The 72,089-nt window shown below is 32.8% G+C and overlaps 1 protein-coding gene and 1 non-coding gene across 2 annotated transcripts; both read right to left on the bottom strand.

The window, feature by feature from the left end:
• Positions 1 to 20,222: 20,222 nt before the first annotated feature.
• LOC146141286 (calcium-dependent protein kinase 2-like) lies at positions 20,223 to 24,403 on the bottom strand. Its single transcript, XM_083392868.1, has 10 exons — positions 24,376 to 24,403; positions 24,233 to 24,298; positions 23,876 to 23,920; positions 23,492 to 23,555; positions 23,231 to 23,372; positions 22,989 to 23,051; positions 22,667 to 22,820; positions 21,632 to 21,831; positions 21,269 to 21,404; positions 20,223 to 20,356 (listed from the first exon to the last, which is right to left on the bottom strand). Exons 1-10 carry the CDS (start codon positions 24,401 to 24,403, stop codon positions 20,223 to 20,225), a joined length of 1,032 nt encoding a protein of 343 aa, XP_083248994.1.
• A 6,995-nt stretch (positions 24,404 to 31,398) lies between these two features.
• Trnaa-ggc (transfer RNA alanine (anticodon GGC)) lies at positions 31,399 to 31,473 on the bottom strand. Its single transcript has one exon. It is a non-coding gene; the product is annotated as a tRNA-Ala (tRNA).
• Between the last annotated feature and the right edge of the window lie 40,616 nt (positions 31,474 to 72,089).

Here is a 72,089-nt window from a genome sequence, read left to right as displayed (position 1 = left end):
TCCTTGCCCTTGTAAGTAAATAACGACAATAAATAAAATTAAAGCAAATATTTTTTGGACATTTCTGTCAAAAAAAATTGTGAACAGTAAATAATGTCATTATATTAACTTTAATAAACATAGTGACCATCAGTGTTATGTTAAAGAAGATATTAAACCAAGAATATTGAAACTTAAGCCCCTTGATTTAAATAGGAACCTCACAGCTAATTTAAATGATGTTTGATTGGTGTCTTAAATGCCCAGTTATAAGCAGAGCTGCGGAATCTGACTCGAGTAAGACCACATAAAACTGCCCGAGTCCAGAGTCCAATATGCGCATTACCAAATTTTACAACCGCTAAGGCTGCAAAATGTAAGAGTGCAATAACAACGAAGTTATTTCTAGATCTTGACTTTAAAAGACACAAAAAGTATTTTATATAACTAGTTACTTTGAAATCCAGGCTGCAGAACTCTACGAAATCGACACATTTAAGTTGAACTTGGGTTTTTGATTCCGGTTATTTTTAACTGTAACATTACAGGCCAGATTAGAGAAAGTAGACCTTGACTTTAAAAGACACAAAAAGTATTTCACATAACTACAATAGGTGAAGGCCCTTCAAATAATTCGCTAAAAGTTATTTCAATGGTTTATTAGAAGCTATAAACCACAGAAATTTTGTGTTAGTGACCAATGAGATGAAAAACATGTTGAGTACAAGGTATACGTCTCATGAATATAGTGGTGAAAAATAAGAGCATTATTTCAATTTTATATCACATTCAATAGAATAAATAATTGGCCTGTTGGAAATAGTTGAGTTAAATATAAAAAAACAGTAATATAAATGAATACAATACCTTCTACATAAATGCAACAAACCCCAGATAGTCCACGTTTTGCAGTTAGGAGTTAGTTAAGATTCTTGCAATCTCCACTGGGCCAGCATTAACACCTGTTCTGGGAATATAAACATGTTATTCTTTCATTATTTAATTGAAATATTTGTTACTTAAAATGTCCCAAATATATGAGGAAATATGCCAAATGGATGGTTATAATGTATATAATGCCAATTTTTTTTTTCCTACATACGTTGACAAGGAAAGCTGTATTGTGTTGAGATCAGAAAGTCTATGAACCAGGAAGTGTTAATTGTGTCAACTGAGTCATTAAGTAATCCCCATACACTTAAGGAAAACAAATATGAAGTGTATGACACACACTTTTGTCTATAACTTGCTTTCATTTTCAGTTTCCTTCCATTTATAAGTTATAATGAAGCACTGAGCTATCATTGTGATTATTTCTGCATAGTTCCACATTAGATGCTTGTAACAAAATGATTTTTGTTTTAATTCTGGCAGGCCATTTGTCTTATCAATGTTCAGGTAAGTATTTATTCATGTATTTAATAGAAAAAAGTTTTCAGTTTAATTTCCCCTGAAAGTAAATTTAACTTTTCAAAAGCAATTAATCATGTTTATTTCAGCAATTTGCAATCCAGTTATACATGGAGTTGGGTCAAAGGTGTTAAAGTTGTCAAATGATCTTTTGAATTTAAATGATGCTGAAAACAATTGTGCATTGCTGGGAGGACATCTAGTGGTGAATAATGATGTGAAAACAAATCAAATAACAACATCGATGGCTGACACTTTACAGACAGGTTAAATAAATGACATCATAATATATTGTTACGTTAAGGTTTTAATGCTGTACTATTGTTGTTAATCAACCGAAATAAATATTGAGATTACAATGCAAAAGAAGTAAAATGTTTTTAGGACAAATATAATATTTTTGCAATATTAATCTTGGCCAGCTAAGTAATTTCGATTAAATACGTATTCTGATATAATCAACATTTTTTAATTTATTTTGCAGATCTTACAAGAGTTTGGATTTTCTACAACCCCTATAATTATTATCGTAAAGCATTGTTTTACAAATACTCGAAATCACCTGATGAAGTGGGTGATTGGAAAAGCACTTCTAGGTTGGGACACTTGTCATACGTTGACCTTTACAACACGTAAGTCATCTGGATTACATCATATTCTCACATTATTCATCACATGTGTTTCATGCAATCGAACACTTACACAGAAATGCAGCCGGAAGAACTGCCATATACTTCTGTTTTGCTCAAGAAAGGTTATACAAGTGGGCTGTAACATTAGTAACATCATGTCATGGTGATGGTAAGATATAATTCGTCGCTTAGATTTGCCAAACACATAAATACATTAATTAAGTTATCATAAATTTATCCATTTGTTGATATTAAAAACAACAGTTTGATTACAATAATTTGTTCAGCGAGTCTAAACAGTCTTATGGAGACTGTGTCATTTACAAATGTTTATGAAACAAATATAAGTATTTTGTGTGTAAACTAATTCCACAAAATAAGTGTTAACTTTGTATTAGAAGTCCAAAACATATTTCATCCACATTTATTAAAGCACTGATTTACAGGTTGGTATTTCGATTTTATGTTGTACGCAAATACATCACCAACCCCTGCACATAAAGCAATATTTATTTACCAACAAAGAATATGGAGTATTTACTCATATCGTTTGACAGACGTCAGTGGTGAGGTTTATCACAATCACACCAATTTAGTTGGAACATTCTATGTACCAGGTGAAAATGTTGTTTCTACATTAAAATAAACTCTAGAATTAAATGTAACGCACATTAACTAAGAAGCCCAAACAAATAATGAATGCTACTGTTATTGAAGATCATGTATAAACCCCCAAGAATATAAAGGCAATTTAACGTTAAAGCTTTAATTATTATTATGTTGTTATTAAAGTTTATCAACAGATCTCGGTTTAATTTCCCAGTGTTATTTTGATAGTTATTAAAAGTATACTGGTCATTGTCATTATATATAACCTGCTGTAAATATTTTTGGTTTTTATATAATTATGTTGTTTTTTATTGATAATTGTGGTAATTTTATTTATTAACTGATCTTGGTTAGGTTGGCAAGTAGTTATCAAAAATATAATGGTCATTGCCGTGATATTTAATCAACTGTTACGAACGAAGCTCTGACTGAAGAATCTATTTGTTTTAATAGTAGACAATAAAGTCTTACTTGGAGCCAAATGGAAATCCAAGCAATGGTTGTGGAGCGATGGAACAACAGCAAACTTCACTTCACTGAATAAAACAACTTGTCAGCAAATAGCACTTTCTTATGGAACTAATGGATGGGAGACGGTTAATGTCAACTGTTCAACTGAAGCTTACTACATATGCCAAGTCAAATGTAAGGTTTTAAATTAATTAGGCTTAAAAATAATCAAATCAAAAGTAAAAATAAATGCAAAAACAATTGCTTTGTTTTTATTATTATTGTTGTTACAGTCACCCTAACTTTAAAAGGAACAACAACTAAATGCAATTCGTCAAATGCTACTATAATGTGGACCGATCAGTTTGGTAAAATAACAAACCAAACTGGACTCACAATCAACAAGGTAAGGCTTTAATTCCACACAAAAAAATATTTTTTTAATGCAAGTTTAACAAAAACAAATTTAACAGTTCCAGGTTGATATTATAAATCAAGGTAGTGGAACTTTGATTTCAATAAAAACATTCAACTACAATGACTTCAAATCAACTTTAAATGCACTGAAGCCAATGACTGAATATTCAATTAAGGTGAGATTACATTTGCATAACAAACACTTTTACAAAATTTGTCACAAAACTTTTTGAAAAATATTTATGTTTCAGATCATAGCTGAATTTATTGGCTGCAGCAACTTTTCAGTTGAAAGCAGGTTAAACTTGACAACAAGAGCAGTAATACTTCCAGATGCAGTTACAAGTGCATCGGTGATCTCAAGCAATCCTTGTCTGTTGCAAGTAAACACAAACCACACAAACATTATCTCCTATAATGTGAGTGTTTTATTAACACCTTACTAAATTATAGAAATTTTGAAATGTGTCTAAGCAGTGAAATTTTATTTGGTGAGACTAATTTTTTAGTTTAAACAAAATTTTAACAAAATGCACATTGCATTAATATTTTGCCACAGTATTCACAAAATATCTTTATTAATGCAAAACTTTAATTTGTTGCCTATATTTGTTCAGTTTAAGTAAAGTTACAAAACATATAATAAAATGTTTTACAATGGAACTTTTAAAACCTAGATTTTAGCAACTGATGGAATTCTAACAACTTATGAAAAGTTTGACATCAGCAACACTTCACAACTTCAAATAAACACATCCCAGTTTATGGAGGGAACCAATATTAGCTTTACTGTGAGTATAACTTGGTAAACATATTTCAATAAAACGTTAAAACCATTTGTAGAACATGATTTAAACTATCATTTACCAGTAATTAAAATGCTAATAAACCATAAATATATACTTATGGATGAATCTTACCAATTTTAGCTTTACAGTCAGTATATAGGTGAATGATTAGTTTGTTAGTTGCATTTTTTGTTGATTCAATAAAACAGTAAATTTGTGATTGTACAGAGCTTAAGCGAAAATATACGCAAAGTTTAATAATCCATTTATTCAAAATATTACAAATTTCTGACAACACCTTTTTTACAGATCCTTGCTGTATTCTGTGAAGGTCAAAGTGAACCACTTAAGCTCAAAGGTCATTGCTTACGACCAAAGGTCAACATAGAAACAACACAACATACAACTTTGGTAACCAACACAGCAGGTAATTTTGTACAAAAACATGCAACTTTTAATTTTTCTGCTGTATGCAATGAAACGCAATCTACTACATCAAATTATTTGTAAAGTCACTTTAAAAAATCATTGATTACAGTATATTGAGAATTTATGTGTAATAATAAAATCAATCAATAAACCTAAATAATTTTATGTTGTTGCAGATAGCAGTAATCTTGTTGGAATAATAGGGGGTGTTATTGGTGCAATTGTTTTAATTGCCATTATGTTTTTCATCATTTATGTGAAGTAAGTAATTGTGAAAACATAAAATGTTATTGTTGCTTATTAACGCTGTGACATCAAACATTCAAATATTTTTGCAAAATAGCGAAAAAAGTTCACAGATCGAGACAAAGCAGATGTTTTTATGTAACTAGTAGGTGATCTACAAATTTTTATATTCCTAATTATTATTTTCAGGAAAACCTTGGGTTGCATGAAAAGTTTGCCTAACAATACTTATGCAGGTAACATCCTGACCAACTAATTATTCTAGTTTAAAAATAATAATAATTTAATGTAAGTAAGGTTGAATAACATTTTCAAGCAGACTCAGATGTATATAAAACAATAATTAAGTTATACATTGTGGTAAATCGTGTTACATATTCCAATCCATTTAAATATTATACTGACAAACAAACAAAATAAAATAAACTGAAATGAATTAACACTTACCAAAGATATTATGTAAACATATCATAATTTGTTTATTTATTTTTTTCATAATTTTAAATTTTATCATTTACACTTGACAGATGTAGCAGTCAATCAGCCTGCAGAAATAAACATGGTAAATATTGTTTTTTAACTCTTAAGCAGTTTCATAGTTTTTACATAAAATTTAATGTTGTAGAATAGCAGACAATATGAGAATGTAAGAACTGGAAACCAAAATGCAATACAAATGAGTAAGTTGAAAAAAGCAATTGTTTTCTTATTTCAGAATGAAATTTGTTGAGATAAGTAACTAAAAAAAATATTTAATTTAAAAATAAAATTGAAGTAAAAATTAAATGAATGCCTTAATTTTGATTTCGTTTTTGGCTCTGTTATACTTTACATTTATAAGTTTGCAATATGTGATAATAAAATCACCTTGACCCTTGCAAGAAAAATGTCGACCTTAATTATTGATCAGTAACAACAGAATACTTTAACCAATCTAGGAACTCAGGTCAGACACATTAAACAGATCTTAAAAAATATATGTAAATATTTCGCCAGCAAAGGCATCATCAGTATATCTAAATAAACAAACCCAACAATACAAAAATAAGTGTCTGATGATGCATTTGTTGGCGAAATATTTGTTTATGTATTTCTACACCTTTTAATTGTGTCTGACCTAAATGTGTTCTGCTGTTCACATTTACAAAAACTATATTATATTTAACTTCCAGATTCCATGCAAGATCCTATCTACGAACAACCGGACAATACTTATGAAAACTAACAAGATCTACTTAGAATTTTATTACTTAATGGCTTTAAAATAGAAAAAGATTAAAAAATTATGGCAATTTGAAATATGAGGAACAGACAATAATTTACACAATGTTTCCCAAGCTATACTCTTGATTACAGTCTATAAAAACACACTTAAAATTGTAACAAGCAAATAATTTAAAAATACGTGTTAATAGCACAAAGAAATGAATGATAAATCTTCCTAGGGTTAGAATCATGTCTAATTTTAAAATATAAAACCAATCTGCCACAATTTTAAATTACTTGAAAATCTACTAGTAAAAACTCATAATACTATATAAACTATATTTAAAGTTGAAACTTAAGTGATATTGACACTTTTTAAGTTTTTTTTTTGTGATGTTGTGTTTTGTAAATGCATTTTGTGATACATTGCAATAATTCTTGTAAAAGTTCATTATCTTGTTAAATTTGTAAAACTTCATCGTCATGCTTAATTGTAAGTACGTCATTTGTTATACAAATTGAAAGTTGTCCAAATTAAAATTGACTTGTAAAAATAAATACAGCAGTATCCCAAAGAAGTATAACACGTCAAAACGTTGATCTATTATATAATACTTCTGGAAGAGCAGCACTCCGTTTTACGTTATGTCCTATTATAAAGTTTGTTTTGGAAGAGAGTTAAAGTTTTTCTCTTTATATTTTTTAAAGCTTAATGTGAAAAAATAAGCCTGGTATTGTTTCACTATTTAAATTGTTTTGGCAAACCAATCACCAGTACATTGGAAAAAAAGCTTAAACATCACATAAAATAAAATATTTAATGTAGAGACTGAAAGAAGTGTGATTATAATATGAACAAACTTGATAGGGGTGTAGAGTTTAATACACCATTATGACATCATAACACTTATTTTACAATTTTTACCCTCAACTAAAGGTCCAACGTTGGAAGACCTAGTACCACTTCAACGAAACTACACACAACCCTATGACTTTTGTAAAAAAAAACGGTAATTGATATGATTTCATTATTGCAAAGCTGTGGAAAGAATTTGGTCTGAAACATGCCAAACCCAAACAAAAAAAGAAAAACAATAAAATAAGATCTGTCACAAAAATATTTTTTCAGCCCATGTATTAAACAATTGTATGGCTTTTTACACACAAAATCAATTAATCATGAAAAAACAAATATATCTCAAGACTTAATGCCCACACAAATCTGAACGTAGTGCAAGTAAGTTGAAATAACAAACAGACCTACATGGTCTCTATCTATTCTTAGCATAAGGTTACATTTAGTTACAGCAGTTAGGCCAAGAGACTCCGCATCTCAATTATTGTAATAGGTTTATATTAAATAGAACAACTTTTAACAAATATGCTTATTATCATTACCTTTGCTTATTATCATTACCCCTTTAAGTAAATGGTTGTATGTGGATTTATTTATTTTTTTTAATTTTCTGAAGTAACATTTTTATAAATTGAAAGTTATAATTTATTTTTGTTGATTTTTAGCAATTTGCAATCCAGCTGTAAATGGAGTTGGGTCAAAGGTGTTGAAGTTGTCAAATGATCTTTTGAAATCAAATGATGGTGAAAACAATCGTGCATTGTTGGGAGGACATCTAGTGGTGAATAATGATGTGAAAACAAACCGAATAACAACGTCGATGGCTGACAATGTACGCACAGGTTAAATAAATGACATATTTTATTGATAGGTTAAGTTTAATTAACAGTGTTTTATCTTGGACTATTGTTGTTAAAAATATAATTTTTTTACAATAAAATTCGAAAGGCATATAATTTTTAGGATATTTTTTAATTTTTAACATTTTTTTACTACAATAATAATATTGACTAGTTAATTAATCAAAAAATATTTTCTGATGCGATCAACATTTTTGAATTTTTTTCAGATCTTACAAGAGTTTGGATTTTCTACAACACCTATGATTGGAAATATAAAGCATTGTTTTACAAATACTCGAAATCACCTGATGAAGTTGGTGATTGGAAAAGCACTTCTAGGTTGGGACACTTGTCATACGTCGATCTTTACAACACGTGAGTCATCTGGATTACATCATATTCTCACATTATTCATCACATGAGTTTTTATAAATACACTTAAACAGAAATGCAACCGGAAGAACTTCCATATACTTCTGTTATGCTGGAGAAAGATCACATAAATGGGCTGTTAAAAATGGTACATCACATCATTGTGGCTCTGGTAAGAAATTATTTACAATAATGTTGTTTTTAAACTTACCAAATACATAAATACAACAGTTTAGTTTCAGAAATGCATCTACATCCTGAAACAACAGTTTTCTTGCCATAATTTATTCAGTGTGTCTAAACAGTAAATTACAAACTGTTTCCATTATAATCAAATGCACTTAGTCTAACATACATAAGTATTTTGGGGGTAAACTAATTGCTCAACAATTCTGTTGATTGTGTAAGTCAACTGAAAAACATATTTCAACCACATTTAATAAAGGATTATTTTACAGGTTGGACTTACAATTTTACATTGTTTGCAAATGCATTACCAACCCCTCGACATAAAGCAATATATATTTACCAACGAACGACATCTGGAATTCACTCGTCTCGGTTGACAAACGTCATTGGTGAGGTTTATAAAAATCACACCAATTTAGTTGGAACATTCTATGCACCAGGTAAACATTTTTTTTAAGTAAATTTTAGAAGTAATGTAATCCAAAATAAGATAAGAGGTCAACTAACTATTAAAAGTTACAATTATTTGCTGCCTTAAATTTGACAGAATAACCTTTAAAAGCATTTATTCAATTTACTTCTTTTGCTGGCATTTTCATTAATATAATATTTTTATTACTAATAGTATTTTTTTTTAAGTTTATTATAGGATATTGGTTAGGTTGTTCTGTGAATGTTTTTTTTTTTACAGTTATTAAAAAAAAAATTAAATGTAGAAATTAAAGTGTTACTTGGAGCTAAATGGGAATCCAAGCAATGGTTGTGGAGCGATGGAACAACAGCAAACTTCACTTCACTAAATAAAACAACTTGTCAGCAAAAAGCACTTTCTTATGGAACTAATGGATGGGAGACGGTTAATGTCAACTGTACAACTAAAGCTTACTACATATGCCAAATCAAATGTAAGTTTTTGAATTAATTTAAATTCAAAGGCAATTTTAAATAAAGTTTTTAATAATATTGTTGTTATAGTTACCCTAACTTTGAAAGGAACAACAACTAAATGCAATTCGTCAAACGCTACTATAACGTGGAACGATCTGTTTGGTAAAATAACAAATCATAATGGACTCACAGTCAACAAGGTAAGCATCTAATTTCACAAAAAAAATATGTTTTTAACACAAATTTAACAGTTCCAGGTTGATCTGGCAACACAAAATATAATAAAATAATGGAAAATGTTATTTCAATGAAGACATTTCAGTACAATGACTTCCAAGCAACTTTAAATGCACTGAAACCAATTACTAAACATTCAATTAAGGTGAGATTACATTTACATAACAAATCACTTTTACAGTATTTGTCACAAACTATTTTTTATATTCTATTTTTGTTTCAGATCAGAGCTGAATTTATTGGCTGCAGCAACTTTTCAGTTGAAAGCAGGTTAAACTTGACAACAAGAGCAGTAATACTTCCAGATGCAGTTCCAAGTGCATCAGTGATCTCAAGCAATCCTTGTCTGTTGCAAGTAAACACAAACCACACAAACATTATCTACTATAATGTGAGTGATTTCAAATTTCCAAATTTTTCTATTTATTATAACAAGGAAACATGAGGCTTGAATAAGTAAACATCCTTGTAATATTCATGTTTCTTTCTCATGTCAGCACAAACAAATATTCACCTAAAGCTTATACTATGGTTCCTATTTTGTAAATCTCACTGTTCAGGTTTCGGCTTCAAGTGACATTTTAACAACACATCGCCAATTTGAAGCCCAAGGCAAAAATTCACAGCTGAAAATAAACACAACAATGCATCCAAATGGAAGAAATATTACTCTAAAAGTAAACTGCATGTTAATGTGTACAAATCAACCAAAGTAAAGTAATGTGATTTGTTATGCTTTATTAATTTTCCGTCTGATAAAAACACCAAATATGTAAACAGTTTTAGGCTTTATTTATTCAAAGGTAATGTCGTTGCAAAATCATTTAATTTCAAACTTTAAAATTAGCAAAAAGTATTAAATTATTCAAAATTGAACTTAATATCGTTTCCAGATCCAAACTCTCACATGTGAAGGGTCAAGTGAACAAAGTGAGGTCAAAGGTCATTGCGGAAAAGAAAATGAAGTTAAGAAACAAGAAACCAACACAGGTAAATAATATGTTGTTAAACAAAGTAGGATAACATTTATTTAAAACCAATTGCACAGAAATTTAGCTTTCAGTTATTATGTATTGTGCTATATTCCATTGATATAGTACTTTCTCTTCTACATAATCATTGTTTAGTGAATAAAGTTAGCTAGGTATTATATGAAAATTTGATTGGTAACCCAAACGGGTTGATAAAAAAACAAATTAAAATTTATCACTTAAATTTACAGAAATTTTAGGTAAAGCAAGTGTTATTTTGTTGAAACGTTGTAAACAACAAAACGACAATTTATTAAAATATAAAGGCTTTCAAATATTTATTGAAGCTACCAAAAAGTGTGTATTGTGTTCCAAAAATAGATAAATATTTTTTTTACTTCTCAGTAGGCCTGATTGTTGGAACAGTTGGAGCAATAATACTGGCTTTGGTTGCAATGGCAGTTATGTTCTTTATTATGAGGAAATTATCACAGCTTCACCATATTGCAGGTTATTTATTACGTTTGCAACAAATCTGTTTATAATAATACTTAATGTTCAGATAAATGTGTTACATAGATAATGGCTGTTAATAATCTATTATTTGACCATGTATAATTGCAAATAGTGTGTAGAGCACCTTTATTATGCATAACTGTTATGGACAAAGTTTATGCATTAAAAGGTTTTATAACAATAAAAGCCTTGGGTACACTATGCACGAATCTGTAATGTATAATTAATCAACTTCAATAAAGCAATAAATGACAATAATACAAGTTAGTATTGAAAGCTCTTAATAAAGATGATGTTGATTTACTTAACCTTTTTGGCTTGCAATTCATTATTAAGCTTAATAATGCCTTGGTGTAGCAAATCCTTGCATCATATTACAGGAAACGCCGTACTGCCAAGAAAAGTTTGCCGCCTAGTCTTGATGTTACAGGTTTGTTTTTGGAGTTGTTATGATAATAAGTGGCAGCCTACTAACCAACCAATTAAACTTTGTTAGTAGTTTTTACTACTACTCAGTTTAAGGCTTTAATTTTTTTTTAAAACTACAACATTTTCACTAGTCCCAGATGGAACAATTGGAAATGAACTGGATCAGTTCAGTCTTCAAGGTGAGTTAATATAGGAAGAAAGTTAATTCATCACATTTGTGTTTAGGCACAGATTAAAAAGACAGAAATAATGCAGCATTCAAGGAATTTATCAAACTAATAATTAATGTGGATAAAAAGATACAGTTATTATGGTTTAAATATTAGGGTCATTAAATTGTATGTAGCTGGTATCATTTATGGTAAACCCTGGAAAAAGTGGTTTTGGATCAATTAAAAACTTATTTTCTACAGCTGTCAGCAATACTGAAGCTCCTGAAATCTTGCCACGACTAAACATTGAAGAGCCAAAGGTATGTAGACACATATGCATAATACAGCATCTACATAATAAAAGAGAAATTGCAAATTTACGAAGAATTGAATTTTTATTTTTAAGCCGTTTGTTAGCGATAGTGATTGCGGCCAAAGCCTAATGGTCTGAGTTTACTCGGAAGTATTGAGAAAGAACATGGAATAAGAGCAGTTTACCAAGAACCCTGGGGTAAGTTGTTGTGGCTTGTGGAAATCACAACACTTTGATGAAATCCACATTTAGTAAGATCTTTGGTTTGTTGAATAATTTAAACAAAAAAAGGTTCTTAAACAGGGCGGATCCAGAATTTTTTTTTTAATTATGAAATCACATTACAACACTATTTCATACATGACTACAATTTGTGACCAAACGTTACTTATTTTTCATGAAAAACACTTACAGCTGAAAAAAATGTCCCAGATAAATAAATAAATTTATATCAAAATTTTAAACTAAAACTATTAAGGGCCGTTTACACTACAGCTGCACTGAGCCAAGCTGGGAATAAAAATCGCTCCAAAGCGTATTTTTTTCCAGCTACACGGAGCTTGAGTTTAGCAAAGCATGAAAAGCTCAAAACAATAAAATGTAAATGCAAATTACGCTTTACTCAGCTCAGTGCGGCTGTAGTGTAAACGGGCCTTTGATCCCAAGGCAAGTCAGTTTATCAAAACAGTGACTTTTAAAAGTCATCACAACACTGCTGTTTGCACATTGTGATTTTATGAAAACCCTTAATGCAAATAAGAAAAAGTTTACAAGTTAATGCTAAAGTTTAAATGCAACAATTACTTTTGTTACTTTAGGACCTTTACTATGGGAAGAAGGTTATTTGAAAAAAGCGACAAAATCTCTACAGAACACTGCAAGTCCAGTTTCACAAGAATGTGTAAGAAAATATCTTCATTTAATTATATCATCTTTTGTTTTGTAATTATGACTTGAGATAATATTAATTAAAGCCAGAGTCACCAAAGTACAGCCCACAACATATTTCCTTAATGAAGATGAAATACAGTTGACATTTTGTTGAATGCAACACAAACTAATTTTCGACGAAGTTTCAAACTAAAAGACAATTTCTTTAGGCGCGCCACAGTTTTTTGTTTCATAGTGATTTATATTTCCTTGGTATAACGATAATTAGGTTAATAAAGTCCAACTCCGGCCTAAATCTATCTTTTATAAGCATAACCACTTTTGTCTGATGTTATTGCTAATTGTAGATTTTATGTTCCAATGCAAGTAATGTAATTTATATTTCCCAGGTTGATATCCTGAAGCAGTGCATTGGTGACGAAGACCCATTGTTGGATGAAGTCAATGCGATTTGCGAAACGCTACGAAACACAAACATGATTTCGGTGAGAATTAAGCGAGTATAATATTGTGTAACACAGTCCTTCCCAAAGTTTTCATTCTGCGACCCCCTAGATTTAACATTTTTTGTGAGTTTCTGCTTTGACCCGATGAAGCACGGTTGTGGAGAATTCAATACAATTTGTTTTATATTGTGTCATCTAACTAACCTATTTAGAATTAGACAAATAGAGCAATTTACAAAGGTTTTTTTTAAGTCCCTGATTTTATTGAAACTTTTTGTTTTCAGGAAAATGATGAACTTACAATTCAAGGAGTCAGTGACAAACTGATCGGCGAACTTGACGAGTTTGAAAATGAAGATCACAATTTGCTGCAAAGTGAGATGAGCGGGTGGATCGAAGAACGAAGCGATTTGTACGAAATCGAACAAGAATTAATCGAATCGAAGAAGAAACACAGGGAAACTTACCTGGCGAATCAAAAGCTGGAAAAAAGTGCACACCAAGGCGCTATCGAGGAACTAGGATACTATTTCCTGGATAAGGTAGGTTTTGTGGTTTAAATCTTTGGTGTATAATATATTAGAGCAGTGTTTCTCAATCTTTTCTAGTTGGTATCACTTTAGTGGCTTTTTACTGTTGTTAAATACCACTTAGCTTAAAATGAAATATTTAAACTAAATTACTTTAACCTACGACAGCCGCTTTTATATTTGTTTTACATTATTTTCCAAAACTACCGCTTAAGAATTGAAAAAGAAGATGCTGTGGTGCACCTACCATAGGTTGAAGAGAACCATAATGAATGTTCCATGACCACTGTTTTGCATTTTTTAAGTGCAACTGCACAATGTCTTTAAGAACAACAGAAAATGACTATGTATTAGTTTGTAGACCCTGGTTAAAAATATTTATTAAAAATGAAGTAGCTTTTTGTGATCAATTTATATTATGCTTAAACAAATATTTTTTTGCAATTATGTAACAATTGCAGGGGAAAAAGAAAAAGGTGAAAAGTGTTGAAGATCACTTGAAAGAAGATTACATCGAAGGTTGCTTTCTTGACCTTGAAATGGTTGAACTTTTACGCAAAAAAAAAGGAATTGTGAAAGACCCGATTATTCATATTCCGAGAATAAAAGAGCGGAAGACCAAACAACCGAGACAGCGGAAAACTGAAAAAACAAAAATAAAGCAAAGGAATAAAATGCATCATCCCTAGTAGAATGTTATACAAAAAAGGCATTTAAAGTTAGCATTTGGTGATTATTAATATATGTCACTTAAACAGTGTAATTTTGACAATGATGTCGTTAAACTTTAAACAGCACAACATAGTATCACTCTTAAATCTTTTTAATTAAAATGCAAAAAGGTACTTTACATACAAATTATATTATATTTTGTTTTTCCAATAACTGATTGTGGTTCTAACAATATTATCAAGGGCCAAATGGAACTGAATAGGCTAAAAAAAACTTCTGCTTCAGGCAAATAGTCCCAAATGTTTTTTGTTGGAGATGAAGATTATTTTACTACAAATACCAGAAAAATTCAATTTTGCAGTTAGACAAACTGAAATCATTGAGACTGGTCATGCATGGCAGCCAGATAAACACAACCTGCTTAAGCAAAGTCTGTGACACCTTTTCTTATATTACCCTAATCCTACCCAACTCTGTAGCACATCAAATAAAATAGTTATGGCCGATTTGGCTATTTTGACCACTGCGTGACCTTTGGGGGAGGTAGCCAAGTCGGTTAAGGAGGTAATTTCCCAAATCCCATTTTTGACGGTTTTAGATGTTTTGTCAGCATTTTAGACCCCCTCAATTTTGATTTGGAAGAAAAATGATTTTTCACTCCACCCTACTGCTGGCAACAAATCAGGCTAGAAAAACAACTAGCCTGTGGTGAAGTTTCCTATGAGGAATAGTCATTTTTCTTTGGAAAACAGGATCTATGCTCTCGAAAAGGGAAATATATAGTAAAAGACATGTGTTAGTTAATATATTGTGTACTTCACTATAGGACATTTAGTTCTGGAATGTTTATCGATATGTGAGTCAATAATGTAAAAGATTCCTTGCAAGTCCCGTTAAAAGACTATTATTTTAGGCATGTGGTCGAACAGAATGAATTTACACCACGGCCTAATGCCGAAACATGGGTAATTTTCTGTGAGATGGCCAATGTCATAAACATTCAGTGGACCACGATTCTGTAGAGATAATAAATTTGACCATAATATTTCCCCTCAACAAGGTGAAATCAATTTGATTAATTATAAGAGAAAAAAAACAATTAAAATAAAAATATTTTAATCACAGGAATGTTATTTATTTATATCCAGGAACTGTAAAAAATTGTTTCACAAAATTAGAACCAAGTTTAATATTTTTTCAGACAAGAAACAATTATGATTGGGTCACTTTCTGCAAATCTTGTTCCTCTATTACAGGGATCCCAACGTTATTTACGATTTCTTGCCACTTGGACGCTCTGTAGTGACAACGCATAGAACTTTTTGTAGAACAACTAACCTGATCGAATCACATTTTTTTGACATATTATAACACCCACTGTCCCACAGCGTTATACGCTTTACAAAGCAACTGTGCTCCTTGTCCACAATTGACATGACCTGTATTTTGAAGTTCGCATTGTTTCGAAACAAGAGAAATTGTTACGTAACAAAAAGAATAGGTTTCAGGGGAAATTTTTTTATGTTAAGAAAACCAGACAAATAAAATATAAAGTAGTGAATATAATATAAATCAGGTTTTTGTGAAATAAACGAAAGCTACTCGCGTACCACAGACTGGGAACCCCTGCTCTATAAAGTGTAATTTGCAAAATACCCTAGTTTTATCTTTTATTGACAGTCGTTGCGCTTGTTGTACAATAAGATGCGTAAACTCTCCACAGTTAAAATTTAATGGCCCACAGAGGCATTTCCGAGGTTGGTTTTGACCCGCAACTAGAAACGGTGGCCTGGCCTTTAGCACCTAAAGGGAAGAACGCAGCTCAAAATTCTTTGCGTAATATCTCCGGAAGTAAACAAGATATCGATTAGAAATCTTTAAACATTACTAAAATCAACCTAAGCTAGCCAGCAATCAGACTTTAAAAAAAAACATTAAAATATTAATAGTTATGAAAAAAAATTATGAATATTAATTTTCAGTCATATTCGGCCTTTTTAAAATGTGCCCAGTGATTTACATAGCTACGAGTCTACGAGTCTACTCTTAAAAATGAGATATGACACGACCTCCAATTATTCAGGGATAAGTTATTAATATTGATTTAAATAATTCATAAACGTCAAAATTTTCAAATCGGGCCAAAAAGCAAAAGTCCCATAACCCGACAAATAAACAATATCTTCAGTCAAAATTTTTACACATCACTCAAAGCAACCTAACTTAGCCAGCAATCAGACTTTTTTAAAAACGGGTGCAAGAGTTAAATAGCCATCCGGTCAAATAGGCTGTATGTACTTCCTGAGGCTATTTACACGGCTAACAAAGTAATTTAAATCGCTATCTAAAAATCGTTGAAATTATGCAAACGTAAAAGAGTTCCTGAATTTTTTTGTTTAAAAAATAAAATTGGGAATTTCCCTTTTTAAGTGTTTATGAAAATATAATTAGACGTCTTAACTACAAGAATAGTTTGCAACAATATTAGTTATCATGCTGTAACAATTTAAATATTATCATACAAACATGTTCATAAGTAAAATAAACTGCTCAATCCAAACAACGTTGTTATTTGTTTTTGTAAAACTAACTTTTAGATGAAGAAATGCTTATAATCTTGACGTAATCGTTGTCGCGATCGATTTCATAGAAATCAAATTCGTAGAAATCACTTTTATAAACCAGTTTACCCTTTTACCTCAGGGCGCACCAGTAGGCCTCCGAAAATCGAAAAAAAAATCGTGGTGATGTTTCTTTTACTTGATTTTTTTAACTCCAAAAGCAAACACTTAAGCTGTAAAAAAAACATTCAAATAAATAAATAAGTTATGGGTTCACTGATTTATGTTCGTCTGTACTTGAATAATATCTACCGGGACGGTACCTACAAAAAAAACAACCAAGTTAAGTCACCATTACATACGTTTTGGCCGCCAAATATCCATGCTTAGATTGTCTAGGGAAAGTCTTACGATATGGTTTGGGGGGGCGACTTTTCAAATGTCAACCGTGTCATTTTACGAATTTTTTCGTAGCTCAAGCCCTAATATTTAACATTGTGAAATCAATACATCATTTTTCATGAAAAGGGTACTTTTGCCCCTCTTAGCAAAGGGAAGGAGGGGCGCCGGCCCCCCCCCACCCCTCTCTCCGGGGTCCCTAGTTTTGCATTACCAACCGGCAATCCATTGCAATACCACTACACTTGTGGGCTGGCATTTCCATTGTGGCCGTTTGGCAAGCTTTGACCTTAGGACCTTTGACAGAAAGGAACGGAATGTTATGGGCATTAACTTCTACGCTTTTCGTCGCCTGCCATACAAATTGTCTTCACAAGCACAAAACTACTGCACGTTCCCATTAATAACACCTTACAAGTTAGAACACCCGAAACTAAAACCTGCAGATATAATTGCCTTGTGGTTATTTAATATCTCTGTCTAGACCAGCGTAAGCGATTTCTGCCAAACCATATTCCTGATTGTATTCTATTAACCGCCCTTCTTCTTGTGCCTAATTGTATACTTTTTACTTACTCTCTTCGAAAAAAAAAACGCCCCATTCTCTCGCCCAGAACAGACTCTTCTGGTCTCTTCGCTTTCCATCTAATGTTTAACTTTCCGTATGGAATAAACTAAACAGGCTAACTATACAGACAGTAGCCGGCAATATATATACACAATAAGTTGCCCTACAGCTTCACAGCAGTACAATTCGTATCCGTAAAAGTAGACAATATATTAGAATTGCTAAAACAAGTGGGGGATAAATAAGTGACACCACAAAGGCGATACTCAAGCAAAAAGATGCAGCAAAACTAACAACAAATTGAGTTAAAAGAGTTTAGTGTTTTCCTTACCGTACATGTTTTAACAGGAAACGTTGATAAGAAAAAAAGATTGGTCACTGAAAAGCCAATTGACTTTAACTGGGCTTCATGCCGAAAATACACGTAAAAATACAACTCTCTTATAAAAAAACAAGCAAGAAATCGCTAAATGCCAAATAAGGACCGTTTTCTTCTTTGAAAAATTGGTGGCAGCACTAGTTAAGATTCGATTTATGACCACAAAATTAATTTCGAAAAAATAACAAATAAATTTGTCACTGTATTCTTATTATCAAATTTTACCTAGGAAATGAAGATACAAGAGAAGGCAGGTAAGTGCAAAACTGTACGCTTAAAAACGAATGGTTTGAACTTTAAGATAAAAATCAATGAAAAACAACACAACATGATTTTTCGGACTCCAGTCATAGAACCGAAATAAGAACAACACCAACGTCAAAATAAAACACACTTTGGAACAAAACAAAAGTAAGACTGATGTCTATAATAGTCGTAATACCGTCTCTATCGGAATAAGTCCTAAATCCGTCTGAATGAGTCCTAAATGATCAGAATCAGGCCTATTCAACGGTGCCATTCAAACTAGGGCGTCCAAAGGTCGACACCAAAACGGTCGATACCAGACCAACGACCCCCGATCGTTCCATACCCTCTCCCTACAGTTTCAGACGTTATATTGGCCATTTAGGCCTCATTATTATGAATTTAAGTCTTATTCCGACAAGTTTAAGTCTTATTCAGACAGTTAAGATTTTATTATGTCGTCGATACTACTGCGTATTTGACTTTATTATGTCGTTGGGCTTTATAATACTCTAGTATTATAGGTTATTGGGATTTAGATATTGCTGCCTTGTAGGTTTTATTGTGTGTTCCGAATCGGTTTTGCGAACTTTGTTGCTGGTTTTTACCTCAACAACAAAATTTAATGTAAATTAAACAAACAGAAATTCTATAAAATAAATTTCAAGTAGAGGCTTACAATAATATTAAAAATACAATTCAAACAAGTGCAGCAAAATGCATAGGTATAGTCGTTGTCTAGAAAGGTTCTTTCTTCGAATGTGTGATGGCAATTGGAAGACATCTGTACGTTCTTCTTAATCAGCTGCTTGACATTATAAGGTGGGTGTGCCTGGCAAAGCAAATTACACTTCTTTATATTTGTTTTAACTTTTAGGTGACAGTGTTGAGTTAGTTAATGAGTTAATGTAGCAGAAGACCAAAAGTTGATCGCCCTTATTAGTGTTTCCGAAGCTCGCTACGCTTATTATGTGTTTAAATTGACAAATACAAGCCACATAGCTCCATGTAGCTTGAGAAGCGGCGCGTTTCTCACACTATTAAAAAAACTAAAACTTATATTTTTGGTATTGTGCGTTCTGTTGGAGTGCAAGATTCTGTTGTTGCAAAATCATACCAAGCTGTTAGCTCCATCATGATTAAATCGATGAAACACCCTGGTTTTATCTGTGCTTTAAATTTTAGAAAACTTCAAACTTATTAAGTTAAGTGGGCTGGCCTTTAGCCAACCCGTCGCTTCTTGATTGCTGCTATTTTTTTTATTCGCTATCTTTCTATTTTGTTGATGCTTGCGTAGTAATGTAATAATAATTAAATGTTACAAAAAGTAAAAGTTAATCGCTTAAATTAAAACAGCGGTTTATAAACCAACTTTAGTCATATTGTGACAAAAGGCGAGTGGTCTACGATGGCACAGACATACTCGAAATATACCGTGTAAATATAGGTAATCGGGTGGGGTGGCACTATAAACTGACAAATTGTATTGTATTCTCGTTAAGATTTCGTACAACCGTAGTTTATCAGGTCATAGTAAAAAATCACGGTTGTACGAAAGCTTGTCGAGAATTCAATACAAGGTTTAAACATACCAACCTGTCAGTCGCCCCAGATGTCTTTACATCCAGCTATATAGGCTGCTGTGCATCGGCCACTTGGCTCGTAGCAAAGCATTTTCCTGATATTCTCGAAGACTGCGTTTTGCTGCGTGGGACTCAGGTCGACCTTTAAATCTAAAAAAAATGATTTTTATTTTGAGGGGGCCGCAAATCTAAGTCATATAAACCAAAGCTAAAAAATTACATAAAGGAGTCTGAAAATCGCTTCTCGAAATCATTATAACACAAAGTTTTTTTTTTAAAGAAGCTGTATAGGTTTTGCATTTGTACACCGAAAATCCTTTGATTTTTCAATACACTTTAATTAAATTTGCGTATTTTATCACTATTGTCATCTACTATTGCCGATTAACCACCAACAAATTAAATCTAAAATATTTACTAATAACTTTGAAATTGAGAAAAATTATGTTTAACCAATAAGGAAGAAACATGCGCTCCTTTACACACTTGCTTGAGATCTGTGGCCTATACCACGTTTGTATATTTAAAGTACTGTCCTGGATGTGTGGGTTTGCTGCTTTTTACCACTATTTTCTTGTTTTTGAAAGCAAAAATATTGCATTTTTTGCGCAAATAAAAATCGTTCAATTTCAACATTTTGTTAAATCGTGGGATTTTCGACGTTTGGAAATATTAAAACTTACGATCCATGACACTCTATTGCTTTGTATTACACAAATTATATTGCTAATATAGATAAGCTGTTTTATTAAAAAGCTGTTTTTTTATTACTGGCTAAAACTATGGGAGATATATTTGAGGACCGTTTATAGCTAGAAACACTAACATTTTTTTAAAGCGATGCTTATGAGAGTATTTTATACTTAGGTTCCATGCAGCTGCACAAAGTAATGTGCGGGAAATTGACACAACCGCACGGCTGAAATATTCGACATGTACACCAATCATTTAGCCCTGGGGTTATGCGACCTACACAAATTATTTCATGCGGCCTTAGTAAGACTGGATATAGGTCAGAAACAATTGAAACAATTCACTTTTATGTAACTGTTTCAAACTCACCCTCCTCCTTAAGTGTTGGGCCTGACTTCTCCATCACAAAATAGCGATGGCTATTTCTGCCTCCAAACGGACGACATCCTTTGGTTAAAACGAAGTACCACATGATGCCAAAACTGAATATATCATAAGAAGTGCCCTAAATGAAAACAACGCACAATGAATACTTTGCATTAGATTTTATTTCTTGTACGAACAGATATTTTTTTCTAACACTATGTCCTTATGCAAATACAAAACATTAATGAAATAACAGTACTGCATAATGGTTTGTTTAATGTACAGTAGAATTATTCACAATATTTACCCAAATGCTATTTACAAAATGCATGGGTGTTAAAAAAAAATTGAACAAGCAAAACTTACAGCTTTCAGTTTACCAATATTGCCTTTCTCAAGTGATTCTGGCGGCAAATAAGTTTCAAAACCACAGGCAGAGTTTTTGACACTGGACTTCGATATGTTAGGTAGGCTTCGGCTGGCTTCGAAGCCACATATCTTCACAACAGCTGGACCACTTTCGTGAAGAGTAATTAGAAAGTTCTTTGGCTCTACAGTTCTGTGGACTAAACTTACAACACTTACTTCAAGGGCAATAACAGTGTTTTACTTTCAGTATTTATACATAAAATATTGGAGCATAATGGTTGAAGGTTGTAGCTATACTTATAAAGAATATCTAAACCCATACAGAAGTAAGCAGCATTTTGGGAACATTTCGAATAAATCTCTTGATTCATTTTCTACATCTTTGATGTAGATCTAAAGATATTAAATTTTCAACAACACTAATTCAGATGGCCAATAACATCGGATCCGGATTTTAAATATGGTATTGCAATAAATGACAGCAATATGCATACAAAAAATATTTAAAACTAGAAAATAAGATAAATATATTTCTTTCCCAACGTTTCGGCAACCTAAAAACCATTATATTCAGTGGTGTTGGAAACAGGTCATTTCAAAATGACTTATAAATAAAAGTCAAGTCCCAGTCCAAGTCATAATTAGAGCAAGTCAACTTCAAGTCACGTCCTTGTCACAAAAATAAAACGTTAAACTGTTAGAATTTTTAAGCTCTTACGATTATGAACAACAAATGAGCTAAAAAATAAGCAAAACGCAAGATATAGCAAGCAATTTGTATTTTTATTTGCAAAAACATTGATAAATTGTTTAATTTTATAAAATACAAAATACTTCATTTCAAGAGAAGTCAATTGGCCAAAATACTGAAGTCAAGTCATTTGAAAACATGACTTAAGTGTACTTAAGTCAATGATTGACTTAAGTCAATACAACACTGAAATTCAGTCTATGATGTATAAACTGTTGCTACCAGCCATGATATTAATAATCAAAAACAGCTTATTTTGTGATTTTTTTTTTCGAACTTACCTATGGCGGGGTTTTGAGAGTGAAGAAATGCAAGAGCTGCTGTCGATTGCTTTAGAATCTCCAAATAAGACATTAAATTATTTTTCTCCACAACATTTTCAGTATTCTTTCTTCCTTTTTGAACGTCAATCCATTGGCTAGGGTCACATATGTACTGCCAAGAGTTTTTTCAAGTTTCAGGCATAATTTAAATATATAAAACTTTTCTATGGAATTGAAGTTAATAACTAGATGTTAAAAACTAGTTTTAACCCCTCCTAATTTATTTTATAGCCTAGAAATATAATACTTAATACCATAAAGACATATTATACAAACTTACATCATGGACAGAAATGCAGTACAGATCCATAACATACGCAATTGCTGGGCTTCCATTCAGTTTCTATAAATAACACATTAAACTTTATGAATATGTAGGGCAAATTCTGCGGAAAAGATATTAAATTACATTTGTTACATTATAAGAGTACTTAAACGCTTTATAATAACTTGCTTCCTAAATAATAAACTAAAATCTTGGCTATGAAGAATGACAACACATAGTTACACAGTTCTGCTTACAGTTTCACAGACTTCATAGAAATGAACAACGTTAGAGTGCTTCAAACAAAGCAAGGAGTGCTTATCCAAAACATCAAAATCATTCTTAGAAACAATTTTTGCACAATAGAACCTTTTTTCTGGAGTGTCTTTTTTTCTAACACTGAAAAACATAAAAACTGTAACAATACTATTATTTATGGCTTGCTTTCTTTCATTTTTAAGTAATCTTGGACAATGTTAAAATAACTCGAACTAATGTGGCAAACACGATTAACTTACCAACAAACTTTGGCGTTTTCAGTTGAAAATAGCTCACTTTCTATTTTGTAACAAAGCATTTCATCTGAAAAAAAAACTTATTTTATTTCAAATAAAAAAAAGAAAATGGCGTAATTGTATTATCTGAAAATAGATACTTTTCGCAGCTAACAGGTTCAAGAAGGTAATTTTCAATAATTTTTAACTATCTTTAAATTAAATTTGTTAACAATCTGAAAGCACACATTTGAAAAATAGAACGTTTACTCTTTTGAGTATGCTTTTACTTTTTGCTAAATGAGAATAACTGTAATAAAATTTTTAGTTGAATTATCGGATTTGAAAAGTAACTGCAAGATAATAAGTTTAGAAAATTTAAAGCTGGGTATGTTTAAACATATATACCTTCACAATCTTTAGAAGGTTCCAAGAAAGGTTCATTGGCATATTCTGAAACATTTATATGTTAATTAAAAAATATAGTAAGCATAAAGGATTGATGGGTTGCAATTATACTGAATAGTGTTCCACCAGATGCGGGAAAAGTTTGACATAAGATTGATTGTTTTAGATTTGATTGTTGTTCAGTACATATTCAGTTACAAGATATTATATTTATATTTATTAAGGAAATAATAATATATATATATTAAGGATTCGACATTAATGGAAACTGACCAAAAATAAAGAAATAATATTAAAAAACATTGTACTAGGTAGGACAAAAGCGAAGCAAAAAAAAAATACTTAATTTATATCTACCTTCATTATATTCTGGAACGACCAATTCCAAAAGCTCAAGTTTTTTACTGACTTCTTGAATGTTCTCTTAAATCGACATAAAAACATATTTCATGAGTTTTTAAATAAACTGATACCAATCTGTGCCTATACATTTAACTCACTTAAGCTTTCAGATTTAATCCATTCCATAACGCATTGGTACTTTTGCTCTTCAATATTTTTGTAGTTATTTTTTTCGTAAACGCTGCTAAGATGGCGAAGTCCAAATTTTGAACAAATATCCTTCCAGTTTATATCATCTGTGTAGAATCTAATGAAGTCGTATACGAACAAGGAATGATTTCGCCCTATTAAAGAAATTAGTATCAATTGTAGAAGTATATGGTTTGGGAAGTCAAATGCTATAATATCTTACGGTTTCTGAATAGGCTTGAGGTTAGTTTTGAAAGCACAGCTTTCCTATCTGTTGGTCCGGGCAAATTTTCATAAAGTTCCGTTTTAATTGAATCGAACACAGCAGCAACCTGACAATTTCCTAAAGGCATTTCATAAAAAGTGTAGTTCTGCACTAACTTGCAGAAAATTCTTATTTTTAACATTATGAATAAGTTGGTGTATAGTGGTTCTTATTGGCGCCAATCGATTTTTTGCTATGCACACTCAGTGTTCTGAAAAACACTTGAATCTATTAAGGTGCACTAAATCAATTATTCATCACATATAAATAGGATTTATTTATTTTTTTATAAAAGTATTAGATATTAGTACCTTCAGACTGGGACCAGCTCCGAGCCAAAACATCAAGGTCCTCACTTTCCTTTTGTTGATCAACATCAAGTTCAGAAAATCCAGCTTTTCTTAAAAACTCCAGCCAACGTAGAAGGCCAACTTTTTCTTTGGCCTCTATTAAACAATTTAAAATATTCATCTCTGATTGCGATAGAGCATTCCTGCATAAAATAGTTTTAATAAAAGGGATGGGATTTAACTCAAAACAGAGACAAAAAATACAAATACTAACCGTTTTGTAGTTGCCGGCATGCCTAAATCATAACAATCAGCCTACTAATTACCAACGTCTAAAGATAAGTAAAAAACATAAAAAAATTACAGCAAAAAACAGATTGGGAGAATCAAAACCGAATAAAAAAATAACAATTGCTTGGGAAGCATTAACAACAAAATGTTAAATATTTTAGACATTACATATAAATAAGTCGTCACTGTTAACTATATTTAGAAAAGAAAATACAGATAAAGAAACAAATAAAAACAAAATGGATCTGCAAAAACTTTCGCAAAAAACATTATTAAATTGATTAAACGTAATGAAAATTGTAAAGGAAAACACGTATTTCCTATTTATAATTTTCAACAAAAAATAAAAAAATAAGGCAATTTCACAACATACAGAATCAATATTGCACCAGACAAAAACATATCGAAAATTGTTAAGCAATGGAAGTAAAGTTAACATCAAGAAACATCACAGCATACTTATAATAAAAAAACGATAAACTCTGGGCCAAAAATACAGTCAAAAGAAACATTATTTCAGATATCTTTTAACAAAGGATGTGCAGCAATGTCATGGATTGTACATCGTTTGCTTTGTTCATGCTGGAGCATGTTTTTTATTAGTTCAATAGCTTCGCTTTGCTGCTCCGGAGTTAGACTGGGACGAAACCCTGTGAATATATTTTGTTCATAGTTTTATTTGAGGACTAACAAACGTTATTTAAAATGCAAATTAAAAAACAAAGAACATTGCCTTCACACATTGTTGGAGCCACAAAAAATCAAACAAAATTCTTAAAATTTTAGCAAGCCTTGCGTATTGAATTCACAAGTTTTTGGAAATGTTATATATATATATTTGGAACAAATGAGAAACTTTTCAAACACATACTTTTAAAATCTCACCTGAATTTAGTTTTGGGGTTTCTTTTTCGGTCACAAAATGACGGTGGCTGTGCACACCTCTAAACGGATGCCAATCTTTATTTCCGTTGTAAAATAATACAAAGCACCACATCACCCCAAAACTGAATATGTCATATGAGGTTCTCTAAAAATGTTTCTAATATTCACGTTTCTTTATCAACATATGGACAATTAAATTGTTATTAACAATATTGTTCAATTTTATATACATAGTCTAAAATATAATAAATAAATGTTTAAGCTCAACAACTACTTAAAAATACTACACAATGTATTAACTAGGCCAATGGTTCTTAACCTTTATATTCTAAATTAAACCCTGGTACACTTAAAAGGTAAAATTCAACAGTATGTTGTAGAGTGCTAACTTTTCAAAACACTGGGTTTACTGTAAAAGTGTAAACTTTTCTTTTATTTCGTGAATTTTTAATTTTAATTAGAAAAACAGGACGTATTTGTATTATTGAAGATCCCTAATTTTAAACCAGGTCTATATAGTTACTTACAACATCTTGTTTTATTTTATTTTCAGATGCTTCTAAAGCTTCATAAGGCAAGTACATCTCTGTACCACATGGAGCGGTCTTAACACAAGACTTTGACCGATCGGGAAGTCTTCTACTTGTTCCAAAGTCACAAATTTTTACGAGGGTTTTTCCAGTCCCACATTTAGTGATGAGGAAATTCTCAGGTTTGACATCTCGATGAACTACAATTCAATTCATTTATTTATTTATTGATTTATATGGTATTTATCTCAATTAGTGGTTCCGAAGCTTTTTTGTTTTGGTATTTTTAATTTCTGATATTTAAGAAAATCCTAATTTCAAAGCTTTGTAAATTCTGCATTACAGTACTTTAGAGTCTGTGTTTTCCACGCCATAGTTTGCATACATAGGGGCAAGAAACGCTAATACGGTAACAATAAAAAAACCTAAGAAAAAATGTTACTGGGTTGATAAAACAGCAGTATAAATGCACATAACGAAAGTTTCAATGGTGATGTGATATTGGGGGCCAGATTAGAAAACAAGCAATATAACAACAACACCTAAATTGTGAAACAAACGTTTATGGATAAGGCTAGAATTACAAGAGGGAAGCTTACTAATTGGACGTTTATGAGAATGTAGATGCTTTAGGCCTGAGGTTGATTGTTTCAATATTTCCAAATGAGATATTTTCAAATCTTTTGTAATATCTTTATCTTTTATTAAAGTTCCATTTTCGTCAACCCATTTTTGGGGTTTTGATATATACTGTAAAAAAATAACAGTTTAATAGATATATACTTGTTAGCAAAACTCATTAACAACATTTTACAAACTTTGTGAACTGAAGTATAACAAAGTTCCATTACAAGTGCATAGGCAGGAGATTCTTTTAAAGTCTGTAAATAAGAGAATTTTATAAATGCCAATTGCAACGTTTAAAAATGTACAATTGATCTACAAGAACTATAACCAATTTGACAAAAAAGTCAAATAAAACATGTCACATATCTTATTTGGGTTAAAAACCATATACCTTTCAAATGATACTAAACTCAAGCACTCAAAAATGATATTTTTATTAACAGCGTTACAGTATAAAATTTATATTTAGCAAGTAATTCCAAATTTGTTACTGTTTTGAAAAAATACAAATTAGGGTTGTCAGACAATTTTGAATCAGAGCCGATACCTGATACCAAGTGGTGAGATTGGTACTCGTCCGATACTAGAATGGTATTAGTAACAACCCGATATCATATTTATTTGTGCATTACTCCATAGCTTAAATGCACCAATTAAACATGAAAAAATAAATTTTCAAAAAATGGTAGGTTTTTGACCTCAACATAATTAATTAACCTCTCAATTTTTTGCCTAATAACCTGAAAAATTGCACCTAAATGTTTCAATTTCATCGATTTTGTTTGAGCATAGTAATCAACTATACAAAATAATCACATCAGACTGTATATCGACATTACAAAGAGTTTCATAACCTTATATTATTTCAAATAAATGAGAAAAACAATTTTAAAAGCATAATATATAACTTACAGTTTCGAAGCCACCATAGAAATGGACAACATTTTCATTTTTAAATTTAAGCATAAGAGTCTCTTCATAAGTGTTGTAGTCACTCAGTAGAATAGTTTTTGTACAGAACAAATTATTTTGTTTGTCTTTGTAACTAAACAAAATAATTGCCGCCATTAGATTTCACATACCCTTTTTTAATATATCTTTTTTTTCTAAAGTGGCAATATTTTTACAGCAATTCAAGATAACAGTTCAACAGAACAGATATTTCAAAGCTTGCACTGGTCCAATTTGGTTTTAAACCACACCAAACGGAGAGAAACGACTTAGCAAAGCAAAATAAATATTTAGAAAGTTTTAGGTTTTGTTGTGCATAATTTGCTAAAATTTTATCCAGAATCTATGACTATTATTATATAAAAAGGCCATGATTACCAGACATCTTTTTTTTAGTTTAGGACAACCACTGCAGATTGTTAGATATGGTTTTAACCATAATAACTGGTTTATATTAAATGTAATTTTAATTTAATTTAATTTAGGTCCTACCAGGAAACTTCTGTGTTGCCTTCCTGATAAAGGTGGTTAACCAAGGAATAACGCCTTCTGAAATCATCCGAACTTCCAAAACGACCTTTGCACAAACATTAAATATTATAAGCTTGTGATATATTCTATTGATTACCAGAAAAGAAAATAAATACCTGAAGGATTACTGGTTGTTGAGAAGTTTGAAGCTGAATCCTGTAATAACATGGCAAGTTACCAATCTGTGTTAATGCGCCACAAGCACTAACTTAAGTAAAATAACACAATATAGCGAACAAGTTTTATTAAATGCAAATCCCATAAAATCTACTTTAAATATTCAAGTGTTTGCTTACGAACGACAGCAATAAAAATACACTATATATATTCCTGAATAATATAACCTTCGGTTGTTCTTCTAAGGTTGAAGCAATTGCATCAGATTGAACTTGAGCAGGTTTTTCTGCTTCTGCTTCAGGTTTCTATTAATAAATCAAATACTTTAGAATCCAATATACAGCCATTACAAATATATTATTTAACCTTAGCTATTAACTATACTAAGTGGTGTATTCTGTGATATAACCCTTCAGAAGTCGAAAGAAAAGTAAAAGGGGTCATTAGGTCAAACTAGGCTAGCTTTTTCTTGACTTTCTTGTTCTACAATCCTGATTAAGCGGACTGAATTCAGTATTAGCTTTTTGTTGAGTAGCCAGTGTATTTAAGGCTTGAGCACCATAAACATTTGTGTTTTACTATAAAATATTAGTCAAAACCAGTCATTTATAAGTTCTAGCCCTAACAGAGAAATTTATTTCATCAGTTTCTTAATTCGAAATAAGAATTGGATGTAGTTGTTTCACTATTATAAATGCTGCAAGTGGTCTACTACGGTAAAACTGATTACCCTAAAATGCTAATATAGCCTTGTTATTTGAATAATTAATGCTATTATTCAGATTAGGTGTTCTTTTGGCTTTTAAAAAATGTAGATATAAATTTTAAGTGGTGCTCATTTAAATAGATGTGCTGCAAGCGGTGTGATAATAATACAATCCTAAAATGATAACAACACCAGTGTTATTGGAACAGCTACGCCTTCTTTTTTGATGATATACCTGTGTTGGATGCACTTTAAGTTTAAGCTTAATTTGCTATACAGAAAATGACCATTTTAATTGACTGTTCAAATAGTCATCAGTGTGAAGTATACAAATGAAAGATATGTGAAGGTAATACTACACCAGAAACCATGGTAGACTCACTGAATCTGTCGATCAAAGATACAAGCAGAGCAGGCTAGGAAAGCAACAAGCCTTCAGTGAGTTGCGAACTCACAACCTCTGACCATAGCGATACCGTCGCTCTACCAACTGAGCTATGCAGGCTCAGAAAGGAGCAAGTCAAGAAGCAACCATAGTACAACTGCCTACTGCATCCGTAAAACTATCCTGTAGTGAGGTAAATTTAATATAGATCGCACATTTTCACTACAAATTGTCAGTAGAACCAACTTCTATTTTTTGTTGCTGTCAGACCTTAATTTTATAAAGAATAGTTAAAAAAAACAAAATTGAAAGCTTACAAAACTTTTAGAATCAAAAGATAGGATTTTTGTGTTCCAAATTACCTTATTTGGGTGTTTCATCTCTTGATAGATTGCCCTTATTAGTTCACCCTGACATTGTTGTCCGGCAACAAGCTTTTGCAACAAATTTTCATTTTCAAAGGTCGATTGTCCTGTCTGTGCAAAATAGTGGAAAGGCAAAATTCAAACACACACCTTTCAGCAATGAGATATTTAAAACAACTAAATTGAATCGGAATCGTTTGATTCGAAAACAATTTTTCAAGTATTATTTTAAAATATATGCATGCAAATAATAATACAGGATATCAAATATACCACAGCAGCCCTGCAAAAAGTTAATGATAGAATCCAACATCAAATGTTTATCACATTTCGGCAATAAAAAAATTTATTATAAATATAAACAAAATGTAAAATCGTAATGATTTATGGGAAAATGACCTACGCTATATTACAAAGATAACTTTTAGGAAAATTATTTTAAAATAGGCAAATGTATGTTACATTTAAGAAAAATCCTGGCCTATATATTAGTTATAAAAATCTCAACGTGTCAATATTTAAAAGTTTTAGACTGAAAAAATTCACAGTTTGATCAACTGGAAAATACCACAAGTTGTACAATAGTCTATTTACTAATCAAAGTAAATAAGGATTATTAAAAAAGGAGTGCATTTTAAACCTCTACCCTTGAAACAGTAGTTTATATAAATAGTTGGACCGAAAATAATATTTTTGACAAGTGAAATATATTTAAAAAAAATTGTATTACATTTATTTCTGAATTTATTCAATTTAATTATTGAGTTGACTATCAAAATTCTAGAATTTTTTTAATGGAAGTCTAAAAAAGTTTGATAAAAAAACATTGCATAATTAATAGCAGTTGCAAAATGTTTGTATCTCTAATTTAATTTTAAGCCACTAGACAGAAACAAATCTTTGGCAGTAAAAGCGTTCTGCAGATAACAATCATTAGAATGCAGCTTTTAGAAAAAAAAAATTATATATATATGTATACCGAAAAGCCATTGCAGACTCACCGAATCTGTCGATCAATGATGCAAGCAGAGCAGACTAGAAAAACAACTAGCCTGCAGTGAGGTTCGAACTCACGACCTCCGGTCAAGCCGGGACCGTCGCTCTACCAACTGAGCTATGCAGGCTCAGAAGGGAACGAGTCGAGAAACAACCATACGCCAATGCTTGCTGTGTGTACATATGTTTCATATATATGTATGTGTTTAATAACTTATTTATACTTACTTGACTTGTAGCGGGCTGTTGTTCCATAGTTGCATCAGATTGCGTACTTGAGGTTCCACTTTTAGGTTGGGGGTCATCAGCATTTAACTAAAAAAAAAGTTGAACACAATTAAATATCACAAAAATTATATTTCTATCGGGCTAGTTAATGTTTATAATATTAATATCAGTTGCAAAAGTTCTTATATTTAACAAAGTGGCCAAAGTAACATAGATATATATATACATATACTTAAAATAATGTTCAATGGGTGAATTTCCTGCCTTCCATATTATTTTCTTGTTTGAAAAAACAAAAATGTCAAAAACTTTTTAAGTCTTCGGCGCAAAGTCAAATCGGTTCATTTCCAACAGTTTTAAAATTGCACCCTTAAAATCATCTCAATTTATATGAATTGGGTATTTTGTGGGTACTTTATGAATATTTAACTTGTAAATTAAGCATATTGCAGATACAATACCTATATTTGAATATAAACTCAGTTTTTTTTTTAGTTCTGTTGGTATGAACCATTGACATACTCAAATTATCGTATGCAGCCCTAAGTAAGACTTGAGTTTGACAACCAGACAAGTAAATACCAAGATAAAATTACAACTAAATTACCGAAGAGCCGTCCCTAGTCAGTGGGTTCTCGCTGGTGCTACTTGGTGAATTGTCGTTTGCATTTTCATCACATACATCGTCAGTGCTCTGGTATATGGCAAAGTATATGGTATACAAAAGTAAATTATCTTATTAAGCCATGCACATAACAAGAGGCAAAGGTATGGTTACACATGAGGAGAGTCCTGACCATATATATTAGTTACGAAAATCTCAACGCACCTATAATCAAAAGTTTTAAATTGCACAAATTTACAGTTTGATCAACTGGAAAATACCACAAGGTGAACAATAGGGCTATAAATAAACTAGTCAAAATAAATTAGAATAATTCTAAAAAAATTGCATTTTAAACCTCTAACCCTTTAACCAGCAATATATATACACAGTTGGAAATAAAATAATGTTTTTGCTAAGTTAAATATGTCTTTAAACATTTATTTTCTGAATTTATTCAAGTTTATCATTAGGTTAATCATTAGGTTTGACTATCAAGATTCTAGAATTTGTTTTACTAAAGATAATATAAAGTTTATAATAATTAAATATTTGTTGCCAAAAAACATTACAAAATAGTTTGTGTCCAAACCGAAAACAATTTTTTATTAAGCCACTAGACATAAACAAATCTTTGGCAGTAAAATCGTTCTGCAGTTGACAATCATTAGTATGTAGCCTTAGAAAAATTTATTAGACATTATATATGTATGTATATGTGTTGAAATAACTTATTTACACTTACTTGAATTGTAGTGGGCTGTTCAACATCAGATTGAGTACTTGAAGTTCCACTGTTAGGTTGGGGGTCGTCAGCATTTAATTTCTAAGTTTAACACAGTAAAATGTCACAAAATTATATTTTGATCAGGCTAGTAAATGTTTTATACTATTAATATCAGTTGCAAAAAGTTCTTATATTTAACAAATGGAAACAATTGTGAAAATGTCATTGTATGTAAAGGTAAATATTTTTTTTCAGAATCTGATGCAATATGTGATATAAGATTATAAGCAGACAATACATATGGTCCCGTTTTAAGTTTTCTTAAAAATCGTGCAAGTACCAGGTCATGTTGAAATAAGAAAGGCTATAAATATGGCAACCTGTTAATATTACACTGAAAGCCATTGTGTGTACATATGTTTCATTCAACGTTAATACAAATAACAATAAGTTTAAGATTAATAACAAAAACCTATTTTTTATATATATTTTTTAAACTTTTTAATTAGTTAAGAAGAAGTATTGGTATAATGTTGGCTACAATGATCAGATATTAAAAGATAGAACTTACAGGATGCAAATGTGTTTTAGGAGTAGTTGGATATTCGCTGTTCACAGATGAACTTTTTTCCGAACCATTATTACTTTCATGGTCATCCACCTAAATTAAAAATAAATTGTGACATATTGTAGGTCCGCGGTTATCAAGACTCAACATCACAAAAAGTTTAAACATATAACAAGATAAAATTAAAAACAAATTACCGAAGAGCCGTCCATAGTCGAGGGGTTATTGCTGCTGCTGGTTAAAGTTTCATTTGCATTTTCATCACTTAGATCATTATTATAAATGCTCTGAAAGATATAGTTAAGTATATATGATATTATACTTAAGTAAATAAGTTGAAAAATCCAATTTTATAAATTACATAAATATACATACAATCTATGGGACTCTGTTTTAGGTATATATTACAACATTGCAGATTACGGGTCATGCTACAAAAACCAAAAGCAAAATTTTCCAAAAAAAGTGTAAACAATAATAATAGATGAAACATTATCAACTGAAGTTGTACAATGGTCCTAGTTACTAGTCAAAATAATAAAGGATAATTAAAAAAGAGTGAATTTTAAACCTCTACCCTTTAATTACATAAATAGTTCAAAAGAAAACATTTTTTCCAAGAAAAATATGTTTTTAAAAAATTGTTTTACTTTTACTTATGAATTTATTCAATTTAATTATTGAGTTGAATATCAAGAATCTTTTTAATAATGGTTTTAAATTTTGATAACAAAAATTGCACAATTAGTAACATTTGCAAAATAGGCAGCATCATTTTGCAAAATGTTTGTGTCTCAACAAAAAAAATAATTTTATTTTAAGCCACTACACAGAAACAAATCTTTGGCAGTAAAATCGTTCTGCGAATGACAGTTATTGGTACGTAACTTATAAAAATCAGCTGTATTACTTCCTGGTATTGGTATATAAAACATACATTTTATAGTTTTGTATTTACTATATATACATACATTTATATGCAGAAATCTTATTGTAAACTGATATAAAAATACAGAAAATAACACCCCAAAACTCATTAAAAATACAACAATGTTCACAGAATAAAAAATTTATTGTAGTTTTGTTTAACTTGGTACATTTAAAGCACTAACAAAAGGTTTTAGATCCGTGATTAAACAATGATATTATATTTCATTGGACATGATTTTATTTTACATTTTATATCACTAATGAAATCAACACTATAAATTCCCAAATCAACTTCATTTTATAAAAATCTACTTGTTTATTTAAGAAACATGACCCTTCAAACAGTTGCAAAAGCACATAACATTTGCAACAAAATAATATATATTTTTTTTACTGAGGTCAATCAAAACGAACATTACAAAATTTAAAATTCTACCAACTATCAATTTATGTTGTTTGATCTTCAGTTAAAATAGTAATTATATTTGAAAAAAAACCTAAAATGTTTATGAATGGTTCGCTGAATATGGAGTTATTTGTTATGTAACAAACTACCCAGTGAATAACAAGGATAGAGTGTAACTAAGTTACCAGAGATATTTATGGTAAGAGGGTTTTTCGCTGTGTGAGATTAAAATATGTAACTTACAGGATGCAAAAGTGTTCCAGGGGTAGTTGAATGTTCGCTGTCCACAGATGAAATTTTGTTTAAATCTTTGCCACTTTCGTTGTCATTCGCCTAAAAAAATAAAATGGTAATATATGTCAGGTTAAGTAATTGAAACTAAACAAAAGAAAACAGTTTCAAATAACATCTTTGTTCCAAGTCGTCAAACATACAATCAAAACAAAATCAAGTTAAGGTATTTATGAGTGTTTGTCCGTAAAATAACATCTATGTACAAGGCTTGAAGTGCCGGTACAACACGTGCGTCAAATTGTGTCATTGATTTGTCACATTTGGTGCGTAGGCCATCAACACTTAACTTTTAAAGTTTTGTAATGAATATATTCCACATTTTAAATTTTTGACAATAGCAATTTAAGTTTTATAAAATATAATCATTTGCTAGAGTATTTATTTTTAACAATGTAGTCACAAGCTATAGTGAAATATTTACTGTAGGTAAAGGTAATAATTTTTTTCAATATTTTATTTAATATATTTAATAAAATTTTGGAATTTTATTCGTAAATTTGCCAAAAAACAAAACAGGTAGACGACTAAGTTATCGCACAAAAAATTGGTGCTGGTTGGGATTTTATCTTTTTTCCAACACATTAGATAGACAATCCAAACAAAACGAAACTATATATGTATGTAAGTGTGTTGAAATATCTTATTTACACTTACTTGACTTGTAAAGGGCCGTTCCTTAGTTGCATCAGCTTGCGTACTTGAAGTTCCACTGTTAGGTTGGGGGTCGTCAGCATTTAACTTCTAAGTTTAACACAGTAAAAAGTCACAAAGTTATATTTATATTTAACTATAACTAAGTTTCTTTCTTAGTTAATATAACTCACTGACATACTCAAATTATCTCATCCTGCCCTAAGTAAGACTTGAGTTTGACAAACAAACAAGTTAATACCAAGATGAAATTACAACTAACTTACCGAAGAACCGTCCATAGTCGGTGGGTTCTCGCTGCTACTACTTGGTGAACTTTCGTTTGCATTTTCATCACATACATCGCCAGTGCTCTGGTATATGGCAAAGTATATGGTATACAAAAGTAAATTATCTTATTAAGCCATGCACATAACAGTTTATGCAGCATAACCAAACACAATAGTTCTGATTATCAGTTAATGTAATAGCACTGCACAGATTAGTAGTTTGAAACTATCGGATTTTTGTTTCACTGATGCCAAGAGAATTCTATTATGAATAAAGAGCAAGCAGTGATGGAATAAAATAAGCTTAACATTTTGAATAGTTAGGAAGAAGTATTGGTATATTGTTGGCTGCAAAGACCAGGTTGCTGTGTGAAAAGCATAACTTACAGGATGATGTGTTCCAGTGGTAGTTGAATGCTGGCTGCTGTTAGATGAACTGTTTTCCGAATCATTGTCAATTTCATTGTTATCCGCCTAAATTAAAAATAAAATGGTGACATATTAAAGGCCCGGTTCATTAAGACTCAATTTTGAGCCCATCATAAAATTGTAACAAATAAAACATACAATCACTACTAGACAAGTCAAGTACTAAAACTGATAAATACCAAGTTTAGCCTGGACAATGCCAAAAATGTTGTCAGTGTATATAATGTATATATATATAAATAAATTGAATAAATTTGCAATGGAAACAGTTTTTTTTTACTTTGTGACTAGTTAGATAATTTTTTTCTTGGATGTTATTTCATTCACTAATCTTTTTACAAAAACTATAAATGCTTTAAAATAAGTTTATGCGTATAATTACTGTAAATGCTTATTTTGTTGCTTGCCTTTTTTTGTTACATCCTCATAGTTTTGAATTAAAGAGCTAAACCAGTTAGAAAAGCAAAAATAAATATATATATATATATTATATATGTTTTATTTATTATAATTTTTGTTTTCATTTTGGCAAGCTTTTATGGAGAATCGGTTAAGAAGCGCTGGTGTAGTGAATAAATCTACATAACTATATAGCGGTAGCTTTATGTCACAACCGAATTCTTATTGTGGTAAATAATTGCCTTCTTCTTCAAAACACACAAAAAATAATGTGATAGAAAAATCATTTTCACCTCTACCTCTTTTTATCAGCAGTGCATTCAAATAGATGGAAATAAAATATTATTTTGTTCTAAGTAAAGTATGTGTTTGATAAGTTGTTTACATTTATTTTCTGAATTTATTGTTATTCATTGAGTTTGACTATGAAGAGCTAATATAAAGTTTGGTAAACTCTTAAATAAAACATTGCATAATTAATTACACTTGTAAAATAGTTTGTGTCTAAACATAAACAATTTTATTTTAAGCCACTAAACAGAAATCTAGCTTCGGAAATTACTTGCTGGCATCAGTATTTAAAAATAGTAGGCCCTCTTTTTGTAAATATGGTTAAAAAAATGTACATAGATATATATAAACATTTAAAAAAAAAACAATTTTACATAGCATTTCGGAATTTCACTTAGCTTTGTAAACTGTTTAAAATATTACTGGATACTTTTACTCACTTCATTTTTGGTCCGTGTTAAATGAGCAACTGTCAATTCTTGAGGTGGCACTGTAACAGTCTCTCGATAAGACTTTACCTTTTTTTGAAAAAAAGGAGTTTGTCATTAACTTATTTTTTTTTACTTTAACACTAATGAATCACAGTACCATCCCACAGTTTATGAAGAGGTTTCACACAAATCAATATTATATATATACATACTAAAATTAAATCAAATCAACCAGCAGTTGCACTTACACTGCTTGTAGTAGGAAGTTTCTTAGTTGCACCGGATAGTCTTGAAGTCCAACTTTCAGGTTGGGTGAAATCAACTCTTGACTTCTAATGGAGAAAGTTAACTTCTTAATTTGGCGCTAACAACTTGAATGAATTTCGTCATGATTTACACTTCGGGGTGTGTTTAAAACAAACTTCTTGAAGTTACATATTTTTGTATAGTTTGTCTAAATACCATCAAAAATATCCTGAATACGCTGTTTGTTTAATAGTGATTTGAATCTTTGAAAATATGGTAGGCTATGCCTAAATGACTACTTTTTTGGTGAATATGTGCTATTTATCTACTGCATCTTCAGTTCGAAATTTGTATGAAAGGACGGTTAAAAATGAATTAACCTCATCAAAAATTTTTAATGTGGTTCATCAAAATTTTTAATGTGGTTAGTCGTGCATTGGGAAATACTCATTTTTTTCCGAATTAGGTTAATATTTAATAGAAAAAAAAATAAGCCAAGACAATCAAATCAACATTTTGTTATAGCATTAAATCTTATTTATTTTTTTACAGTACACAAGCAATTATAAAAAGATTGAGTATATAAATTTTCACCTTTCCAGGCGTTTCTAGTGTTCTAAAGCTTTTTAAAGCAATTTCTTGCTTTGTCAGCAACACCGGGTAAAACTTTGCATATTTTATTGCCAAAAAAAAACCTATTTAAATTCTTTGAGATAAATTTTTGCTTGCATTATTTAAAATTTTTGATTTAGTTGCTATTTTTGTCACATTTAGGGTTGTTAGGATTTCTATGGACAACCTATGATATTTCTGGCACATTTTTCAGCAATTAAAAACTAAAAGTATATCTAAAATTCTATAAAATGAGAAGTGTCGTAGTGGTATAACACTGTGGCTTCTCATGCTTGCGATGTTTGTTTTATTTATTGTTGTTACTCACGTCAAATCCAAGTTCTCTTAGTTTCGATCTGATCACCTCCTTGCCTTCCTCAGTGATGCCACAGCCACCGACCGACAACCACTTGATGTTTGGGAGGACGCGAGAAAGCGCAAGTGCTCCTTCATCGCCGATATGGTTATGTATCAGAACTAACCGCTCAATCTGAAACAAATTGACGAGCAGATTAGATTTAAAAGGTCAATTAATGTGAGCTACAAGGTCAAGGTCAAATCGTGGTTTCAACACACTTTAAACTAAAATAATAGTCGATTGTAGTAAAATTCAACAACAAATTGAAGATAATACAACACTTTACCTTGTGAGACATTTTTCCAATTTCTTTGCAAATATGTTTTACACCTAGACTTGTCAGGTTGCAGCTCATTAGATACAACTCCTCGATGTTTGGGAGGACGTGAGAAAGCTCAAGAGCTCCTTCGTTGCCGATGTAGTTAGTACTCAGATTCAGCAACTTGATCTAAAACGACAAATTGACGAGCAAATTAGATTGTGACCAACTCGTGCTTTTCACATTATTTTCACCATTTAAAATAATAACCGTGTAATTAAAGCTCTGGGTTCATATGAGAAATTTATATAAGTCCAAGTCAAGTCATAATTACAGCAAGTCAACTTCCTTGGTAATAAAAATAAAGTGTTAAACTATTAGAATTTTTAAAATTGTATGATTATGAACAATAACAGAGCTTGAAAACAAAAAAAAACATAACATATAACCATCAGGGGCGGATCTAGGGGGGTCGATATGGCCATGCCCCCCCCACCCCCCAAACTAAATAAAATTTGTACATATTTTTTACTTAATAGGCAGCTTATTTTCGCGTTTCCCTAGGTAGTATGGCATATTTTCGCCAAAATAAGACATATTTGCAAGCTTTGTAGTGGTTTACGAGGCGCCATATAATGAATATTTCAAAAAAATGGTAAAATTCGTTTCGCGCACTCGCGCAAAGCGGCGTTTTTCAGATTTGCAGAGACGGCTTAAGTGACCGTACGCTGACCTCGACTATATAATAACTAACTTATATCCAAGTACAATTAAAATTTTTTTTGTTGTTATTGCAAATCTGTATCAGAACCAGCCTGCCAATATACTTCATCCGGCCCGCCGCCTCTTTGACAAATTAGACACGAGTCCATTTTAAATACTTTTTGACTATTTTAAGTGTGTAAATGCAAAAAATTTTCGCGCTTCGCGCTGATGATTTTTCTACATCCAGTGTGTTTACGTTTTAATGCTCTTTTTGAACTATCAGCGCTTCTTTACTGTTGCGCCGTGGAAAGCTGCCAAGTGCTTCGCGGACAAACGAAAAACGTATTCAAACATAATCTACAAATATTTTTTAACCATTTTTTTTTAAATGTAGCAAAAACAAGAAAAAAAAGAAATACCGGTATACCAAAAAAATCGAGCTCGCTTCGCTCACCAGGTGTGCCCCAAATGCTTAACAAACACTAAAATAGATTAACTATAAAATTTATCGCGTTTTCTCAAAGTAGTTTTGTTACACTTTTTAATAGTAGTAGGGGGATGGCGACGTGTGGACTCGAATTTTAAACCAAGTATACGCTTTTTTAGCGAATTTGCGCCAAGACTTTACTGCCTCTTTAAAAGTAATTATAAACACGTTTTTAAAGTGCAAAAAAATCCGAGGCCCACCTGATTCACAATTGTTATAAAGTTGTAATAACACAAAATGTCATTTAACATATGTTGTGCGGCCCGCAGAGACCTTTCTGAGTTTGGTTTTAGCCCGCGATTACTACACAAAGGTTGCCGACCCTTGTGTAAGGATTTGAATAACCTATCCAATGTTAGGATTAACTCTTCATAGAGTTTTGCTCATTTCAGCAACCTTATTTGGCAAAACCAACTACAGTAACTTAAAAATTGAGAGAAGTGTCATGAAAGAACCACAGCTGACCGCAGCAGACAACGCTATGGTTTTATTGCGACGTGGCCTCGGCGCTTTTTCGGTGGCATGTGCGGTTGCTCTTGCCTTTTCGGGAAAAAGCAAGATGTGTCGACAATAGACATGGTAGCGTCTTTCAGCGATATTCTTCATACCGGGTCAAACTAGGAAACCGGCCCACTGTAGAGGCTAACCTTATTACTTTTTCGTGCTTTCAAAAGGTCTGTTTTTAGCGTTATTTTGCAGGAGTTAGTTTATGGCCAGCCAATGTTATTTTTACCTGAATTATGACGTCACGCAATGGTATACTTTTGTGACGTCATATCTGATAAAATTTCATGGCCCTCCCCAAACTGAAATCCTAGATCCGCGCCTGATAGCCAGCAATTTGTTTTATGTGCAAAAATTAGGATAAATAGCTTAATTTTATCAGAAATACCTAAAAAAAACACTTAATTTTACTTAAATATGACATGTGTACAACAATTGTGATCTAGCCCTGTAAAGTTGCCTTTTGACCAACGATTAGGGCTTATGTATCATTAATACACTGAAATCCATCGCAGATTACCAAAATCTGTCTATTAATAACGTAAACAAGCCAGGCTAGAAAAAACAACTAGCCTGCGCTAAGGTTCGAACTCACAACCTCTACCATACAGCAAACGTCGCTCTACCAACTGAGCTACCTGTAGGGTATTTTCTAATTTTATGATGTCTTGACGCTGCCATTGTTTAATGTCATTAGTCAATAACAATGACTGAAAATCAAGTTGAAAATTTTGCCCCCCTTTGTGGATTTTTTAATATGCCTCTGAATAGGTATAAAAATTGTCATTTAAATGCTGAAGCTGCATAATACAGAGTTTGTAACTGAAGCAAAACAAATAATTGGCGAATTTACTAATGTCTTGTTTTTAAGTCTTTTAATGTTTTTCCATTTAGGACTAGAATTTAGAATTTTTTTTATTAAATACATTTTGCAATGTGGATGCGTGTTTTTTCTTTTGTGTTTGAAATATTTCTTAGGCTAGATTTATTACACTTTGCACTTTTAATTAAAACAAACAATGGGACTTTTTTATAATATTAAATGAAGAATTAGCCAGGCCTCATTGCTAAAGTAAAAAATGGTAAAACAGGTTTAGTTTATTTTGACTTTAAACATTTTAAACTAAGTGGTTTTCGCTAGCCTTGCTTGCAATCTAAACCTTAAAGACCGAAGAACTCTATTAAACTTGTTGATACTAAACATTGTTTTAAGTTAAATATAAACTGAGGCCAAAACTTTTACAGTTTTGGAAGCAATACAAGCAATTACCAAAAATTCATAAAATGATGAAATATTAAATGGCGTGTACTTGCAGTGGTATATTGTAAATTTAAAAAGTGGAAAAGAGAAACTTCACCTTGTAAGGCATTTCCCCGATTCCTTTGCAAATGTGTTCCCAACCTTGACTTGTCAGGTTGCAGTCACTCAGATCCAAACTCTCGATTGGTTTGTTGACATGCTGGAGCATCCGTCCCAAGGCGTGGCATGCACTTGTTCCGATGGTTTGGTCGCGAAAATCAGCCTTCACAGGGAAGTTTTTTGTGAAAGATTGGAGAACTGCTTCAGTGCATTCTTGCAAATCAACAATCATTCCAAAGTCTAAACACAAATTTATATTCAACAAATATTAAAAAAATGAAACAAAAAAAACAACAGATGTAGGTTTGAAACTGTAATGGGCACTGTGACAACACAAGAGCAAAAACAATGCTGTTTTACTAATAAATGTGAAAATTTAAATAAATAACACATTTAAATATTACAAAGTAACAGGACTGTTATTCTTACTTTCAGGGTTTTGTTTGAATTCCTCGAGAAAGTGTTCGTAGAACATCTCAGCCTTGACTGTGAACATGGAAATCATTACTTATAATCAGAACTGTTTACTATTGTTTAACACTTAAGTGTATCTTGATGCAAATGTTTACTTTCATGACAGACTAATGTAATTTAAAAAATATTAATTGACTAAAAAGCAGTAGCACACTGTATATTCTAGTACAGCAATATTTGGCCATTTGAGTTATTCTTGTTGAAAACAAGTTTAAATGCTAAGTGCCACTTGCTTTTATTTTGTTGGTTCTGCGAAGTGTCAGTTAATGTTTGATCGACATCAGATAGACTTGGTTGAGTGGCAGATGTTGATGGTTGTTGATTGGCAACCTGCATACAAAAATAGCTACTTGACCTAACACCACAAAAACATAAACACCACAAACACTGCTTTTAATAAAATGTTGAGCTAAATGTCTGTGCCATCAATGTGGATGTAATATCTCAAAACAGTTGTTCTTAAACTTTTCTTGCACCTTCCACTTAGTGCAGGTATGGCCTGCAGGCCAGATCCAACCCGCTGACACAAATCATGCAGCCTGCGACCTATTTTACAAACTGGACACGAGGCTATTCCTCATATTTTTTGGTTTTTTAACTAAGTAAAAGCAGAATTTTTTGGCGCATTGTGCAAGTCTTGTCCTGCATCGAATGTAACCTGCAGTTTAGACCAGTGGTTCTCAACCGCCGTTCCGCAGACCGGTGCTGGTCCGCCAAATATGTTACAATTTTATATCTCAATTGCAAAATGCAAGTTGTCGAAGGCTTGTCCAGGAAATTTAGAACTTTTTTCCAGTTTCGTAATTTGCAGAATTGTGACATAACATAGAGTTGATGGTCTACTTTAGACTTTTTGAAATTCTCCTGGTCCGTAAGCTAAAAAGGTTGAGAACCACTTCTGTTCTATCTTCTATCTAGTCTAAACTTTAAGACCAGTTGTATGTAAAAGCTAAGAAGTGTCTTAGTTGCATACTGTTGCAATATTAAATTTTTGGTTGATTTTGATTTTTGAAGGTCCACCGGCCTGCAAAATTTGTTTTGAAATTTTACCGGTAATTATGCTAGAAAGGTTGAGAACCACTGGTTTAGGCCATTTTTAATGCAGAATATGGCCTGTTGCGCTATGCGAATCAGAAATTTGTCAAACAACTTCTATTAAATGTAAAAATTTTTTGGTTTTTTACAAAGAACAATTTTAGAACTGATATAATGCCTGGCAACAACTGTGTATTCAATTTCCATTAAATTGGACTATAAATGCCATTATTTTGAGCAATATTAGAATCTGTTATGTTCCTAAATGTTACTCGAAGATTTAGGCAAAGTGGTTTTAAACTGCATGTTTGTACAGGAGTTAAAAACACAGCTTATTTATAAAACAGTGTCCGAGTAAGAAAAAGGGACATGCGCACCCACAGATAGTACTTTTGCATCTCCCTCATTTATTGCTCAAAAAACATTTTGCGACTGCAGCGCAGCTTTGGTTGCCTATTTTCCTTGTAAATAGACTTGGTTATTGCTTTTTTCTGAGTATATAGCTTATGCAAATAAACTTTAGATACTAATATTCAGGGCATAGAGCATGGGGGTATCTAGGAGCCCGGACATTGCACCATCGGGTGTTTATCGCTGTTACCGACTAATCAGTTATTACTTTTCGTTCTCGTTATTACCTTAAGATGTTCACTCGTAAATTTGTGTCTTTCTGTGGCATTTACCGCAGTAAACCAGTCAGCTTTATAAAATTACAATTAGGCTCGATGTTAATCAATGAATCACGCTTATAGCTTGAGTCAAACGGTGTGACCGAATAAAAATCGTAATGCAACGAAAGGAGGCTTACACTACAACTTTGGCTATTTGTACATACTTTAAATTTGGACATTTCAGCCAAATTTTAAAATAAATTCAAATAGAAATGTAAACATTTTGCCAATTCGAATGTGAATCTGATTTAAGAGGTCGTGTTAAAATGGGGTCGCTGGAACAAATAGGTTGGGAACCACTGGTCTACAACAATAAACTATGAGGTAAGGGAAAAAAGGGTAGCTTGAAAGAACCCAAATGTCCATTTCCTTATAGAAGTTATATTTGTTGAGATTTACAATTCATTTGCAGCAGTACAAAACAGATTACAGTGGCTTGAAAACACACTATAAGTCTAAACATTGCCTAAAATGGGTGGATTTGCTGCTTTTTTGATTTTCTTGTTTACAGATCAAATTATTTAAACAAAATGTTTGACAAGACAGCCAGTTTATATCAGAGCCCTATTCACTTAGTATACAGGTCATGCAAATAAACATTAGGCTCATGGTGTAGGCCTACAACCTGCTACAAATATTATATCACACAAATACAGAACATACAAACCTGTTGGTCAGTTGACTGCTGTTTTGCTTGTATAGAAGGTTCTGGAACAGTGAAATCGCTGCCGAGTAGAAGTCCACATCCGAATCTTCTCACAATCGCCCAGTGAGGATCAGAGACCAGTTTCTTAACTATCTGACTAAACTCATACAAACTCATGTTCTGGCTGATGTACAAAGAGCAGAGATATTCTTGAAGAGTTTGATGTTGGAATATTAGTTTCTGTTCACCTTCGAAGATCTTCTGGTTAAACCTTTCAAGCCCAGGAACAGATATTATTAAATCCTGCACATCTTTGTCACTCAAACCCTTTTCCTTTATTTGCTTATGGGTCATTATTACAGTGGAGTTCTTAGTAGCATTGTAAGCAAGTTCACCTAAGGTGCTGTACATTGATTCAATATCGCCAGCCCTAGCATATTCCGAGTGCCTTAGGTTTTTTAGCAAAACTCTGAAAACCTGAGTGGTGCTGCGAAGTTCAGTGACATCATCGGCACCCAAAGCAGCTAAAAGGGTCAACTGAAGCATAATTGGAATAAGACAAAGATCAAGTAACATGGGTGCTTGTCTGTTAAATGTGTCCCATATTCTCTGGGCTTCTCCACCAGCAAAAGCAAAAAATATTTCTCGCATATCTACAAACTCAAAATCCATCAGGTAAAACAGATTTTCAGGACGTAATTCTTCATGGAGGAAAATAACGGAATGTGGCCTGGACGTAAGAGCTATTGAGGCACCACGAAGGAATTTTTTGCCACAAAGATTGGCAATTATTTGTTCAACTGACAAGCGAGTATGAACTGCAGCATTTATGGGCTTTACATTATCAAGTGACCAAGTGGCTTGATCGTAACCATCAAATATAAAGACACATTTTGAAGGATTCCTTTTTATCCATTTAAAGACTTTGTCACTTGCTTCTTCATCGAGATGTGGATAAGCATTATCAACTATCAACTGTTTTAAGGTTAATTTTTCTTCATTGGGAATCTCCAGGCATCTGTGGTGCATCACAAGCTTTGTATCAGATTGGGCAAGCTTTTTAGAAAGAGTGGTTTTACCAGAACCAGGACCCCCGACTAAAATGCTATATTTTCCGGAATACATAATTTCCTTTAATTGTTCAAAACTAACTTTGCGTAACCTCGCAAAATCTCTATTTGTCTGGCGTGATGTTGGGTGGTATTCTTTATTTTTGGCCAATTGACCCTCATAAAAGTTATCAATGTTTGCTAACTGAGGGTGGATATCTCGTGGAAAAGTCTCTTCGTCATATTTTAGGCCCATTGGGTTAATTACCATGAAGATTTGTTGCAGAAGATCTGATATTTCCTTCAAAGTTACATTTGCTGAATGACCTTAATCAAAGACAAGTTTTAGATTTTATAACAGAGTGTTGCTCATCCAGTAGTATTATATAATCAATCGACGCTTCAAAGTACTATACAGAAAGTCTGCATCAGGACACTGACGTATTATGTAAAACAGATTCCATGTATAGCGACAAATAGCAAATCGTTTACATGATACGTCAGTGTGATGTTTTAGATTTGGGTTAACTTTGTGAGTTTGTTGCTCAAAACTCTTTAATTTTTTCAGATTTTAGGTTCATATTTTATGCTTCATTAGGTGTTGGCCATCTTTGTAATTAGGACTAATATTTTTTGCTTTTTTTCAAAATTATTTTTTTACCTTTTAACACAACAGAAACATGTTGATTACAATATATTTAAGACCCATTTGCTAAGTTCAGATACTAAAGCAAGCAAATTTTACCTAAAATGATCTCAAGTCTAAATAGACCAAACTTCTCAATTAACTTAAATTACCAGGTATCGGGAAAATGTGTTATTGCATGTGAAGTGCCATTGCTTTGATGGTGCTAAGCTGTGTACGTTGTAAAAAAAAGGGTAGAGGAATATGGAATATGGTTTATTGAAATAAGAGTGAAGATTGTAAAGAGTAAAAATAAAGGAAAAAGTCTGTAAGGTTGTTTAATATTTGCTGATGAAACATGTGACGCTAAAAATACATCCTGATCTCTGTGTTTGAATCGATGCAACAGATTCTTTATTTACTGCAGATTCTTGACAAAAGCAAAGTACGAAGGTATAATCCAGCAAACAATTTACTGTTGAATAATTGTTTTCAAATGAACTTTTTTAATCAACAAAAAATGTTTATCAAACTGTTGTTTTGTCATAAAGTGTAGATTTTAGTCAGCATTTTGACACTGTTGGACCTTTAACAATAGAAATATCATTGTACAGACTGGTCACTAGAGTTTGATTCAGCACAAAAAGCGCTATAGCAGAGTTACCATCTAATGATACCAAAGAGCACACTGCTCTGTAATGATGTAACAATTTATCACTCCCAATTATTCATCGCATGTTTTATGTTATGCTTTCTGGAGGAAAAATTGCCAAAAGTTCTGCCAAAGTTTTAAGTAACAGCTTATAATAGGCTTATTTATGCTTGGCATCAAGATAAGTATTTTCACTGAAGATAAGTTACAAAAACAGAATAGGTTTACAGTATTATTTGCATCAGCAAACCTAAAAAGTCATCACAAATTTATTTTATTTTCATCACAAAAAACATGCTTGAAGTTATTCTTTTTATAAATTATATTTAGCCTTAGTAATACCTGTATGTACAAATCTACTTTTTCAAACTTGTAGCAGTGACCTCAAAATAACATAAAACAGGCTGGCAGAATCTTGCCAGCCTTCTGGTGACAAGCAAAATATTTTTGGTCTCATCTTTTTACCCTGTTTTTTTTTTTACCCAAAATACAATGCCGGGATAAAAAACATGAGTACATTAGGACCATTGAAATTATTTTTTGGGACCAGTTTGACTTTTATTAAAGTACTTAGACCAAAAATACTCTTTCAAGGCCACAACATAACACAATTTTTTATTTATAGCTTTATTGTAAAGAAGAGTTAACTAAAAAAAAAACATTGTTATAGTTACAATATGGTTCCCAGAATGTGAAACAGTTCAAAACATTTTTAGCACTAATTTCTTCTTGGTTAATTAAAATTGTGCCTTTACACAGTTAGCCCTGATCATCAGTGGTATTTCTGGGCCCCAGAAGCAGTAAATTACCTCAAGAACATGAGTTTTTAGATTTGTCGGCCAGTCCCTCGACAAACTGGAATTATTTGCTTTCTCTTCTTTTTTACGAAGAAAATTTGTGTTCATCCTTATCATCACAAAAGATCTTAAAAACTTCCCCGTATGTTATTGGACAGGGTTGTTCATAAGCAAAAAAATTACACTTGCCAGCCTGGCGAGCGGCGATCAATCAGCACTTGCCCGGACGAAATAACACTCGCCAAATTTGTTGGCAAGCCGTCTGCAAATTTTCGTCCTAGCGTTGTCATTTCTTGGGTTATCGTTAACCAGTCTTTATACGTAAACATTAGTTTTTATAAAAGGCGGTCATTAAATTTCATGCACGGATGAAAAAACGTCATGACCCATAAAGCAGTTAAGGCTTAAAACACTGTTTTAGCGAAATATTTTTTACAATTTTTAGTAAAAAAAATAAGACTGACAATTTAGTAGCTATTTTTCTAAAGATCTTCGCGCTTCTATTTACGTGTTCTTGTTTTTCTGTGCTTAAAGGAAGTTTTGTCAGTGATAGTAGTGTTCAGTGATAGTGTTTGGTGGTAGTGTTGATTTAATATCATAGCGTTTATTAAATCTATTCAAAAAAAAAAAAAATTGGGAGACAAAATTCTTTATGAAACATTGAAAATTAACTAATCTAAAAAAAAGGCTCAAATCTATTCTTAAAAATTGTCATGTCTAGATTAACTTACAGCACTTAAAACATAAAAAAACACTGCATACAAATATTATTATGAGACATTTGCATTGAAACTTATTGTTAGCAAAAACTGCAGCAATTGCTCTTAATTTTGTAATACAAACTATAGAGTTGTTGTATAATACCGGGTTGCATAGGATTGTTGTGTGCGACTTTTATGACGTATTGCTGAGCCTGTATATAAGCACGAAGCTTGCAGTGCTGTGTATTGATTACTTGTGTTCTAATACGTCGCTGTGTGTCACGTACCCTGCCAGTAAATACTACATGGTGTCAAAAGTGGATTCAACTGCATAAGAAGTCTTTCAACAGCCAGATTGTACCACTGGAAGCTTTTAATTTTAACCAACCCAAGGAAGGATGGGACAATTGGCTGCGACGCTTCGAAAGGTATCGACAAGCGTCAGATTTTTGTAGTCAATTGGAGAAAAAGCAGGTGAACTTGTTTCTTTATTTACTGGGAAACACGGGAGATGACGTATTGTCCTCATTTTCGTTGTCTGAAGATGAATCTTCGACTTAAAATGTGGTTATTAATAAGTTTAAAAAGTACTTTAATGTTCGAGTTAACGTTATTTATGAACAGGCCACTTTCAATCGCACTTGCCAGCAAACCGGATAGACTGTTGATGATTTTATAACTTCAAGTCGATAAATGCAACTACAGGGTTCTCAAAGATGAAATGATTCGTGATCGCATAGTAGTGGGTATTAGCGATAAAACTCTTTCTGAAAGACTACAACTTGACGCAGAACTAACGTTAAGTAAGGCAGTAAATCTGGTTTGAAATGTAAATTTTGTTTAAGAAGCAACAAAAAATCTTGCAGGCCAACTATCATCCTGTAAAGCAGGTGGAGATCGACACGATGCAAAGGTATACGCCTCGCGCCAGCGGGGACCCCAAAGGCAGAAAGTGTGCGTTGTGCGCTAATTATTACAGAAGCGTTCACCACGTGTTTCGCTAGAAAAGCATTTTGTTTTCAATGCGAAAGGCGCGGCCACTACAAGCGGGCATGTAATGGTTCGCAGGTAAACGCTCTTTTAAGTTGTATGAAAACTAAAGCTTCCTTCATTGACCATTTATCCGGGGATAACCGTGCCAGTCCAATGGCTTGGATTTCATTTAATGGGTTACGATTACAATGTAGATTGGACTCTGGCGCAGATGAGTCAGTAATTTCCTACGCAGATTTTAGGAGAATTCCACCGGTACAACTTCTTCCGCCGAACCAGACGCTGTGTGGTCCTCAAAAAGAAGATTTACTGTGCGAAGGTAGATTTATTGTTACCTTATGTCATGGGGATGTTTCTGTTCCGAAAGAAATTTATGTTTTTCGTAATTTAAACCAGCCTTTATTAGGATGGCCGGCTATTAAAAGAATGGGATTAACGTCATGTTTAAACGCGATTGATGCAACGCAGAGGTATCGCAATTTATTCCCATCGTTATTTAATGGGCTGGGTCAACTAGGTGAGCAATATCGGGTGAAACTTAAACCGAATGCGAAACCCTTTTGTTTGTCCAGTCCCCGCAGGGTTCCTATTCCGCTGAAAGATGCGGTCGAAGCTGAATTGATTGAAATGCTCAAGACGGGAGTAATTTCTAAAGTAACGGAACCAACGGACTGGTGTTCGGGAATGGTTGTTGTGAGGAAAAATAACGGAAAGGTGCGTATATGTGTGGATGACACAAAGTTGAATTAAAGCGTATGCCGAGAAAATTATAGGTTGCCAAATGTGGATGCAGCATTAGCAAGACTGGCTAACGCAGCGGTATTTAGCAAACTCAATGCAAATTCGGGGTTTTGGCAAATTCCTCTTTCTAAAGAGTCAAGATTATTAACTACTTTTATAGCCGATAGTGGCCGTTATTGCTTCAACAGACTTCCATTTGGGATTTGTTCTGCCCCAGAACATTTTCAACGACAAATGACTTCCATTCTTGAGGGTTTGGATGGGCTGTGTAAAATGGATGATGTGTTGGTATTCGGAAGATGCCAAGAACAACACAATAGACGTCTTCGCGAAGTTTTACGAAGCTTAAGTAATTCTGGTGTAACACTTAACGATAAATGTGAATTTTAAAAAACCCGAAATTAAGCTCTTAGGTCACATAATTGACAAAACAGGAATTAGAAGTGACCCCGATAAAGTGAGAGCCATTACAGAAATGTCACGTCCCACGTCCACTTAAGGTAATTACTTTTTTAATGTTAAGGCAAATTTTGATCAATTAACCTGAAGAGAATCCTAGCGGTTTTAATTTAATTTTGTGCTTATTTTAAAATAGTAATATTTTCATTTGGCATCGAATCAAATCGTGATACATTTTGTTTAAAATATCAGCTACCTGTATCCGAATTAAATGTCAAGTCCCTATATGTGACCAAATAATTTCTTAAAAAGAAGTTTTTTTTTTCCTGGCAATAATTTTACCTGGTATTTCATTACTTTTGCTACATATCTTTGATTTTCCTGAATAAGATTACGAAGTTTGGGTATTTTACCCAAAGTAAATGCCTGTTAGTTGTCTACCTTAGTGTTATTAGCTCATGGTCTACAAACAACTTTTTTCTTTTTTTTGTTATGAAACAACACAGAATAAAGGCCATTGCCATAAACTTGGTTGTATAAATTTACACAAAAGTTTTAAATTAACAACTGTTTAAACCAGCATAACTTTACTCTAAAAAAAAAATTAAAATGGTTGATGGTCTATTTGTGTGGGGTTAGAATGTATTTTTTTACCTGAAAAAGAAATTAATAAAAATATTAGTTTAGGTGTGAAGGTATTGTTTTTTGCCCCAAGTGACTATATTACCAAATTAATAATTTACAATTGTGTGCTTTACAGCTTAAAAATGTGGCCACTACTAAAAACAATTTTACATTAAAAATATAGTATATTGTTGACCTCATACCTTGGACCAATCTATTTGTCATAATAGACTTTTTGTTATTCTTAGTATATTCTATAATGAGACCAACCCTCAGGTTGTATAAGCATTTTTAATTTGTAGTTCATAATGAATATGGATGAAATCTTTATGACACAACGTTTTGTCGGGAACAATTTTGGGAGTTCCAGGCATTTTTTGTGCATAAAACAACAAATAACCTTCTGTTTGAAGTTTAGGTCTTTTTTCATCTATATTTATATTATATTTTGTTTCCTAAAAATATGTGTTAAGTATCCATTAAAGTATTAACATATGCTGATAGTTTTTCAACTGTAATAAATAAATTACAACATATACTGCTACATAGGACAATATTAGTTTATATATATATTGTATATATTTATTACAGGACAAGAGTTAAGAACCTAAAGGTGAAAAAAAAATTTAAATAAAAAAAAATTGAAGCTTTATTTTTCTAAAATTGCATTTATCTAAATCACATGAAATAAAACATATGATTTATAACAGCTGCCTTGATAACAAAAACATTACTACATTTGTTTTGTAAGAAAACTGGCAAACGATTACCTTACTTTTTTAGAGGGTTAACGGTTTTGTTTAATCACTAATTGCTTGATACTGATATTGTAACCTCAGTTAGTATTACAAACCAAGGTCATTAGATTAGTCAGCATTTGACAATAAATATATAAACCAACCATGGCCAGAAAGTAAATCTGCTTGAACTTCAGGTTGGGTGACATGTATGTTGACGTCACCATAAACGTTTTGTATGGAACCTTGATGATCGTAAACTTCACCAAAGTTTGCATTTGTGATACTGATGGACTGGCTGTTTGCTGGTGGAAGCTGAACTGCATTTTCATCCTGTTTCATAAAAAAATAGAACAATATTTGGCTAAATACTGTTTAACACGTTCGTTGCGATTACTTTTAACTTTTTGTACCGCTAGCTGCCCCCAGAGCTTTGACGAGAAATTTCGTCAACATGTTTTCTTTACTTTAAGGAGTTCTTTCAGACAATTAAATCGTTTGGACACCGGTGGGTCAAATCGCATTAAACACAAACTATATTGCAGCAAGTGCGATTTGACCCACCGGTGGGTTACTTAATTTTAAGCAACTTATAGAGTAAAGCTTAACTATTTGCTTGTGTGATAGATCATAGGTAATATATTGTGAGTAATTTCTGTTTTAATTGTTGCAAGATGAATCCTGCATCGTTTAATGGGGTTGCGGTTGTCATATATTTTGTCAGGGGGTATTTTTCAGGGCCTTATTTTCATGGGTAGTTCAATAATTGCTTTATTATATAGAGGGTTATTTACCAGGTTGATTTTTTTAATATTATATATTCCACTTTAAATTATTTGTTTTCGGGTTTTCAATATTTTTTAAATTTATTTTTTTCAAACCCCCACCAACAAAATGCACCCCCAAAACTTGGGCCCAAACCACAAAAATATACAACCTTCTTAATAAGTACAACCAACAGTTTTATAATAAAATAACTTTTTGTATTAATTCGCCGTAAAACCACCCGATTGTTGGGTAGTTCACCCCTTAAAAATTTAACAAGGGATTCTGAGTATTATTTTTATGGTTTACTAGTGATTTGGTTTACATCAATAGTATATTGACAAACCTTACAAAAAAGAGATATACTGCTAGATATTACCGTCGCTAGGTAGGCGTAGAGAGCTTCTACTAACTTAACGTCACACTATTTTATAGAGAAAAAATAGGACCCGCTTATAATTTTGAACCAATAAACCGAATTTACATAGTAAACATAAATTTTCAAGACGAAAGCCGAATATGTTAAGTTTTAAAGTTTAACTATATGAGTACAAGATTATAAACCCTCAAAACTATTTGATGCACAACTAACATCGCATCGCCGTGAACGTAAAAAAACAAAAGTTTTTTTTCTTTCGTATGACCCACCGGTAGGTCGTATCGAAGCGAACGTGTTAAGGAACAACATAAAACATAACACAGTGACATTAAAGAAAGCAAAATAAGTGTGCAAGTCAAAACACAATTCAGTTTTTTTTTCATTCACAATATCATTTTAAACTTAACTTTATTTAAATTCATGCATAAGTACAATATTATTTTTTAATTGTCAGTGCTGTAGCATTAATTGTCAGTGCTGTAGCATTCTAGCAATTCTACTGCCCTATAAAGGGACAACTTCATTGTACATCACTGATGTTGACAAGTGTCTGCCTACCGTTAACAGAGCAGCTAGAAGTATTTGTTTTTCATTATAATATCCTATGTGAGTCAATTGGAACACCACGTTATTGTGTGTGAGAGGTTTAGCTGTCAATATACTCAGGAAACAATATTAACTGGAGTTCAAGAAGTTAAGGAGAGGTATTTTAGCAGCCTGTCCTTAGGAATCAGGTGTAACAAGTAACATGTAAGATACTTAGGCAGCCATCAGCCCTCGCCTTATGGGCCAGGCGCCCTAGGTACTCTAAGCCATTCCATACGGTTAATGAATAACAGCTGTTTTAGACTTTATGGCCTTTATTAAATAAACCCTACCATTTTGTGTTAATATTTCAAAAAAATATATAAAAGATTAATTGCAAAAAATCTGTGCTTCTCAATAGAAATAACTGCATTTCACCACCACAAAATTAGATTACGGCAAGTGTCGGTGTTAATGCAACAAAATTTTTGTTCCCTAGTGTTATGGATTTTAAAGAAACCAACCTACATTGCAAAATGTCTGCCTCCTTTAACAAACAGAACACCAAAAGGTTATTAATATTAGTCATCCAACATTGTTTGATCGGTTGTTATATACAGTCATAGTGAAAGCCTTTTAGAGATGAGCAATGTTGTAAACAAGTCATTTTGAAATGACTTAAGTCCCAGTCAAGTCATTTGAAAAATAACTTAAGTTCAAGTCAAGTCTTTTGCAAAAATAACAAGTCAAGTCCCTGTCCAGGTTATTGGTTGCCCAAGTCAAGTCATTATGAGAGCAAGTCAATTTTAAGTCATGACATTGACATAAAAGTAAATTGTTAAAGTATTAAAATGGGTAAACTCACCTGATTATAAGCAACAATTTAACTATAAAAAAAAAACACATACGTAATACGCAGCAATTAAAGTGTTTAATACGCCAAACTTGAGATAATTTTAATGAAAAACACTTTATTCCCAAGTTATTTGCCAAAAAGACTTAAGTCCAAGTCAAGTCATTTGGCCAAAAGACTTAAGTCAAGTCAAGTCATTTTAGTCAAATGACTGGAGTCAAGTCAAGTCAAGTCATTTAAAAACAGTAACTTAAGTGCACTTAAGTCAAGTCAATGACTTAAGTCATTACAACACTGGAGATGATTGCCATTAAAATCATCAAAATCCTGTAAAGAAAGCGATTCCATTTGAATGTTACAGGTTAAATTTATGGCTTAACTTGAATTTTTAGAATGACAATTATTCTTAAGTTGTCCTTGCAACAAAAAAACATATTTAAAAATGAAAGATGCACACAAGGCGTACATTACAACAACTGTGATCTAGCTTTTCTGAGGTTGGATCAACGACTTACATATCATAGCACACTGTAGATCTTCAAGAGACTACCCAAATCAGTCTATCAATTAAGTTTATGATGCAAGGCAGGCTAGAAAAACAACTAGCTTGCAGAGAGCGTATTGCCAGATTATGTGAGTTCGAACCCAACAGCAGGCTAGTTGTTTTTGAAGCCTGGCTTACATCAATAACCTTAACTGATTGACTAATTTGGTTGGTCTGTTATATATTTATGGTCTATATTTAAAAATGTTAACACTTTTTTTGTATTTTTTACCTTGTTAAAAATGCAATAAGGTTGGTGTTATTGGTAATCTTCAAGTCTTACCAAGTCTAAGTTTTGAAGATCGGTCGTATCTTCATTTCCTGTTTCTTTCTCTTCATTGTTGTTTTGAAGATTAGACATATCTTTGTTTTCTGTTTCTTTATCGTCATCCATTTTAATTTAGGAGTTTGTTCTGGGTGCTCTTGCCAAGAGAAGAATGTTGTGTGTTTATGTTTGCTGAACTTAAGAGTTGAAAGGTCAACAAACAAAATTTTTTGAAAAGGTTTTATAATTTTGTTCTTTGTAATGTGCGCCTACAATCTGTTCAACAAACAAAATAAAAGGAAATCTTTATCACTAAAAATTTACCAGTATATAAGGTTATTTTTTTGTCACAATTTCCATAGCTATGAATCATATCTGATTAAAAGCCACAAGCAGTTTAGTGCAATTTTCACAATGCACATGCTCAATGAGTCATAACGAACTGTAAACAGGTTGTGCCATTCGCCGCCACTCCAGTAAATCAACGTATCAACAAAAACAACAAAATCATTAACTTAAAACTTTAAGTATGTGTTTTAGAACAACTGTGCACCCACTTTACATCATAACCTGTCTTGAACAAAATTGTACATGAAAAATTTATTGGCTAATAAAGCTACACAACATGCTAAGCTGTGTGCTGAAATTCAACTGTAAAAAATAGATCAAGCAGCGCACACAATCGGCTACAAAGAAAAGTATTTTAAGCTATAAAAATTTAATTATACATAAATAACAAAATATATATAAGTCTATACAAACGGTAATTAAATTAAAATCATTTATTTAAATAAAATATTTCTAAAAAGGAATCCATATAAAACAAGTCTAATCAAAATGTTATCTACAAATGACATGTTTTTATATTAATTTTACATTACTTTACGGCTTGTGTTGCTAAATTACTAGCAGCAACATGATCACAATTTTAAATAATTGCAAGTTTATTTGATTATGACATGAACCATGGTTTTGCTGTACTGCTGTAGATTATCCTAAGGCTGTCTTTGAGTAAAAGTGCATAGTTTTTAACTTTCATTTACGCATCTAACAAATTAATTAGTGTGTTGTGTGCAGATTATTCCAGATTGTGCAGCTGGTTTGCAAGCTTAGTCATATGGTAGACATGCAATATTGCCCTCTAGGGTTTGTAGTAAATTTAAATCGCCCATTCGCCATTTAGGCAAGTGTATTTCAATCAGTATTCTTTATAAACCCAATAAATACCTACATTAACAATTCAAGCCACATTAAATATTTTATTAATGGATAGAAATGAACAGTGTGTGAAATAATTGTATAGCCCACAAAATCGAATGTGCTATTCTCCTAATTCGAATGCAACGCATTCAGATTAAACAACAATTTTTATATTTGGTTGGAGTTTGACAGCTCATGCTTTGGAATTTTTAGTTGTTTTAAGGGACCCCGCTTTTCCGGATAACGTAGCAATACTTGTTGATTTAAGGCTTTCAGTGATAGACTCAAACAACCCCAGTAATCATTCAAGCTAACTTCTAAATCTATACCCTATGTATTTTATATGAGAGTGGCTGGTTGCCAAAATTTCTTGGGTATGCATACACATTGCACCAATAGGCGCCGAACTTTCAAAATCCTAGGGTGTTCTTTTGAACCAGTACAAAATGCTTACTAACACAAACAAAACGTAACAGCACTTGAAAAACAATTTTGCGATTTCTTCATTATTTTTAAAACTATGTCTTTTGTAATTTCTTTGAGATAAATTGTTCTCTGCTTATAAGAAAGTGGCCTACGTGCTGCCTGTCCCTAAACTTGCCCCGACGAAAGTTAGAGAAAAAATATTTAGTCACAATATTCAGTTTCAAATCAATCTTGTAGACAAATCATAGACTAAAGCAGTGATTTTTAACTTATTGTCCGTCATGGCATCTTACAGATAGGGCGAGAAGAACGAGCATGAATAGTTTTGGGCTCTAGGGAAAATACAAGTTAATCAAATAACCAATACAACACATTCAGCATTATTAAACAACAATTTTTATATGTGGTTGGAGTTTGACAGCTCATGATTTGGAATATTGCGTTTATTTAATGATTTGAGTGACCAAAAGTCTCAGCGAATTTTAACATCAGGAATTGTGATGCCAGACAACGTTAAACTTTAATTAAACTTTGGCCTAACCTACCCTAACGCTAGCTGGTATTTCGTGATTTCAGCGCTTTGTTTATTTGTAGGTGCAAACGACCACTTTCGCAGATGTACTTCTTCCCATTTAATTCAGGAAAGTTTCTCACTGCTAGGGCACCTAAACTGTTTTACTGGCAAACATATATATTAATATACATTGTGCTATCTTTTTATTATTACTTTATTATAGTGTTCACAGAAGTGGATTTGCACACTAATTTCTTGGTCAAATACCAGGGCGTTTTAATGCCCGGCAAAAATTCCAAAGTGATCAAAAGCGCTTTGGACACCTACGTGTGGCGCCTATGCATTGCATATATTACTGATTATGCATTAATAAGGGTTTGTAATTAAGTAAGTAAGTTTAGGATATGCAAAAATAAGCAACAGTTAAATGTAAAAATTAAACTGCATCCTCAAATGGCTGGATAACATTTTTTGGTGCTAGTTTAGAATCCTACTTAGTAAAAGATTATTTACTTTGGCCTGACTAAGCATGGTTTGTGCTAAAGCTTGTCGAGCCAATACAATTTATCTTTATACAGAGCCAGCTGAATCCTCTATATAAAATTAGACAAATACAAGCATTTACATATATTTAAATTGTGTCTCATTTTTGCCAACAGTCCAACTGCTCTAGAGTTTTTGTGGTAAACCATTGAAATATGTGGAGTCCAGGACAGTTTATTTTTTAATATATGTCCTACGTATTTAGATAAATTAACTCTTTGAATCTTGTTTTCCCTTACTGTAATATTAAATTTATCTATACGCCCTTATTCAAATTACCATATAATGTGTCTTTGAATATTTGAATAATAGTTTAATAGTAAGAAAACAAAAATCAATTTTTTGCAACTCATTTTGAATTGTATTTTCCAGAATTTTTGCATTCGAATGTGAATCATAGAGGACTGTATCATCTGCATACATACTGCGGTTAATGTTAGTATTTAAAGGGAGATCATTAATATAAATTTGAAAGAGCAGGGGTGCGAAAATATTTCCTTGTGGAACCGCATACAGGAATTAATGGGTTTGAAATTAAATGTCCGATTTTAGTGCTATGTTTTCTGTCTATTAGAAAAAATTTTATTAGTTGTAATGGTGGGCCTCTGATGCTGTAGTGGTATAGTTTGGTTAGCAATATTTTGTTATCTACAATATCAAATGCCTTAACACTATGCAGTTGTGTTTATTTAAATCTTTATTTATTAGTAGGTTTTCATACAGGTTTGCAGTAGCCAGAGCTGTTGAATGATTTTTGTGAAACCATATTGATATTTGTTTATGGCTTTGTTTTTTGAAAATTATTTTTGTAGTTGAAAGTTTATTATTTTTTCAAAGATTTTTCCAAATATAGGTGTAAGTGCTATGGGTCTGGCAATTTGTGAAATCAGAGTTGTTTCGGCTATTTTAAGGCTAGCTGGGAATTTAGAATTTAAAATACAGATATTGTAGAAATTGGTTAGCCAGGGTGTTACATGCTTAGCAACACAGTAAATACCTAAGTTGGTTAATTATAATCTCAGAGTTCCTATTATCATTGAAAATTTACGAATTGTTAAATACGTTTTTCAGGATAGCGATTGTTCAAAATATGTTTTGCATTTCGAAATTGCTCTAATGATTTTAATTTTATGCATATGTGTATATTGATTTGTCATGATGCATTGCTGTTATTGTGATTGTAAAATCAGCCCAACGGCTATGGAAAACACAATGTTACTACAAAAAAAATTGCTAGATGCATTACTTTTTCAATGAATAATTTTATTACAAGCATAACTCCGCCAAGTGAACTAAACTTAACTTCTAGGCAGGGTCAGAATTATGCGTTTCATGCTGCCATGCACCACGGTTTGAAATAGGGGTCGGCAGCCTACGGCCGGCAGGCCGGATCCGGTCCGCCAGTGAACATCATTTGGCCTGTGACCCGTTTCACAAGCTGGACAGTGGACATGGCCAACTGGTCATGCCTCATATTTTTAACTGTGTTACATAGAAAACTGCAAAAATCGTTCGCGCGAGTCGTATTTGCCTTGCATTTTACGTCTTGCAGAGAGGGCTTTCAGACCAAAGGCGTTTAGAGAGGGCTTCTCAGACCAAAGGCGACATGCGCATGGTAGCTATATCGAAATGGAAATTACTTGTAGCATGAAAGTCTCTACAATGAAAGTTCATTTAACTTAATCCATGATTTTTTTTGCTGATGCATTCCGTCTTTTATGATAAAGGAAACCTATTATGGCTTGTCGAGAACTTACTGATTTGGTTTGGCTCGCGTCTTAAAAAGGTTGCCGACCCCTGGTTTAAAAGGTGTACAAGTGCGCTCTGACGCAAAAAAGTTGACAAAGCTTGCATTAAATAAGGTTGGTTAACTTGCAAATTTCAACCAAATAAACACAATTGTTCAGGCTTCGCGCGATTAAGCTACGTTTTGTGCAAACAAAAATAGCTGACTTTCAAGTTTTGATTTTATTTTATAACGTTATTCCTGAAAGCTTGGATCTGACACTGGTCTTTTGTAGCGTGATTATTTTTTTGGAGTAGCGTGCTTATTTTTTGATCTGAGCAGATGGTAACCCTGTTTATACTGGTGAGTAATGGCGCATTTCGGAATAATCGTTGGCATGCTAGCTTCGCGTGTTTGGGCGTGGTGAAAACATGTTGATTTTAGCCTCTAAATTGAGCAGAATATGATGTTGAAAATGCCTTTTTTTGTGTGTTTTTGCAGTCGCATATTATGGTTTGATGAAAATATTGTAAGTGGATTTGTATAATGCCAATATTAATTCGTAGCACTTACCTATTACAAACAACACAATATATTCTGTATCAGTAAATTTCTCGTGATTGATTTTCTTAAGGACAGAATAGGATTAATATTAACCTGAATATAACTCACAGCGGCTTTAGTTCTAAATACTTACTAGATAGTAGGATATTAAAATGGGTGACCAAAATACAACTAACAAGTTGGTACAAGGGGGTTATTATATCTGCTGCTATCTAAATATGATGGATTGGTGTAGTATGAGGGCCACTGGATTGTTTTTTCTGAAGGGAAGTGAGGGTTTTTTTTACTTTAAATTGTGTGGTTGGGGAAGAATAAAATGAATCTGTTGGGGATGGTGCCCTAGCATTCCTTAAAAAGAAAGTAAAATCAGTGGATGGAATTTGCTGTGCCATTTTAAGGCCTATGTTATTAAAGTGGACATTCAATGTTCCTGCTATTTTATTTTTGCTTATTATATTTCCATTTTGCACTATTATGTTTTTAAGGATTTTATAGTTTTCCATGTTTGAGTAGAACTTTTGCTTTCTTTTAATTGATTTTGGTAATATATTTGTTTGGCTAGTTTTTATTCTTGTCAGTTTATTGTTGTATATTTTGTATGTCATCTACAAAACATTTTGTTTCACCCTTAATCGATTTAAAAAATTCCCATAGTTATCCATGGTTTAGGTCAGGTATTATTAAAATAATAATGCTTGACCGACCCAAACACTAACCGACACCTTAACCCAAATATTGTGCGTTGATGTTATAATTGTTTTAACCCTGTGGATTCGATTTGAGCTCAACTTTTATTCAGCGCTGGTCTAGAATCCTACCACAATGCACAATATTTGGGTTAGGGTGCGGTGTTAGCGTTTGGATTAGGGTGGGTTAAGTATTATTGTTAAATAATGATTTTAAAATTACTTGACCCACCCACACCCAAATGCTAACTCGCACCCTAACTTAAATTTTGTGCGTTGATGTAATAATTGTGGTAGGATTCTAGACCAGCGCCGGCTTTTGTGCTGTGTAGCTTCTGGTTGTAAAAAAGTGCGGTACGATTCTAGACCTGGGCCTTGTTTTGTTAGTGGGTAAATAACCTTATATTTTTTTTATATTAACGAGAAACACAACAAGGTACAAGAAAAAAGGTAATGTGTAAGTGCTAAATAAAAGATACAGGGAGTCTCAAACAACAATAATTAGGCCTACATCAATTATTATATGAAGATGGAATAATTTAACTTTTCCGGTATTTCTAAAAAGAGATTGCAGATTGGAAAACTCCCTATAACAATACCCATTTAACTCGGATAACGTAATAACTTTAAAACCGTACAACCAGGGAGTCGAACCGGAACCGAACCGAAACTTTATGAACCGGTTTTGGGTCAATTTTTCCGAACCTGAACCGGTTTTTGTAAGATTTTAAGGAGCCGGAACTGAACCGAATAATTTGAAAGAACCTTAACCGAACCCAAAATAGGCTTAGACCTGTAAACCAGTGGTCGGCAACCGCTGGTCCGCGAGGAGTTCGTTACCGGTCCGTAGCAGGGTTGCCAGATTAAAATTTGGATCTAAACCAAAACCGTACGTAACAAGCAAGATAAAAGTAAAAAAATGAAATGTATTTCTATATTCAAAACATATTAACTTTCGTTTGAATGTACTCCATGGTTGATTGGTATGATAAAAATCACTATACACGAGTATAATTTAAAACAGCTAGTCTGGTATGGCCATAGGAGTTACAGCACATTCACAACGTTCAAAGTGATTTTTCTTATCGTAAAATATAACTCCTCGTAGGCAACCAAAATATTATGTTTTTTGTATGTTAGCGAGTTCTCACCCTAAAGTCTATTCTAGTATATTAAAATCATTCGTGTATTCGATGATAAAGTTAAATTGATTAACCCCATGCAATAAACACCCAGCTGTTTGAGAAGCTATGTGACTGTGAGGACATGAATGCGCCACACAAATACCTTCTTTTGCACACAGAAGTAAGGTGGCTCTCACGAGAAAAACATTAAACAGACAGCGTTTAAATTGCGTGAATCACTGCTAAGATTTTCATTAGAGAAACATTTGGATCTTGCTGACAAATTTATAGACGAAAACTAGGTTGTAAAACTTGCCTATACTTCCGAGGGGCTAGATCACAGATGTTATTAAACACATATGTTTGTGTGTGTCTTTCATTGCCTATACTTGTGTGACATATTTCACTTGCGTGTTATATTACTAGAGTTCAAGCGCTATTTTCGTAAAAACCGTGGGACTGCAAATAAATAGATTCGTAATCCATTTATTTTCGAAACAGGTGAGTCGACCTTAGTAGTGCGACAAGAGGACCAATTGCTAGACATTGTAAATAATGGCTGCTTAAAATGAACTTTTCATGAAACTACTTTATCAATGTTTGGATGAAGGTCTTGCCAAAATACCCTGACCTTGCCATAAAAGCCTTACAGCTTTTTGCTGCCATTTCCGACATTTTACTTGTGCGAATCTGGATTTTCTGCGATGAAAGCACAAAAGACAAAACCACAAAACAGAAAGAAAGAAAGGGACATGTTGCGGGTTTCATTAAGTTCAATAATAATAATTCCTATAGATTGGGCAAAACAAGCTCAGAGTTCTCATTGCTAAAAGTTGCACTAAATTTACTTTACTGAACATTTGTTTTTTTAAGGCCGGTCCGCGGCCAAATTTGAGTTTTAAACCGGTCCGCAGTGTAAAAAGGTTGCCGACCCCTGCTGTAAACGAAAGCGGTTCGCTCGTGCATGACGTCACAACTTCTATTTTACAGAGTCAAGTTACGCCATGTTCGAAATTTTATGAAAAAAAATATGAATATTGAATGAAAAAATCGTTAATTTTTTAAATTACTCCGAACCGAAACCGGAACTGAACCGGATTCCGAAAAAATCCTTGAACCCGAACCGAACCTGAACCGGAAAGGTCAAACGGTTTGACTCCCTGCGTACAACATATTGTTTCGTGTGACGTAACTATTCTTAAATAATGAAATACGCTGTGATGCTCGGCCGCTCAATATGATAAGAGAACGTTAATCCAAAGAAACCAATATAAAAGGAATGGGGCTTGTGTAATAAATACTTGCAAACCAATTAAAAAATAATGGTATGCCGCAGAATATTAAAACGGGGGCGCGGGTGAAGTGTAGTTGGTCGGGAGGTATTTGGGAAATGCACGTTTATGAAGTTAGCCAACGCGTATTTACTAAGCGCAGTTATAACAAATAGGTTTTAATTAAAAACTGGTATTATCTTATTCACCCATATGTTGTCGGTGTTATTTCTAACTAAATGGGAAAATACTTTTGCTAAAAATTTTGAAAATGTTTTCAGCTTGTCTTTGAAAACAAAATGGCGTCTTTTCTCCAATAAAACGGTTTACCCAAAAGTTTTAATGAGTTTACCATAAAAAACGTGCTTGTTTCAGTTGTTAATTGGTTTTGGACAATTTTCAGCCTGACATACTTTTGCACATATTTTTCATTTGGTTGCAGCGATGATCTGAGGCCGCTTGCGAATCTCACAACACAAAAACAACTTCATGATACGCTTACGAGTTTTGGATCCGCCACCCCCGGGTATTATTTTACACTTTGTTTGCAAGTTTAGCATTTCTTAGTTCAAATAAATTTACGATTTAAAGCAGTGTTTCTTAACCTTTTTTACTTGGGGGCACGCCTAGAGACTTACGAAAACGTGGCGGCGCACCTTACAAGCGAAGCGAGCGCGAATCTTTTTTAGGTGTATCGATATTTCTCTTAAAATGCCTGCAATTTTTTTATTATATAGGTTTTATAGTTGCATATCTTTCAAGGGTCTCCAGCCTTAAAGACTAAAAACTTTATTTTGTTCATTTAAGTCTTATTCCGATTAATTTTGGACTTATTTAGACTATTTTCGATCTTATTCTGTCATGTACACCGAAAAGCCATCGCAGACTCGCCGAATCTGTCGATCTATGATGGAAGCAGAGCAAGCCAGAAAAACAACTGGCCTGCAGTGAGGTTCGAACTCACGACCTCCGGTCAAGCCGGGACCGTCGCTCTACCAACTGAGCTATGCAGGCTCAGAGAGGAGCGAACAACCATGCGCCAATACTTGCACATTTTGTTAGTACAAGCCACTTCACACTGGGGGATCATCAGTCCGTATCAATCAATGAAAGACACACACAAACATATGTGTTTAATAACATCTGTAATCTAGCCCCTCGGAAGTTGCTTTATGACCAACGATTACGGCTTCCGTATCAATAGTACACCGAAAAGCCATCGCAGGTCCGAGGGGCTAGATCACAGATGTTATTAAACACATATGTTTGTGTGTGTCTTTCATTATTCTGTCATGGTTATTACAGCGAATATGGCGTTATTATGTCGGCGGTCTTAATAGGTTACTATGGTAGCTAATTATAGATTAATTATCTGATTTAAATATTGCTGCTTGGTAGGTCTTATTTCATTTTCTACTTAAAAGGCTCGTGGAATTAATGAGCTACGCTTAATAGGAAAGTAAAAAAATATATGTTTTATTTAATAGGACAGATCCATTATTTTTCCTTTTGCTCGCGGCGCACCGTTTGAGAAAGGCAGATTTAAAGGTTGAAATTAGTGACTGTAATTGTTTTGAAACAAACGTGGCGCCGAATTGAATATTCTAGCTTTTCACGGTGTTTTTCAAACAAACGATTAGTTCAATTTTTATGCGCAGGTGTTACTCAAACGCGTTGGCTTACGGAGCCATAATAAGTGTAAATAGTTTGCGACATCCTTACTAGCTGTTTCACTGTGACTTAAGCTAAATAAACAATAAAACTAAATAAAAATAAAAATAATGGTGCACAATGTAGAGGGAAAACATGTTTATTGCACTCTAGCGATAAACTGCCCGTTGAATAAAGAAGTTTTAAAATTCCTGTCTTAGCTGAAATAACGAAACTCAATTAACTTTATTGAACCAACATACAGGCGAGTTAGGGCTGACAAATATAAAGTTTCTCTGCCACAAAACAGTTTCCGCATTTCCATTTTCAAACAAAATATTCGAGCGTGGAGCGAGGGCTAAACATATCTTAAGACAAACACGAGCCCAGATGAAATATCGGTTCCTCATTGTCACAGTAAAGTTCCGTTCTTCTGTGCTTGGCTGCTACACAAAAAAACAGCCAACCATAGCGCCAACTGAATAACGTCTGGCTGGTTTAATGTAACACGTAAACCTCAACCCATTTAAGTATAGAGTCAACTGAACAGGTTGGGTTAGGTTTGACTGCTGCACAATAACCCAGGGTTAATATTAAATTTCTTTTTACGCTTGCCTGTATGACAAATGTCTTCCAATCAGCCCAGAGACAAAATAACACTCGTCAAAAATATCGACACACCGTCTGCTAATTTTTTTTCTACCTGCCTTTCTATTTCTTAGCGTTTACGAAGTTATTGTATGAAACTCACAACGTTAGGTAGGGCTTGATGCTTTGCAATGATTAACCCCGTTGCACACCGTTCTATAAGAATCACATCAACAGTCTTCTTAAAAAGTAAAAGCAATATATGCATAAAGACACACAGGGATTGCTCAACCGATCTTCGGTTGTTTACAGACTGAAATGTTCGTGTGGAAAAACCTACATTGGGGAAACCAGGCGAAACCTTGGAACGCGAGTTTATGAACACCAACGAAGCGAAACGTCCGAGGTGTGTCAACACCTTCAGGCCAACAAAGACCATGTAGTGGACTTTAATAACCCGGAAGTGCTTGGAACAGCAAGGGACCGCTATCGACTAATGTCACTGGAATCGATTTCCATTCAATGCTATAAACCGGAATTAAACGTTGATTCTAAGTCGGTTCCTCTGTATTTGTTCAATACTTAATTAACTTATTGCATATTTTTGATGTGACTATTGTTTCTTTGCTTGTAAATATATTGTATGTCGTAGTTGCTCTGCACCTGTTTCGTCAGACGCACACTCGCAGGTGGCTTCACCTCGCTTCTGCGCACCTTTTTATCTATCGTTTTTGCGACGCTTGTTTCGCACCTTTTTATCATTCCTTTGTGCGACTAAAGTGTATAAACGGGTGTAACTGATGTGGCCTTCATATCACTGATGATGGCATGAGCATTTGCCGAAACGTTTGAACAATAAAGCATGTCGCTTTTTACGTCCATTTGGGCCGTTATTTTCACCATTAAAAGCAATATAATTTTAATAAAGTGAACATAGTGGTGCCATGTTAGTGAAAAACTAAACATCAAAAAGTTAAGTTGACAAAATAACCGTGTGGCAAATGCTACACCTTGCTCGATTAGTAAAGTATTGTTTCGCTGGTATGAAATAGACAGATATATGCATTCAAGCGATGCCTGTTTGGCCTTTTTGTTCTCAACATTAATAAAACGTGAACTCGATTAAAAACTTGTATTTAAATCAGCTTTTCGAACAGTCCCAGTCCTGCTTTGTGATTGGCTGTTGAAGTCACGCCTTTATTTGACAAAACGCTTGATGCCACAACACGCCTTATAATAGTTTGCCAAAAAATACTATGTTACCAATTTTCCAGCAGATAACGCAGTGTTAAAATATTGTCATATCTTATTGCGCCAATTTATTTGTTTAAGCAACTTCTGTATAATTCCAACAGATTTACTACCTGCTATATATGGTTGGCAGTCAGTCAGTGGAATAATGACTAAAAATACGCCAACGTCACAGGAAACCGCCCACCTTAGCGTTCGATAAGAGAAAAACAGTTAATGCGGAAATACGTAATGCCAGCCTCATTAAGGTCACTCCAATGTTGGATGCGGAACTAAAACGCTAACAGCAAACATCACGAGTTCTTGTTAGATACACACCTTGTTGACTTACAACTTGCTTTAATTTTTACCTTAAACATTTTTTTATTTAAGTTAATGAAAATCGCACCAACAACAACAACAACATATCTACTCGTAAATTAACTTGTGAATTTAGTTTAAAAACATCGAAACTCACAATGTTCCAAATAAAATTTGCAAATAAAGTTATTATCTGTTTAAAGATAAATAGAAAATATTTTCGTACGAATAAAATTTAGGAGCAGAACTTGTTTCTCTTTAGACAAACTTCCAATATAAATAATAAGTGAAAAACAAAACGCATTTCACAACAAACTACATTCTCTATATTTGAACCGAGTTTACAGCAATCGTAAATATATTCCTACCATAGCTGAAAGTAGGAAACTCAATTAACGTAAATTAAACCAAAATAGATGCGAGTTAGGGCTGACAAATATAAAGTTTCTCTGCCACAAAACAGTTCCGCATTCCATTCTCTACGGGGCGAACAAAATATTGGAACATGGAGCGAGGGCTAAACATATCTTAAGACAAACACGAGCCCATATGAAATATCGGTTCCTCATTGCCACAGTAAAGTTGCCGTTCTGTGCTTGGCTGCTACACAACAACACAGCCAACCATTGCCTCAACTCAATAACGTCTGGCTGGTTTAAGGTAATAGAGAAACCTCAACCCATTTAAGTATAGCGTCAACTGAACACAACAGATTGCTTGTTTTTTTTTTATCATACCAATCAACCATGGAGTAGTAGGCTATATTAAAACGAAGGTAAATGTGTTTTAAATATAAAAATGCATTTAATTATTACAGTTCGTACAGTTCGTGTTTAAACAAAAATTTCATCCTCGCGGACCGGCGTTTGCCGACCTCTGTTTTAAACCTTTCCATGTTTCAACTACTTCATAATATGAACAACACAACAACAGATCTACCAGTACGCTAACTTGTGAATTTAGTTTAAAAGCATCAAAACTCACAACGTTCGAACTTAAAGTTTGTAAATAAAGTTATGTTTAAGGATAAATAGAAAATCTTTATTACGAATAAAATTTAGGAGCAGAACTTGTTTCTCTTTAGACAAACTTCTAATATAAATAATAAGTAAAGACAAAACGTATTTCTTGAATCAATGACTTGACTTAAGTGCACTTAAGTAATTGCTTTTAAATGACTTAACTTAAAGTTTCGGTGAAATTGCTTGACTTGGACTTATTAATTGAGTCAAGTGTCTTTTTAATATTATTTCGTTTTATTTTGATATCATTGGTTTGACTTGACTGGGACTTTTTTTTTTTTTTTTTGAGTTTTTTGTTAAGTTGGACTTGTGTTTTTGGTGTTTTTGTCAGGGAGTCGAACCGTTTGACTTTTACGTTTCAGGTTTGTTTCAGGTTCAAGGATTTTTTCGTAATCCGGTTCAATTCCGGTTTTGGTTCAGAGAAATTTAAATGTTATTTCAAAACCGGTTCATAAAGTTCCGGTTCGGATACAATATAATTTGCGTTATTATAAATCTAAAAATGTGGGTCAATAAATGTAGCGAACAACTCATTATTGAAATATCTGAAATATAAAATATCAACGTTTCATTTAATTAACACCTTGTGATACAAACTTTCTTATTCAGTATGCCAAAGAAACTATGGCACCCAACGTCGTTGGTATGGGCAAAGCTAAAGCGGAAATACGCAATACCAGCAACCTCATTAAGGCCACTCCAACGAAGTACGGTTTGCTGAATGCGGAGCTAAAACGCTAACAGCAAACATCACGAGTTCTTGTTAGATACCCACCTTACTGACTTACAACTCGCTTTATTTTTACCTTAAACCTTTTTATGTTTTTACTAATATATAATCGCACCAACAACACAACAACAGATCTACTCGTGCATCAACTTGCGGATTTATTTTAAAAACATCGAAACTCACAACGTTCGAACTTAAAGTTTGCAAAAGAAGTTATTTTCTCATTCCCACCGTTATGTCACGCCTTGTGCTTGGCTGCTATACAACAACACAGCCAAACATAGCGTCAACTAAATAACGTCGGGCTGGCTTAATGTAACACAAAAATCTCAACCCATTCAAGTATAAAGCGTCAACTGGCAGGTTGGGGTGTGTTTGACTGACGCACAATAACCCAGGGTTAATATTAAATTTCAATCAGCACTCGCCCAGACGAAATAACACTAGAAAAAAACATCTGCACATCGTCTGCAAATTTACCTTTTACCAAACTGTTTTCCGGTAGTGATTAAAATTGCCTTTCTGTTTCTTAGCGTTTACAAATACCGTGATAGATCTAACACGCATTAATTGTAACGAACTCCACCCATCAGACCGAAATAAGAACAATATCAACGTCAGAATAAAACACAGTTAGGAATAAGACCAAAATAGGGCTATTATCCAATCATAGCAACGTAATAAGTCCTAAGTCCGCCGGAATAAGACCTAAAGCCCTAAACAACATTTTAACTTACCCAAAACCCCACCCCTAAGTACATCACTAACTCACCTCATAATTCCAACCCTAACCCAATTTCTAACCCTACCATTACCCACCATTAACCCCAAACAGGGGCAAATAATCCGGTGCCAAAACAGCGGCGCCCAAACGTCGACACCAAAACGGCCAATGCCAGACCTACGGCCCACGATCGCCTACCCTCTCCCTACAGTTTCGTGCGTTATTTTGGCCATTTAGGCCTTATTCCGATGAATTTAGTATTCTGACAGATCTGCGTCTTATTCAGACGGTTTTGATCTTATGCTGTACTGGAAATTATTGCGTATTTGGCTGTATTATGTCGTTGGTCTTAGTGCTATGGTTTATAGATCTTTTCTGCTTTAGTTATTGTTGCTTTTTAGGTTTTATTTTGTGTTCGTATTGTAACATATACGTGTTTCCGTTCTATGTCAATTGGGATCTTGTACAATTTAAACCAGGGCTGCGAGTCGGTTAAAATAAACCCGAGTCCGACTCCGGTAAAAAAATAAATATTTACAGCCTGTATTTCGCCAATTAACGTAACTAAATGCAGTAAATATTCCGCAATCTTCTTAGAGGGGTGTCATATAGTTCATCAACCATCAATACATTAGTTGGAATTACCCACCATACGCTGTTTCACCTTTACAGTTTGCGGTAATATCGGTTTCAAAAGTCGGACTTTGGGTAGTTTTAGGTTGTCTTACTCGAGTCCGACTCCGCAGCCCTGCTTCAAATTAAGGCAAAACCAAGAACACAACGCCAAAGTTTTGAATTCTTATATATGCGTGTGCCACATAAAAACCTTACTCGATCTTACAATACAAAAATAAAAGCGTTTAACTCATTGTTTAGAATGTAGATTCTCATTCACAGCAAACTGCGCATGAACGAACTTTTTATTAAGTTAGGCTTGTGTTTTTCTAAATTGATGGTTAATTCCTGAAAAATCAAGAATGCGTAAATTGGAATACTTTAACCGTTTCGCTAATTAATGTGGATTGAGTGTGATTAAAGTAAGATTTAAAGATTAAAGTTCATTGTGACCCTCAGTCCTTTGACTTTATTTTTTCTTAGCGCTAGTAAGCGGGCTTGAACATTGTGATGCAAACTTGTATTTAAATGAACATTCAAAGCTAGTTAATTTTGCGACGTGAAGTCGAAGTGAAGTGGGTGTTTGACGTGCGATAAAAAACATCCTCGTTCGGAAAACAAGTAAATGTTGACATCAGCGACTTTATAAAACCCGTGTGCCGCTGCACGTAATTTAAGTTTAGAGCTGAAATCGCCAAAACCCAAAATATATTAAAATCATCACTAAAGGGACTTAAAAAAAGTTATATTATACAAGTGTCCCATATGGTTAAAGTTTATCTTCTACCTTATACGAAATTAACTTCAAATTTCGCAAAATAGTTTAAAAAATAGCCTGACACAAATTGTCGGTCGCGGAACCTTATATACCATCTTTTTTGCCTTATTGCAGTTTCTACAAATTGCCCAAAAACGAAGTAAAATTGTATCACCAAAGTTTCGTTAATGTTTATGAGGCAAAAAAAAGAAAAGGAAGCGCAATACTTTGATTGCTGAAAGAAACTCTGGACAAATTTCTTCACGAACAGCTGATTTAAGATAAAACGCGTTTGAAGTAACAGTCACCGTAGTGCTTCGCTGAAATACAGTCGGGCATGTTATATACTAATATATAGTGGTTATTGTACTTTCGTTACGGCGTTCAACAACAGAGGTTTTGCAATAGAATACGCTTTCTATCTCTTTTACAACCGAATGTCAAACTAAACCATTATCAAACTAAAAACAAACCTAATGGTTTAGCAATATGTATATTTCATATATAATGTATAATGATTATTTTCCAGCCAAAAAAGATTCCCAAACAACATTATTTGATATCAAGTGTTCCAAAAGAAGGGCTTCAGGAGACGACTCGAGTTTTTGAAGAAAAAAACAACTTTTAATTTGTTTTGGGGGGCTTGCTTTTACGTGAAAAAAAATGCGCAATGGCGCAAAAAAATGCGCTTAGCACCGACTTAGCACCGAAATTTCAGGTTGTCATTGATGCTTTTTGTGTCGACTGTCAATAGTTGTTTATTATCTTTAATTTGGACAAGTATTGAACAGTTTTTAAAATATTCTTGGTCCTGTGTTAC

This window comes from Ascidiella aspersa, chromosome 6 (genome assembly GCF_963924565.1).
Source record: "Ascidiella aspersa chromosome 6, kaAscAspe10.2, whole genome shotgun sequence".
NCBI lineage: Eukaryota > Metazoa > Chordata > Ascidiacea > Phlebobranchia > Ascidiidae > Ascidiella > Ascidiella aspersa.
Note: the sequence above shows the minus strand (reverse complement) of the source record. Positions and strands in the feature narration are given on the sequence as shown.

Bases quoted from the DNA above. Each gene is read 5' to 3' on its own strand.
- LOC146141286 (XM_083392868.1), bottom strand. From the start codon at position 24,403: ATGGAATGGATTAAATCTGAAAGCTTAA. The intron at 24,299-24,375 runs GTGAGTTAAATG...TGTCGATTTAAG, and splicing joins GATTAAATCTGAAAGCTTAA to AGAACATTCAAGAAGTCAGT. The intron at 21,405-21,631 runs GTAAGTTTTGCT...GTTTTCATTTAG, and splicing joins ATATTGGTAAACTGAAAGCT to GGCACTTCTTATGATATATT.